At 44.2% G+C, this 65214-nt stretch overlaps 2 protein-coding genes, 1 non-coding gene and 2 pseudogenes across 6 annotated transcripts; 3 read left to right on the top strand and 2 right to left on the bottom strand.

The window, feature by feature from the left end:
* Positions 1 to 4875: 4875 nt before the first annotated feature.
* On the top strand, positions 4876 to 7775 carry pdcl (phosducin-like). Its single transcript, XM_045225412.1, has 3 exons — positions 4876 to 5091; positions 5342 to 5523; positions 5721 to 7775. The coding sequence occupies exons 1-3, from the start codon at positions 4917 to 4919 to the stop codon at positions 6276 to 6278; spliced, it is 915 nt and encodes a 304-aa protein (XP_045081347.1). The 5' UTR covers positions 4876 to 4916; the 3' UTR covers positions 6279 to 7775.
* Positions 7776 to 21096: 13321 nt separating this feature from the next.
* Positions 21097 to 21226, bottom strand: LOC121583696 (annotated as a pseudogene).
* Positions 21227 to 21771: 545 nt separating this feature from the next.
* Positions 21772 to 21939, top strand: LOC121583695. The gene has a single exon (XR_006003560.1). It is a non-coding gene; the product is annotated as a U1 spliceosomal RNA (small nuclear RNA).
* Positions 21940 to 22556: 617 nt separating this feature from the next.
* Positions 22557 to 22690, top strand: LOC121583697 (annotated as a pseudogene).
* A 26940-nt stretch (positions 22691 to 49630) lies between these two features.
* On the bottom strand, positions 49631 to 57796 carry rpl28 (ribosomal protein L28). Of its 4 annotated transcripts, none has more exons than XM_041898835.2 (5): positions 57710 to 57796; positions 56770 to 56860; positions 56424 to 56547; positions 50360 to 50478; positions 49631 to 49761 (listed from the first exon to the last, which is right to left on the bottom strand). In XM_041898835.2, exons 1-5 carry the CDS (start codon positions 57754 to 57756, stop codon positions 49672 to 49674), a joined length of 471 nt encoding a protein of 156 aa, XP_041754769.1. In that variant the 5' UTR covers positions 57757 to 57796; the 3' UTR covers positions 49631 to 49671. The 4 variants fall into 4 exon arrangements, with proteins under 4 accessions (XP_041754769.1, XP_041754772.1, XP_041754770.1 ...); XM_041898838.2 differs by having other exon boundaries at positions 57680 to 57760; XM_041898836.2 differs by having other exon boundaries at positions 57670 to 57745.
* Between the last annotated feature and the right edge of the window lie 7418 nt (positions 57797 to 65214).

Genomic DNA, 65214 nt, shown 5'->3' with positions numbered 1-65214 from the left:
ACTGATACCAGCCATATTTAACTGGTGTTGAGCGTTCGTAAATTCATCAGTTATTCTGCGCTTTGGCAAAGGTACACTCAGACGAGGGTGCTCTGAAATCGGAGTAGATGGCCATAGTGAATTTACGAACGCACCCGAATGTCCATTGAGAACACAAAACGACTATACCACTTAGCTAAACTAAGAATGACGGGAATAATCAAGTAAATAAACATTGGGTAGTTAGTTAGATAGCATATAGTTAAGATATTGGCAAGTTCGATGTATTAGTAGCCAACTAACGTTAGGTAGCTAGCTAAGATACCGGTACATACTGCTGTAATGATATGAGTTCGTAAGGATAGAGTAGCTAACAAATTGTCAGCCAACATAACGTGCAAGGTAACTTATTTGAAATGTCATTACTTTATTACATTGCTCAACATTTTCTTAACATTTGTCATAATTAGTTAAAGTAATTAATTTGTATCCGCTCTCGTTGGACTTAGGCTGCATATTTTCCACAATTTTCTTCAAATCTGAAAACATTGTGAAGCCATGCCCATTTTCTGAAGAACTGCATTATGGTCCCTAAAAGCACGGAAATAGTGTCCACTGCTTGTATTACTTTGTATTTTGGCAAATGTAGTACCACATCGGGGAACTTTTGGCATACTAACTGTATCCATACTATGACCAATAAGCATACTATACACTCAATTTACGTCACAAATAGGAGAATGGGAGACATTTCCAAACGCCTGAAGGTACCACGTTTATCTGTACAAACAATAGTACGCAAGTATAAACACCATGGGACCACGTAGCCGTCATACCGCTCAGGAAGGAGACACGTTCTGTTTCCTAGAGATGAACGGACTTTGGTGCGAAAAGTGCAAATCAATCCCAGAACAACAGCAAAGGACCTTGTGAAGATGCTGGAGGAAACAGGTACAACAGTATCCACAGTAAAACAAGTCCTATATCTACATAACCTGAAAGGCCGCTCAGCAAGGAAGAAGCCACTGCTCCAAAACCTCCATTAAAAAAGACAGACTACAGTTTGCAACTGCACATGGGGACAAAAATCGTACTTTTTGGAGAAATGTCCTCTGGTCTGATGAAACAAAAATAGAACTGTTTGGCCATAATGACCATCGTTATGTTTGGAGGAAAAAGGGGTGAGCTTGCAAGCCGAAGAACATCATCCCAACCGTGAAGCACGGGGGTGGCAGCATCATGCTGTGGGGGTGCTTTGCTGCAGGAGGGACTGGTGCACTTCACAAAATAGATGGCATCATGAGGAAGGAACATTATGTGGATATATTGAAGCAACATCTCAAGACATCAGTCAGGAAGTTAAAGCTTGGTCGCAAATGGGTCTTCCAAATGGACAATGACCCCAAGCATACTTCCAAAGTTGTGGCAAAATGGCTTAAGGACAACAAAGTCAAGGTATTGGAGTAGCCATCACAAAGCCCTGACCTCAATCCTATAGACAATTTGTGGGCAGAACTGAAAAGGCGTGTGCGAGCAAGGAGGCCTACAAACCTGACTCAGTTACACCAGCTCTGTCAGGAGGAATGGGCCAAAATACATACGTGATGAAAGAAATAAAAGCTTAAATAAATCCTTCTCTCTACTATTATTCTGACATTTCACATTCTTAAAATAAAGTGGTGATCCTAATAGACAGGGAATTTTTACTAGGATTAAATGTCAGGAATTGTGAAAAACTGAGTTTAAATGTGTTTGGCTAAGGTGTATGTAAACTTCCGACTTCTACTGTATGTAGTATACAGTATGTTAGAATGGGTATTCGAACACAACTAGTGCTTGACTGCCGTTGTGAGGTCAGAACACTCAGATCAACCCTACTCGTCCAGAGCTTCCAGCGTGCGCTCTGAACGCTCCGAGAGGGAAACGCTCACAATTTTAGAATGGACAATCTGACAACGCTCTGATTTGACGAACGCCCAGAGCGCACTCTGGCACTCCAGAGTGAATTTACAAACACACCCTTACTGTAAAATGTGGACTCCAAAAGGCTTTAAATATAAGGTGTCCTTAACCTTAAAACCAAAATATGGATCCTGATAGTGAATTTTCAGCATTTTAAACACTTTATGTATGTATATACACTACCGTTCAAAAGTTTGGGATCACTTAGAAATGTCCTTGTTTTCGAAAGAAAAGCAATTTATTTGTCTATTAAAATAACATCAAATTGATCAGCAATATAGTGTAGACATTGTTAATGTTGTAAATGGCAATTGTAGCTGGAAACGGACGATTTTTTTATGGAATATCTACATAGGCGTACAGAGGCCCTTTATCAGCAACCATCAGTCCTGTGTTCCAATGGCACGTTGTGTTTGCTAATCCAAGTTTATTGTTTTAAAAGGCTAATTGATCATTAGAAAACCCTTTTGCAATTATGTTAGCACAGCTGAAAACTGTTGTGCTGATTTAAAGAAGCAATAAAACTGGCCTTCTTGAGACTAGTTAAGTATCTGGAGCATCAGCAATTGTGGGTTTGATTACACGCTCAAAACGGCCAGAAACAAATAACTTTCTTCTGAAACCCGTCAGTCTATTATTTTTCTGAGGAATGAAGGCTATTCCATGCGAGAAATTGCCAAGAAACTGAAGATCTCGTACAACGCTGTGTACTACTCCCTTCACAGAACAGCGCAAACTGGCTCTAACCAGAATAGAAAGAGGAGTGGGAGGCCCCAGTGCACAACTGAGCAAGAGGACAAATACATTAGCCGTTTCCAGCTACAATAGCCATTTACAACATTAACAATGTCTACACTGTATTTCTGATCAATTTGATGTTATTTTAATGGACAAAAAAATTGCTTTTCTTTCGAAAACAAGGACATTTCTAAGTGCCCAAACTTTTGAACGGTAGTGTGTATATATAATATATATTTATTGATTGTGTGTTTTATTAATAGAAAAGTTGTCTCTCTGTTATTTAATACAACTTGCTAGCGAGTTACTGACGGTAACATTACATAATCCAAACCAGAGACCTCCAGGCAGTTTGGCCTGAGTGTCCGCTGCTTCTTTGTGATCCATTGTGCTGGCCATCTTCAGAGTAGTGTTTAGTGACAGGAATTTGAGTTAGCCTAGAGGTACATGCCCCCCCATCTGTGCTAATGGATTAGCCTACATGGGATTCAATGCAGCACTTAGAGCTAAAGATGTCCTATCCTGGCGGTGGATTGTCTAGTCGGACTGCACTATGGCTATATTAGGACAGCCTTGGGTGAAAGCTTCGCACTTGACAGACTATTTGGTCACTTTGTGTCTTTTTTAATCCCCTGAGATTACATTTGTGTTAATCTAGCAGATTACTGCCTTCTGAATGCAGGTGGTAGACCTAATGATCTCATTGCCCCATTTTCTACTGCCAAAAGGCTTAAGTGATGTCCTAATGTGTTTAGTGCAAAGTGTTCACTCTTAGACCACTGTGCCACTACCTCCCGAGTGGCGCAGTCGTCTAAGGCACTGCATCGCAGTGCTAGCTGTGCCACTAGAGATCCTGGTTCGAATCCAGGCTCTGTTGTAGCCGGTTGCGACCGGGAGACCCATGGGGCGGCGCACAATTGGCCCAGCGTCGTCCAGGGTAGGGGAGGGAATGGCCGGGTGTAGCTCAGTTGGTAGAGCATGGCGTTTGCAACGCCAGGGTTCTGGGTTCGTTTCCCACGGGGGGCCAGTATGAAAAATAAATAAAAATAATGTATGCACTCACTAACTGTAAGTCGCTCTGGATAAGAGCGTCTGCTAAATGACTAAAATGTAAAAATGTAGCGTACTAGGTTAAGTGTAAAACCTCGAACTCTAATGCCCTCTGGTGGCATTTTCTAAACTATGTATAAATATTATATACTACTCTCAAAGTACATTTAGGTTTTAAAACTATAAGTCCTACCAACATATGCTTAGTACTGTTAGGAAGGTAAGGACTGTGTGGGGGGGTGGGGTTCTCTTCAGAAAGACAACTCTCCCAACAAATCACGATTTTGGGTAGGTGGGGCTTAAAATGCTGGTGGAAATTGTGCTCCTGTTTAGCTAGGCCAGGGCAAGAAGCGACCCATTTCCGACTCGTCCTCTGACCCGACTGATGCTGGAACTTCTACAGATGTTTTAAGATGGGTTTTGTCTAGATGGTATACAGCTTTTGTCAGAATTGACTTTTTGTAGCAGGTTAGGAGAATTAACGTAGCAGGTTAGGAAAAGGGTTAGGGTTAGCTAAAATGCAACTTTTTGAAGTCAATTTGACATAAACGGTATCCCATCTAGACATGACCATTAATCCGGAGCATTGGTACATTGCCGGAAGCAATCCGTCTGTCTAGAGAGGATATTAGAGAGACTAATAGTTATTATTCTACTTGTAAATTATGTAGGCTACTAGGTTAGCTTGTCAGAACATAATTGACCATTTGTGTATGCTTTGTTATAATTAGGTCATAATTACATTTCCTCAAAAAGATAGGCTATTTGATTAGTCTAGTTATTTACAGTAAGTTAGGCTATTTGTTATTTGAGAAGTTATCCAATTTCAGTTCAGTCACAAAAACATTGCCCAAGGTGCACTGTCATGACAATGTCCAGGTAGCCAGTGACTATGTACACAATGGACAATAACCCAGGTAGCCAGTGATTACGTACACAATGGACATTTTTAAGTGGTATTCAACTCTTCAGAATGACTGTGTATAGTGACTAGTGGGCATGCACAATGTCAACAATGACCTTACAAAGTTGCCTCAGATTCACTTACTCTCATACTGAAACATTACACCATTATGCTTAGCCAATTAGTTCGCCTGTTCAAAGTATTTTATTTGCTGCGTGGATTGCTTGCCTCCAGTCCTCTTCCCTCAGAACTGAACTCTTCCCCACTTCTTAGGTGTGAAGTCATGACAACGTTGGACGACAAGATCCTGGGGGAGAAGCTGCAGTACTACTATAGCAGCAGTGAGGATGAGGAAAGTGACAAGGAGGATGACGATGGGGAGCACAAGACCATCCGCAACCCAGATGTACTGGAGCCTGAGCTAGAATACAGCGCCGACGGCAGCGCCGTCAACACAGGTAACACACACCTGGGGTTTACATTGTTGCGGTGCATACATTTTATGAACACAATTCTTTATTTTTCATGACCGAGATTGAGAAAAATCTGTTCTACACAATACGTTTTTAATTTGAACATTTTGTTGAAGATGCCATGACTATGAAGATGTGTTGAAGACGTGACTATGAAGAAGTGTTGTTGTAGGCAGCTGCATCAATACATTGGCACAGTTGTAGCAAAGTGATGATGATGATGGTGCGTGTGCAGGGCCCAAGGGGGTGATTAATGACTGGAGGAAGTACAAGCAGCTGAAGGTGGAGCAGAAGCAGGAGCAGAAGGAGGAGATGGAGAAACTCATCAAGAAGCTGTCCATGACCTGCCGCTCCGACCTGGATGACGAAGCCGACGCCATTAAACAGAAAGAGATGCAGGACAAGATCCAACACAAGGTGAGTGAAGAATGGGGAGAGAGATACAGAACGCTTTGCAGCATAATAGTTCCGTATACCAATAAGACATACATTTGAGGTGAGGATGCCAACATTTGAATGACACACAAACAAAAAAGAGAAAATGTTAAGATGTAAAATGGAATTGAGTCTCTCAGAAGAGTTGTTATTGAGTGTGTGTCCTCCCCATCCCTCAGATGACCATGCAGGAGTACAACATGCTCCAGGAAGACGAGGACGATGAGGACTTCCTCCAGCAGTACAGGAAGCAGCGCATCGAGGAGATGCGGCGGAAGGTGTTACGCGGTAAGCGCTTCGAGCAGGTCTACGAGCTCAACAGTGGCGAGGAGTTCCTGGAGGCTGTGGACAAGGAGGACAAGGCCTGCCTGGTAATGATCCACATCTACGAGGGCGAGGTGCCTGCCTGCGAGGCCATGATGGGCAGCCTGCTGTGCCTGGCACAGGAATACCCCCTTGTCAAGTTCTGTAGCGTGCGTGGCTCTGTTATCGGCACCAGTGCCCAGTTCAGGGGCAGCGCCTTGCCAGCCCTGCTGGTGTACAAAGGAGGAGACCTGATTGGGAACTTTGTGCGCATCACAGACCAGCTGGGAGAGGATTTCTATGCTGTGGATGTGGAGGCGCTGCTGCAGGAATATGGGCTGCTGCCGGACAAACCTGTCCTTGTCGCTAAGACCATCCGCAACGGAGCCATCACACAGAGCGACGACGACGACTCTGACCTCGACATAGACTAGAGAACTGTCCTGCACATACAGTCGCCAGACTAGAACCCCTATGTACACACACACACACAGTCGACACACTAGAACCCATATGTGTACACACACACACACATACACACACAGTCAACAGACTAGAACCCCTATGTGTATACACACACACAGTCAACAGACTAGAACCCCTACGTACACAGTCGACATGGAGAAGAGCCCCTATGTACTCACACACACTTATAAAGGTGTGTGATGACCTACAACTAAGACTGACTATTGAATGCTCTCAGGACATTCAATAGCGTGGTTTCCACTACCACATTATCTCTGGGCTAGTCAGTGCTTGATAGCGCCAGAGTTGTTTGAAATTGAGAAACTCAACATGCGATTACTTCCCGCAAATACCTTCTGGACAAATGCGACTCTCCCTTTGACGATGGTGTGAATTTTTGTCATGGGCGTAACAGGAAGTAATTGCATGTTGTGGAGTCGCTCAGTTTTAAACGGAGATAGAGCTGTACCATATTGGCAATAACTGCAAAATGCTAATAAAAAAATTAAAACTAATGCAGGGGTATTAAAATCTGAGTCTGGAGGTCCTGAGTAGTGCTGCTCAACCGGTTGACTAGATGGTATGCAGCTAATGTCAGAAGTGACTTTTCCTAGCAGGTTAGGAGAACTTACAAAGTAGGTTAGAAAAATGAACGTAGCAGGTTAGGAGAAGGGTTAGGGTTAGCTAAAATGGAAAGATTTCCCCAACGCCACTCGAACATGCAACTTTTGATGTCACTTTGACATTAGCTGCAGCCCTTCTAGCCATGGGGAAACACTCTTTTCACCCACTTAGATACCGAAGTGACTTTTTCGTAGCAGGTTAGGAGACAGAGGTTAAGGTTAGCGAAAATGCTCTCCTAACCTGTTACGAAAATCACTTTGTATCAAAGTGTTGTGAAAAGAGTGTGTCCCTCTAGCCATGACCTGTTCTACCTGAGAATTATTTGCACCCACCTGGTGTCCCAGGTCTAAATCGGTGCCTGATTCGAGGGAAATAATGAAAAACAGCAGTGGAACTGGCTTCAAGGTCCAGATTTGAATTTGCCTGTGGCTTGTGAAGTTGGTTGATATGATCGACAGGACCTAAAGACCTATACATTCCCTATGCATGATGACCTTTATTCACATAAGTTACATGCTTCATTACATATCTTGTTAGTTTAAATAGTTACATGAATAAACCAAGACTGAGACCTATTATTTGTTTTACACAATGATATGCAGACATTACCCAGTACATGTAATTTTTTTTGTTGTTTAAGCTGTAACTTATTTATTCTTTAATTGTGACAACGCATTGTTTTTTTCTGGTCCAATGTCTCTTATTTGTGCATGTTTATCAAGACTAGCTCACCCTGTAGAAAATTACCTGTCCAAAGGGACATGTTAGTTTTATACCTTTTTATATGTTTGCCCATTTCAAACCTGTTAAAATGATGGATAAAATAAACTTGCTTGATTTGACTTAGGCTACACCTGGTGTCTTTTGGTTAAGGGGTAGTAGGCATTCGCATTGCATGGTGCTTCTTCTGGGGTATGTTAAAAATGGCAATAATACACACCTTTTATCTCAGAAGTTGTTCACCATTTACAATTACTCCTGATTTACTGACAGTGAAGTAGTGAACATTTGAACAACTTGGTGCAAAAATTGTAGCTTGGTTTGTAAGTTTTATTCAGACACTTTTTTTTTTCTGTGACATTTTTGTATATCACTGCAGGGAGACCATGGCTACATTCCGATTCTCCACCCTTTTTCCAAAGTGTGCACATTCACACATCGAATTTGTCATGAATTCAGCAATGGTGGAAACTCTCTCTAGACAATGATTACACCAATCCATTGCTTTTAAAGACATGATTGGAAGTGTGCACACTTTGGGAGAAGGGTGGAGAATCGGGACGCAGCCCATATTGTGTCCAACACAAGTGACTGCACATATTTACAGAAATAGAAAGCTCAAAGCTATGCTAAGCTAACAATATCACATTGTTGGTCTGTTTAAGACAGCTGAAAAATCAATGAGGCATTCATGCATAAAAAAACATTGCCTCGCTGGGGATTTTGTGATTTCCAAATACACTAAAAGTGCATAAATACATTTCACTACATATAGTTCATAGCAGACCAAACAAAGTATCACATTGATTAATTATAATACGATTGAAGGTCTTATTTCAAGACAAGCATTTTAAATGGTCAGTCAATCAGCCAGCAACCCAAATACTGCGGTTTCAAGAGCACCATATTATTATTCTGAAAGAGCTTTCTCTAATCACCAATATGTTCCTTTGCAGATTGCAAAAAGCCCTGTAGACATTGTCCAACCAATGATGACAGCCAATCTAAACCAGTCAATGTAGCCTAAAAAGCTCCCAGCAGGAGGACAGTGATACAGGGGAGCGTTATCAAAAAGAGGGGGGGGTGCACATGGAGAGGACTGGCTGAACCATGGGCGTCATGTCCACACAGAGCACGCTCCAACAGGAGATGGGTCTCTGCACTGATGCCTGCAAGAGAGAAAACAACCTTGATCATTCGTACAGTGACTATGGGCTCAATTCAATCAAACCTGCGTTGTGGTATTTACATAGTAGCTCTTTTTCCCCATGGTCAAATAAAATCACAGACTGATCTTGGGTACTGTAAAAACCTACAACTACTACCAGGTAGACCTCCCTCACGGTAGTTACAGTGCTCAACACAGTGCTCAAAAGTAACTTATGAATATAATGTTACATTTTGGAGTCAAAACCAAAAAATACATTTGAAAATACCCTCAAATTAAAGGTGACATTCAGTACTGTCGCTTCATATTCATCATTCAATCTCAAATCCAAAATCCTGGAGTATAGAGCCAAAACAATTTTAGCTTCACATTCCAAATACATATGTATGCTTCACTTTTCAGAAGTGTCAGCATATATCTCTGCATATTTAAGACTGCATTACATCAAACAAACCACTGAAATCATGGGCTTACATTTATTTGAATGGATATCTTGTCCCAATACAATTATATTTTGCAGTAATGTTGGTGTTCGGTAGAAGAGTTGATGTACAAAAAACCTTGCCTGTGGTATTGGCCCAATGGTTGTAACACCACCTCTGTGACCCAGTTGCTTAATTTAGGCATATGATCAATGTGGACTAACGGCCTATGCCATCTCTTTCCCCTGTTCTCTGAATGCAGTGCCCTTGCTCTAGATCTGTTCATGTATTCACCGCAGATATTTGGCTGGCTATACAGTGTGCAATGGTTAGATTTGCAGAGGAGAGAGGAAAGGAGAAACCAGATTGGTTACTGACCATGTTCTGACCATTCATCCCAGAGATGCTGAATATCCTCGTCATGCTCATGGTTAGGGTCTGTATCCAAAACACAAAATAATTATGCTTATTATACCAAGTTAAAATGCACTCTGGAAACAGATGTAACGTCAGTCAATAACTCTAGTAACTGTGCAATATATAGTGTGTTAAATTCCCTAATCTTGAAAATCCTACTTTGATCATCTACATGAAATTCAATTTCACATATTTAATTATGTTCTAATGTATGATCAGCACAAATACTTCAGAAACTCTATTTCAGTGTCGGAGAGGGTGCCAAGGAGAGAAAATAAATGTTGTATCTGCAGAGAGGAGCGTGGAAAAGGAGATGAACGCCTGGACCAAAAATGTAACATGAGGTTAAAGAAGTACAGAGTTAGAGGAAAAATAGGGATGGAACACAAAATATGAGTAAACTGAGGCAACAGGAAAGAGAAAATTAGAGGTAGAGCTAGAAACGCATTGAGTAAAGGAGAGGAGAGCTGACCGTTGGAATGGTGCCACAGCAGCTGTTTGAGCTCTCTGAGGGCCTGAGTGAGGTTCTCCAGCTGGTCGTGGAGATGGATGTTCTCCTCGATGAGAGCATGGATGGTGTCCTGCAGCTCAAAGCCTCGGCCCTGCAGGATCAGTAGTGCCAGAGGCAGAAACAGCACTAGCCTGGGTCCCTTCATCCTCATCATACCGACCACAGAGTTGTTTCCCCAATACACACAAACCATTGGAGCTTCATCCTCAGCAAAAATGTAACATTCTGTAACATTCAAATCCCATAGATGCCATGTATCTCACTTCACCACTGAAACATCCTTTAACTTTGGATACTTGTATCTTATAGCAGGGGGAGGTGACACATTTTTTTTTCACAAAGCCGGAGGTGGAAACTCGGCTGAGCTACTTTCAAATGAATCAATCCAATGTTTCCACGCTGTTGATTAGAGCTAGTGACAGCAGTGCCTGAGTTCTGCTGCTCTCCATTAGGAAATGAAACACCAAACTGCAAACAATGTTACATTTTAACCTCCTTCACATGCTCCAAATCACGTCAGAGGTCCTGTTCATGAAAAGCAAGATTTACATCATAGGAGTGTCAAAACATATTTATTTGCATGGGACTGTAGGTAATCAATAGCAATACACATGGGGATGGCCACAATTTGATTTTTTATTAGGTGCAACCCCTTTGGTTACATGCTCTGGTGAACAGCAGCCATTCGAGTCAAGGGACAGGACCTGTGCTGTGGGTTTGAACCAGATGGAATGAATCAGAAACATAGGCTTCTCCAAAACAGGGGATGTTGCACAGCTCCATTTAAATTAGGTCAGCCCAAATAAACCAATTACACCCATCAGATGCCAGTCTAATCAGTACCATTAGGATGAAATAAAAGTGTTTCTAGGAACCCCATCAAACACATGATGTACAGTGGTGTTATAGCCCCAGGGGTTAAAGCCAAAAATCCCATGACTGAAATATCGCCCTTTACATTCATACCCGTGTACGGGTTGAAAATGGCAGATTTGGGCACAGATAAACGTCTAAATTGGAACACAGTGACTGTACAGTAATATGCTATTCAGAGGCATATTCCTGTAAAGCTTAGAGCGGATCTCATGTTAAATACTGTTGAAGTAATATGGCTACAGGTTCACCTGCCTCACCTAAAGCCAATTTTTGTGGGAAGCATGCTATAGACCAAGTGCTAAATGTCAGTATCTGGATAATATGTGTGAAATTCTTGATAATGTATGTGATATCAACAGAGAGGTATATTTTCTGGGTGACCTTAATATTGACTGGCTTTCATCAAGCTGCCCACTCAAGAGAAAGCTTCAAACTGTAACCAGTGCCTGCAACCTGGTTCAGGTTATCAGTCAACCTACCAGGGTATTTACAAACAGCACAGGAATTAAATCATCAACATGTATTGATCACATATTTACTAATGCTGCAGAAATCTGCTTTAAAGCAGTATCCAAATCCATCAGATGTAGTGATCACAATATAGTAGCCATATCTAGGAAAACCAAAGTTCCAAAGGCTGGGCCTAATATAGTGTAATAGGTAATACAATAAGTTTGGTTTTCCTTTCTTGATGATGTAAAGAATATTTGCTGGTCTGTGGTGTATAATGAGGAGCAACCAGACGCTGCACTTGACACATTTATGAAATTGCTTATTCCAGTTACTAATAAGCATGCACTCATTAAGAAAATGACTGTAAAAACTGTTAAATCCCCGTGGATTAATGAGAAATTGAAAAATGGTATGGTTGAGAGGGATGAGGCAAAAGGAATAGAAAATAAGTCTGGCTGCACAACCAATTGGCAAAGTTACTGCAAATTGAGAAATCATTGACTAAACTGAATAAAAAGCTGAAGAAACTATACTATGAAACAAAGATAAATTATATAAAGATTGATAGTAAAACGCTTTGGAGCACCTCAGCTCCATAATTAATTGAATCAGATGGCTCATTCATCACAAAACCCGCTGATATTGCCAACACCTTTAATTATTTTTTCATGAGCAAGATTAGCAAATTTAGGCATGACATGCCAGCAACAAATGCTGCCACTACACATTCAAGTATAACGGACTAAATTATGAAAGACAAGCATTGTAATTTAGAATTCCCGAAAAGTGAGTGTGGAAGAGTGTATGGTCCCGTGTAGCTCAGTTGGTAGAGCATGGTGCTTGCAACGCCAGGGTTGTGGGTTCGATTCCCACGGGGGGCCAGTATAAAAATAGAAATGTATGCACTCACTAAAACTGTAAGTTGCTCTGGATAAAAGCGTCTGCTAGATGACTAAAATGAAGAGGTAAAAAATATGTTGTTTTCTATCAATAATGACAAGCCATCTGGATCTGACAACTTGGATGGAAAATGACTGAGGATAATAGCAGACGATATTGCTGCTCCTGTTTGCCATATCTTCAATCTAAGACTACAACAAAGTGTGTGTCCTCAGGCCTGGAGGGAAGCAAAAGTCGTTCCACTACCCAAGAAAAGTAAAGCCCCCTTCACTGGCTCAAACAGCTGACCAATCAGCCTGTTACCAACCCTTAGTAAACTTTTGGAAAAGATTGTGTTTGAACAAATACAATACTATTGTACAGTTGACAACAGACTTTCAGCACATTTATACCCAGATAGCAAAAAATATCCCCCTACTTGCTATTTCCCGCTTTCGCTATGCCCAAGGCTATAAACTCCTACCGCCAGCAGGTAACCCACTCAACGTTTTGAAATACCGAATATACACTAGTGGCACACTTTTAGTAAAAAGATAGATGGAGCACCAATTAGCTGGTCAGGATATTGAATCATGGAGAGCAATTCATGTTGTCGATGTAAAAACTTGTCGGAGACAGACCTCGTTCCACCTCATGAAGCTGGTTGAGCGAATGCCAAGAGCGTGCAAAGCTGTCATCAAGGCAAAGGGTGGCTACTTTGAAGTATCTAAAATCTAAAATATATTTTGATTTATTTAACACTTTTTTGGTTACTACCTGATTCCATATGTGTTATTTCATAGTTTTGATGTCTTCACTATTATTCTACAATGTAAAAAATAGTAAAAATAAAGACAAACCCTTGTGTGGTGTAACTGTTGTGACTTGCTTGTTTAGTTTCAGATTTCAGGATTCTATTATTGGGCCGCTAACCTTAGGATCATTCAGTACTGGTTGCAGAGCAGAGTAATATTCCCACCCCCACTTGGCTGGAGATGGAGGCTGGCTCGCCTACACCGGGCATCACTGTCCTCCTCGCTCACTCCTCTATTACAGGCCCTTACTCCTCCTTCACCAACAATACATGTGTCAAAACAACATTGAAGATCTGGGAATCAATTAGCGCCACTTTGGGTTTCAAACAACCTCTTCCTTGGCTCCGTAGCCTCAAACCCAGCTTTTCCCATCGATGATTGACGGTAGGCTTTCTCAACATGGGTCGAATCTCGGTATTAGAAGATTCAGAGATCTGTATACTAACAATACATTTAGTACGTTTCAACAACTATCAACTAAATTTGGTCTCCCCAGACATCACTTTTTTTAGATTCTTACAAGTCCGGAGTTACATCCGCAGCATAGATCCAGGATTCCCCAACCTTTCTAGTGGAACACAGTTCGACACATTTCTCACCCTCTTCCTAATCAGAAAGGCACAATGTCAATAATCTATAGTCAAATTTGCTCACTACAAGCCATCTCATTAAACAATATCAAATCCTCTTGGGAGGAGGAACTGGGTGAGGAAATATCTGATGAACTATGGGAAGAGGCACCTCAAAAGGGTACATAGCTCTTCTATTTGCAGCCTCACACGGATTCTCATCCAATGCAAACTCATTCATAGGGCTCACTGGACCAAAGCAAGACTATCAAAAATTTACAAGGATGTGAACCCTAATTGTGTTCGATGTAACCAGTCCCCTGCTAATCATGTGCACATGTTTTGGTGCTGCCCATCTCTTGTTGGTTTCTGGAAAGACATCTTTAACACACTCTCAGAATTAAGCGGCACACAGATCGAGCCAGACCCTCTCATTGCATTATTTGGAGTTTCCCTTACCCACAATACAATTGACCAAAATGAATAAGGATGTAATTGCCTTTGTCACGTTGTTAGCGAGACGATTAATTTTACTTAGATGGAAATCCTCTGCAGCCCCTTTCTCATGCTCTTTTGATTAAATCTATTTTTGAATTGCATAAAGTTGGAGAAAATAAAACAGACACTCAATGGGTCTGTAGACAAATTTTTATGCAAAGTGGGCTCCCTTCTTTTCTTATGTCAAAAGAATACATTTCCCTGCAGTTCCAGAGTGATGTATATTTATATATTGGTGATGTAAGAAGCCTGGTATGTGCATATATTGACATCTCGGATGTTAAGGACGGTAATAACTGTGCTAGCTGACCTATAACAACTGGATCAAAACAGATATTCTTTTTTTTTTTTTTTTTTTTTTTGTGTTTTATCTTATTTATGTACTTAATGTCTATTTTTTTCTTTCATGTCTGTCTCTCCATGTTTTGCTGTATTGATGTCTTCAAATTGTTGTTCCATATTCATACCAAATAACTTTCAAGTGTAATTACTTACTAAATGCTGGTACTGAAAATTCAATAAACAAAGTATATAAAAAAAAAAAAATAAAGACAAACCCTTGCATGAGTAGGTGTGTCCAAACTTGTGACTGATACTCTATATATATATATATATATTGTCATGAGCCCTCTCACTCCACCGGGTTACCACCTTAATTGGTTTCCACTATCTTCCACTCTGCTCACCTCCCTCTCTCTACTCAGCCTAACTAGCTCCACCTGTCCCTGCTCTGCTCGGCTCTAATTACTCTGCCAGCTGCGCTGCATTACCCACTAACCTCTCCCAGTATTTAAGGCCCTGTCTTTCAGCTCTCCGGTGTCAGATCGCCTGCAAAGCTCACACCCGGAACCTGTTTGCTCGCGCTTCTGGCTCACCCTGGTTTTGTGACCCCGACCTGCCTGGTTTTTGGATACTCTTCTGCCTCAGGAGATCCAGACCTGCTTCTGCCATTACGACTTCTGACTACTCTTCAATCCCGGTAACTCTGACCAGCCTTCTGCCTTGCTACTACGTATTTTGGATTTCTAGAACTGTACTGCTGCCTGGTTTCATTCCGCCTCGTTAGTCTGTGTTTCCTCCCCCCAGGACTTCTGACCACCAACCACCGAGCGCCATCGGACGATCGCGCCACTGGGGGAGGCACAGACCCAGCACATCGGACGGGATAACCCCTGGAGCCTTCACTCACTCCCACATCCCTTTCCCCTTAAGTTTAAATAAACTTTCTGGTGTGACGAATTGTGGTCCTCTTTGTCGTCTGTCTGAATCGTGACAGTACGATCTGACCATCATGGACCCAGCGCACACTTCCCCGACATGGAAACCGAAGAACCTGAGCAACCCACCGCCATGCTACGCCTGGAACACACTGAGAGAGAGCTAGGCCGCATGAGCGGCGACATCACCTCTCTGCTTCAGGCCGGCTACCAACAGCATCAGCAGTTCCAGCAGCACCAGCAGCAGTCCCAGCAGCAGCAACAACAACTCGCCATGATCATTCAACTCCTCACCAACCTGACCCCAGCCAGTCTGCCCACCAGCCCTGCCCCGAGTTACCTGCCCCGGTCATTGCAGCCGCTGCCTCGAACCCAAGATTGGAAACCCCGAGCGGTTCAACGGCGATTCAACCCAGGTCCGGCCATTCCTGACTAGCTGCCGACTTCAGTTCTCCCTTGCAGCCAAGGGACCTTCGCCACGGAGGGGGCTAAGGTTGGGTATGCCATCACTCACCTGACGGGCCGAGCTCGACTCTGGGGAACAGCAGAGTTCGAACGTCAAACCCCCGCATGTGCAACCTTCGACCTGTTTGCTGAGGAGATGCTGAAGGTGTTTGACCTGGATTCACCAACCGCAGAGGCGTCTCGTGAACTGTTCAGTATCCGACAAGGCAGACGTACAGTCGCAGACCATTCCATCGACTTCCCGAACCCTGGCTAGACGAAGTTCTTGGAACACACCATCGTTGGTGGACGCGTTTCTTCCATAGTTTGGCTGACTATATCAAGGACGCAGTTGGTCTCCCAGGAACTGCCTTCCACTCTTGATGAAGCCATCGCACTGACTGTCAGGATCGACAGTAGGATACAGACCCGTCGTGCCGTGAGAGGGGGGCGCCAAGGTCCACCTACTACCGGCATTCGGAGAGATCCGACTGGGTTCCTGTCATCTACTGCCACTCACCCAGGTCAGCTTGATCAGTCGAGCCTATGGAGATTGGGCGAGCCTCTCTCACTCCTGCAGAGCGCCAGCGACGCTTCACCTCAAACCTCTGCCTCTATTGTGGAGGTGATGGACATCGTGTGGTAACCTGCCCTTTAAAGGGCCGAAGCTCACCGGGCATAGGGGGAGTCCGGCTGAGTTCAATGACCATCCAGTCCTCCGACCGCAAACCCCTGCTGCAAGTTCACCTCCGCCTCCCTGACTCAACTCACACCCTGGCTGCTCTGGTGGATTCTGGCGCCGAAGCCAACATAATGGACATCAAGCTGGCACGCCAACTGGGACTGGAGAACCTCCGTTTGACACCTCCTATTCCTGCCCGGGCACTGGACGGACACTCCACTCGGATCGGGTCACTCATGTCACGGCCCCGGTCTCGATGGGTCTGTCCGGAAACCATCAAGAAACTATCCAGTTTCACCTGCTCCCCTCTCCAGGCCAACCCCTCATCCTGGGTTACCCATGGCTCCGCCCGGCACAACCCTCAGCTCGACTGGGTGACCGGGGTGATCAGGGAGTGGGGAGAGGACTGCCACCGAACCTGCCTGCTTGCCGCGGCACTACCCCCCTCGGCCAGTACCTACTAACTCCGCTCCTGACCCCTCCAAGGACCCTGTGTCGATTCTGCCAAGTCCCTGCATCGCTGCAGCTCTGACCTGGGCTGTTGAGGAACAGGTGCTGGAGGGCTCTCCGTAACCAGCCAGGTCCCAGCACTTGCCCAGCTGACCGCCTTTTGTCCCCAAGACCTGAGGTCCCAGGTCGCTCAGTGGGGACAGGACTCCCGCCTAGCTTGTCACCCTGGCTCCACCCGCACTTACAACCTGCTCGCCCAGAGGTTCTGGTGGCCCTCTCTGAGGAAGGATGTGCGGGAATTCGCCCAAGCCTGCCCCATCTGCAACCAACACAAGTCGTCCTGCCAGCCCCCAGCCGGATTGCTGCAGCCCCTGCCTGTGCCCAGGAGTCCGCTGGTCCCTGCTGCGCCTTGTCCTCCTCCTCCACGGCTCGTCGAAGGTGGTCTGGCTTTACACCGTCCGCCGCCTGCTTCGGTCCAGACGGAGGGGTAGGGGTCTCCAGTACCTCATTGACTGGGAGGGCTATGGACCTGAGGAAAGGACCTGGGTGCCAGCTAGCCGGATTGTGGATAGGACTCTCATCACCGCTTCACCAACGGCATCCTGATCAACCTGCAATCCGTAGGGGCCGCCCCAGAGGGGTCCCTAACCGTCCGGCCCGCTCGGCTTCCTGTCCTGTGCCTGACCCTGTCTCGGGACCTGTCCCATCTCCCGACCACGGCCCTCCGGCTTCCTCCGAGGATGAGGACGTTCACTGACCGCTCGGAGGAGTTCTCAGCCCTCCTCCGGCTCCCCCTCCTCCCGCCCGGCGTGGTGTTGCTCTTGGGACTTCTGGGGCCGTCCCTTGGGGGGGTTCTGTCATGAGCCCTCTCACTCCACCGGGTTACCACCTTAATTGGTTTCACTATCTTCCACTCTGCTCACCTCCCTCTCTCTACTCAGCCTAACTAGCTCCACCTGTCCCTGCTCTGCTCGGCTCTAATTACTCTGCCAGCTGCGCTGCATTACCCACTAACCTCTCCCAGTATTTAAGGCCCCTGTCTTTCAGCTCTCCGGTGTCAGATCGTCTGCAAAGCTCACACCCGAACCTGTTTGCTCGCGCTTCTGGCTCACCCTGGTTTTGTGACCCCCGGACCTGCCTGGTTTTTGGATACTCTTCTGCCTCAGGAGATCCAGACCTGCTTCTGCCATTACTTCTGACTACTCTTCAATCCCGTAACTCTGACCAGCCTTCTGCCTTGCTACTACGTATTTTGGATTTCCCTTGAACTGTACTGCTGCCTGGTTTCATTCCGCCTCGTTAGTGTCTGTGTTTCCTCCCCCAGGACTTCTGGACCACCAACCACCGGCGTCATCGGGACGCATCGCTGCCACTGGGGGAGGCACAGACCCAGCACATCGGACGGGATAACCCCTGGAGCCTTCACTCACTCCCTACATCCCTTTCCCCTTAAGTTTAAATAAACTTTCTGGTGTGACGCAATTGTGGTCCTCTTGTCGTCTGTCTGAATCGTGACATATATACTGTATATATATAGTGTATATACACTGCTCAAAAAAATAAAGGGAACACTTAAACAACACATCCTTAAACAACACATCCTAGATCTGAATGAAAAATACTTTTTTCTTTACATAGTTGAATGTGCTGACAACAAAATCACACAAAAAGTATCAATGGAAATCAAATGTATTAACCCATGGAGGTCTGGATTTGGAGTCACCCTCAAAATTAAAGTGGAAAACCACACTACAGGCTGATCCAACTTTGATGTAATGTCCTTAAAACAAGTCAAAATGAGGCTCAGTAATGTGGCCTCCACGTGCCTGTATGACCTCCCTACAACGCCTGGGCATGCTCCTGATGAGGTGGCGGATGATCTCCTGAGGGATCTCCTCCCAGATCTGGACTAAAGCATCTGCCAACTCCTGGACAGTCTGTGGTGCAACGTGGCGTTGGTGGATGGAGCGAGACATGATGTCCCAGATGTGCTCAATTGGATTCAGGTCTGGGGAACGGGCGGTCCATAGCATCAATGCCTTCCTCTTGCAGGAACTGCTGACACACTCCAGCCACATGAGGTCTAGCATTGTCTTGCATTAGGAGGAACCCAGGGCCAACCGCACCAGCATATGGTCTCACAAGGGGTCTGAGGATCTCATCTCGGTACCTAATGGCAGTCAGGTTACCTCTGGCGAGCACATGGAGGGCTGTGCGGCCCCCCAAAGAAATGCCACCCCACACCATGACTGACCCACCGCCAAACCGGTCATGCTGGAGGATGTTGCAGGCAGCAGAACTTTCTCCACGGCATCTCCAGACTCTGTCACGTCTGTCACATGTGCTCAGTGTGAACCTGCTTTCATCTGTGAAGAGCACAGGGCGCCAGTGGCGAATTTGCCAATCTTGTTGTTCTCTGGCAAATGCCAACGTCCTGCACGGTGTTGGGCTGTAAGCACAACCCCCACCTGTGGACGTCGGGCCCTCATACCACCCTCATGGAGTCTGTTTCTGACCGTTTGAGCAGACACATGCACATTTGTGGCCTGCTGGAGGTCATTTTGCAGGGCTCTGGCAGTGCTCCTCCTGCTCCTCCTTGCACAAAGGCGGAGGTAGCGGTCCTGCTGCTGGGTTGTTGCCCTCCTACAGCCTCCTCCACGTCTCCTGATGTACTGGCATGTCTCCTGGTAGCGCCTCCATGCTCTGGACACTACGCTGATAGACACAGCAAACCTTCTTGCCACAGCTCAGCATTGATGTGCCATCCTGGATGAGCTGCACTACCTGAGCCACTTGTGTGGGTTGTAGACTCCGTCTCATGCTACCACTAGAGTGAAAGCACCGCCAGCACTCAAAAGTGACCAAAACATCAGCCAGGAAGCATAGGAACTGAGAAGTGGTCTGTGGTCACCACCTGCAGAACGACTTCTTTATTGGGGGTGTCTTGCTAATTGCCTATAATTTCCACCTGTTGTCTATTCCATTTGCACAACAGCATGTGAAATATATTTTCAATCAGTGTTGCTTCCTAAGTGGACAGTTTGATTTCACAGAAGTGTGATTGACTTGGAGTTACATTGTGTTGTTTATGTGTTCCCTTAATTTTTTTTTGAGCAGTGTATATATACAGTTGAAATCGGAAGTTTATGTACACTTAAGTTGGAGTCATTAAAACTTGTTTTTCAACCACTCCACAAATGTCTTGTTAACAAACTATAGTTTTGGCAAGTCGGTTAGGACATCTACTTTGTGCATGACACAAGTAATTTTTCCAACAATTGTTTACAGACAGATTATTTCACTTATAATTCACTGTATCACAATTCCAGTGGGTCAGAAGTTTACATACACTAAGTTGACTGTGCCTTTAAACAGCTTGGAAAATTCCAGAAAATGATGTCATCGCTTTAGAAGCTTCTGATAGGCTAATTGACATCATTTGAGTCAAATGGAGGTGTACCTGTGGATGTATTTCAAGGCCTACCTTCAAACTCAGTGCCTCTTTGCTTGACATCATGGGAAAATCAAAAGAAATCAGCCAAGACCTCAGATTTTTTTTTTTACAAACGCCTGAAGGTACGACGTTCATCTGTACAAACAATAGTACGCAAGTATAAACACCATGGGACCACGCAGCCGTCATACCGCTCAGGAAGGAGACGCGTTCTGTCTCCTAGAGATGAACGTACTTTGATGCGAAAAGTGAAAATACATCCCAGAACAACAGCAAAGGACCTTGTGAAGATGCTGGAGGAAACAGGTACAAAAGTATCTATATCCACAGTAAAACGAGTCCTATATCGACATAACCTGAAAGGCCGCTCAGCAAGGAAGAAGCCACTGCTCCAAAACCGCCATAAATCAGCCAGACTACGGTTTGCAACTGCACATGGGGACAAAGATCGTACTTTTTGGAGAAATGTCTCTGGTCTGATGAAACAAAAATAGAACTGTTTGGCCATAATGACCATCGTTATGTTTGGAGGAAAAAGGGGGTACTTATAAGCAGAAGAACACCATCCCAACCGTGAAGACAAAAGATCAGGGGAGAGCGCAAACGCAGTCCCCCTCTACCACAAATTATGCAGTCGAGATTCCCACATTTGGGGAATTTGCAGGGGTCAGCACGGCCGGAGTGTCGTGATCAAGGTGTCTCCCCTGCCAGTAAGTATAAGTTGGAATTGTGCCAAGCATTGTGTGTCCACTGTGGTGCTTAGGAGCATTGGTCTTGGGCCTCCCACAGGACGGAGTGCCCTGCAAAAGGGTGAGGCAAAAAATTCTGCTGAGAGCTTCATCTAGAGTTCCAGTGGCCCCTGGTAGAGAAACAGGGAAAAACAGAGAGAATAAGCTTAGATCACCTGGTATTCCCAGGTGGTCTCCCATCCAAGTACTAACCAGTCCTGATCCTGCTTAGCGTCTGAGGTCAGGCGTGTTCAGGGTCGTATGGCCATAAGCTAAAGCAGGGGAGGAACAGAGGCTTCTTATGGATGTCATCAGCCTCCTCCTTCAAAGAGGTGGCACGTCCTGATTTAAAAACCAATTGACTTGATTTTTATTTCATTAAGTATATTCGTCACTTTGTCATTTGGATCACTTTCAGAGATTCGTGGAGGGCCTTTATCATCACACCCTCCCCCACAACGGCACCGCAGTAGTCCCACGGCTGGAATGACCCTGCCAGGATGGACGGTGGTTGGGCTTGGCCCCATTTGATCTCATACTTACCTGGCAGGGGAGACACCTTGATCAAGAAGGAGGTTGAGGCTCCGGGGTCGAGGCGCCGCCATTGCACTCCGGCTGTGCTGACCCCTGCGAATTCCCCAAATGTTGGAATCTCGACTGCGTAAGTTGCGGTAGTGGGGGACTGCGTTCGCGCTCTCCCCTGATCTTTGGTCTTCAAAGAAAGGATTGGAATCTGACTGAAAGTAGGAGGGCGTTGACATCTCAGGTCACCCTTACACAGCAGCATCACATATGAGCATTGTGTGTCCACACTGTGGCGCTGTGGAGCATTGGTCTTGGGCCTCCCAGAGGACGGAGTACCCAGCAAAAAGGTGAAGCTAAATGTTCTGCTGAGAGCTTCATCTGGAGTTCCAGTGTCATTCCATTGGCCCTGCTAGAGAAACAGGGAAAAACAGAGATGAAAAGCTTAGATCACCTGGTATTCCCAGGCGATCTCCCATCCAAGTACTAATCAGTCCTGATCCTGCTTAGCGTCTGAGATCAGGCATGTTCAAGGTGGTATGGCCATAAGCCAAGGAAGGGGAGGATAAGAGGTCTATTATGGATGTCGTCAGCCCCCTCCATCAAATATTTGACACGTCCTGATTTAATGAACAATTGACTTGATTTTTATTTTATTAAGTATATTTGTCACTTTGTCACTTGGATCACTTTCAGAGATTCGGGAGTGCCTTTGTCATCACACCCTCCCCCACAACGGCACCGCAGTGGTCCCATGGTCGGAATGGATGGTGGTTGGGCTTGGCCCCATTCCAACTCATAGTTACCTGGCAGGGGAGACACCTTGATCAAGAAGGAGGTTCACCCAGGTCGAGTCTCCGCCATTGCGCTCCGGCTGTGCTGTTCGCTTAATTTTTTATAATATACTGAACAAAAATATAAATGCAACATGCAACAATTTTACTGAGTTACAGTTCATATTAGGCCCTTATCTATGGATTTCACGACTGGGCAGGGGCACAGCCAATCAGAATGAGTTCTTCACCTCAAAAGGGCTTTATTACAGACATAAATACTCTTCAGCTTCTTGTCAGGTGGATGGATTATCTTGGCAAATTAGAAATTCTCACTAACAGAGAAATAAACAAATGTATGCACAGAAAAAGCTCATAAAACATGGGACCAACACTTTACATGTTGCGTTTATATTTTTGTTCAGTATATATTACACTTGTTTTTGTTTTAAAGATGAGTATTTCATTGCATGGCCTCTAAAGGCACATTTAAAAGTGTCCCATACAATAAGGGGACCTGCTGTACCTACAGTGGGGAGAACAAGTATTTGATACACTGCCGATATTGCAGGTTTTCCTACTTACAAAGCATGTAGAGGTCTGTAATTTTTATCATAGGTACACTTCAACTAAAGAGAGACGGAATCTAAAACAAAAATACAGAAAATCACATTGTATGATTTTTAAGTAATTCATTTGCATTTTATTGCATGACATAAGTATTTGATACATCAGAAAAGCAGAACTTAATATTTGGTACAGAAACCTTTGTTTGCAATTACAGAGATCATACGTTTCCTGTAGGTTTTGACCAGGTTTGCACACACTGCAGGAGGGATTTTAGCCCACTCCTCCATAAGGACCTTCTCCAGATCCTTCAGTTTTCGGGGCTGTCGCTGGGCAATACGGACTTTCAGCTCCCTCCAAAGATTTTCTATTGGGTTCAGGTCTGGAGACTGGCTAGGCCACTCCAGGACCTTGAGATGCTTCTTACGGAGCCACTCCTTAGTTGCCCTGTCTGTGTGTTTCGGGTCGTTGTCATGCTGGAAGACCCAGCAACGACCCATCTTCAATGCTCTTACTGAGGGAAGGAGGTTGTTGGCCAAGATCTCGCGATACATGGCCCCATCCATCCTCCCCTCAATACGGTGCAGTCGTCCTGTCCCCTTTGCAGAAAAGCATCCCCAAAGAATGATGTTTCCACCTCCATGCTTCACGGTTGGGATGGTGTTCTTGGGGTTGTACTCATCCTTCTTCTTCCTCCAAACACGGCGAGTTGAGTTTAGACCAAAAAGCTATATTTTTGTCTCATCAGACCACATGACCTTCTCCCATTCCTCCTCTGGATCATCCAGATGGTCATTGGCAAACTTCAGACGGGCCTGGACATGCGCTGGCTTGAGCAGGGGGACCTTGCGTGCGCTGCAGGATTTTAATCCATGACGGCGTAGTGTGTTACTAATGGTTTTCTTTGAGACTGTGGTCCCAGCTCTCTTCAGGTCATTGACCAGGTCCTGCCGTGTAGTTCTGGGCTGATCCCTCACCTTCCTCATGATCATTGATGCCCCACGAGGTGAGATCTTGCATGGAGCCCCAGACCGAGTGTGATTGACAGTCATCTTGAACTTCTTCCATTTCCTAATAATTGCACCAACAGTTGTTGCCTTCTCACCAAGCTGCTTGCCTATTGTCCTGTAGCCCATCCCAGCCTTCTGCAGGTCTACAATTGTATCCCTGATGTCCTTACACAGCTCTCTGATCTTGGCCATTGTGGAGCGGTTGGAGTCTGTTTAATTGAGTGTGTGGACAGGTGTCTTTTATACAGGTAACAAGTTCAAACAGGTGCAGTTAATACAGGTAATGATTGGAGAACAGGAGGGCTTCTTAAAGAAAAACTAACAGGTCTGTGAGAGCCGGAATTCTTACTGGTTGGTAGGTGATCAAATACTTATGTCATGCAATAAAATGCAAATTAATTACTTAAAAATCATACAATGTGATTTTCTGGATTTTTGTTTTAGATACCGTCTCTCACAGTTGAAGTGTACCTATGATAAAAATTACAGACCTCTACATGCTTTGTAAGTAAGAAAACCTGCAAAATCGGCAGTGTATCAAATACTTGTTCTCCCCACTGTATGTTATGTAGGAAAAAGTCAGTTATAAATTCTTCTGTCTTGGTTAAAAACAATTTGTCATCCAGTAGGCTTTGATTAAATTTGCAATATCCTCTCCCTCGCGGAAATTCTGTAAGAGTAATGTTTATACCAATTATTTGATGATCCGACCAAATTCTGTCCCCTATCAACACTCTTAACTTTTGGTGTCAGCAAAAATGACATAAGAAAGTAGTCAAGAAGACTAGCTTGATTGAGCCTCCGCCATGAATATTTCACTAGGTCAGGATTTTTAAGTCTATCCATAATATTTATAATTTCCTTAAGTGCATTAGGGTGATAGTTTGTAGTGTGATTTCCTTTACGGTCCATTGAGGTACTTAAAACCGTATTATAATCTCCCACCATAATAAAGAGTCATGTATTGCCTGTAAGCGCGATAAATTATTGTGTGGATCATCATTATTTGGATCATATAGATCAATAAGCCAAATCTGTTTTTGCACCAATAGCATATTTAAAAGGATCACCTTCCTTGCGGATCTGTTTGAACAGTTTGCACATTCAGATCAAAATTTCCTGTAAACAATAGATATCATATTCATTCTCTTTTAGCCAGGTAAAGACTGATCGTCTTTTCTTATTATCTTCTAAGCCATTACAATTATAACTAGCTATACTTATTAGCACCACTTACCATAATGAGATAAATGTTTTGATTATACTTACTATAATATGTTTGTAAACTTACCATTAAGAAGTACCATGATATTTGAGTGTCCATATAGCTGTACAATTATATTTTCAATGTTAAGCATACTGTAGCTAAGACTAAGTAAACCTCTAATTGTCCACCAATATTCCACCTGCTAAAACCTCCCCCCATCCCAAGTTGGGTTGTCATTCCAGTGATTGGCTGATCATCCATGTACACATGGATCCTAGGGCCTTTAAGAGATAATGGCCATTCATTTAAAAAGAGCACATGGTGCCACCTACAGTACAGAACCAGATCCGCAGCAAACATCATTTCGAACGCCTTCGCCTCGGTTGTACTGCATCTAGTTATAAAAATATATATATATAAACACTACCTATACATTTTAGAACACCTACTCATTCATGTGTTTTTCTTTATTTTTACTATTTTCTACATTGTAGAACAATAGTGAAGACATCAGAACTATGAAATAACACATATGGAATCATGTAGTAACCAAAAAAGTGTTAAACAAATCAAAATATATTTTATATTTGAGATTCTTCAAATAGCCACCCTTTGCCTTGATGACAGCTTTGCCAAATATTGGCATTCTCACGAGCTTCAACTGGAATGCTTTTCCAACAGTCTTGAAGGAGTTCCCACATATGCTGAGCACTTGTTGGCTGCTTTTCCTTCACTCTGCGGTCCGACTCATCCCAAACCATCTCAATTTGGTTGGGGTCAAGGGATTGTGGAGGCCAGGTCATCTGATGCAGCACCCCATCACTCTCCTTCTTGATAAAATAGCCCTTACACAGCCTGGAGATGTGTTGGGTCATTGTCCTGTTGAAAAACAAATGATAGTCCCACTAAGCCCAAACCAGATGGGATGGCGCATCGCTGCAGAATGCTGTGGTAGCCATGCTGGTTAAGTGTGCTTTGAATTCTAAATAAATCACAGACAGTGTCACCAGCAAAGCACCCCCACACCATAACACCTCCTCCTCCACGCTTTCCGGTGGGAAATACACATATGGAGATCATCCATTCACCCACACCGCATCTCACAAAGCCACGGCGGTTGGAACCAAAAATCTCACATTTGGACTCCAGACCAAAGGACAAATTTCCACCGGTCTAATGTCCATTGCTCGTGTTTCTTTGCCCAAGGAAGTCTCTTCTTATTATTGGTGTCCTTTAGTAGTGGTTTCTTTGCAGCAATTCGACCGTGAAGGCCTGATTCACACGGTATCATCTGAACAGTTGATGTTGAGATGTGTCTGTTACTTGAACTCTGTGAAGCCCCTTACTCTTTTCCATCTTTACTAACGACATGCAACTGGCTTTGAGTAAAGCCAGTGTGTCTATGTATGCAGATGACTCAACACTATACACGTCAGCTACTACAGCAACTGAAATAACTGAGACACTTAACAAAGAACTGCAGTTAGTTTCGGAATGGGGAGCAAGGAATAAGTTAGTCCTAAATATGTTCAAAACTAAAAGCATTCTATTTGGGACAAATCATTCACTAAACCCTAAACCTCAACTACATCTCATAATTAATAATGTGGAAATTGAGCAAGTTGAGGTGACTAAACTGCCTGGAGTAACCCTGGATTGTAAACTGTCATGGTGAAAACATATTGATACAACAGTAGCTAAGATGGGGAGAAGTCTGTCCATAATTAAGCGCGTCTCTGCCTTCTTAACAACACTATCAACAAGGCAGGTCCTACAGGCCCTAGTTTTGTCGCACCTAGACTACTGTTCAGTCGTGTGGTCAGGTGCCACAAAGAGGGACTTGGGAAAATTGCAGTTGGCTCAGAACAGGGCAGCACGGCTGGCCCTTAAAAGTACACAGAGAGCTAACATTAATGACATTCATGCAAATCTCTCATGGCTCAAAGTGGAAGAGAGATTGACTTCATCACTACTTGTTTTTGTAAGAGGTGTTGACAAGCTGAATGTACCGAGCTGTCTGTTTAAAATACTAGCACAATACTCGGACACCCATGCATACCCCACAAAACATGCCACCAGAGGTCTCTTCACAGTCCCCAAGTCCAGAACAGACTATGGGAGGCGCACAGTGCTACATAAAGCCATGATTACATGGAACTCTATTCCACATCAGGTAACAGATGCAAGCAGTAGAATCAGATTTAAAAAACAGGTCAAAAAACACCTTATGGAACAAAGCGGACTGTGAAGAGACACTCACAAAGGTACAGACACATGCATACGCACACATTGTGATATTGTTGTATGGTGGTATTAAACAGAAGGATTACTTTATCCTATCCCAGGTGTTCCTTAAAGAGGTGGGGTTTCAAATGTCTCCGGAAGGTGGTGAGTGACTCCACTGTCCTGGCGTCGTGAGGGAGCTTGTTCCACCATTGGGGTGCCAGAGCAGCGAACAGTTTTGACTGGGCTGAGCGGGAACTGTGCTTCAGCAGAGGTAGGGGAGCCAGCAGGCCAGAGGTGGATGAACGCAATGCCCTCGTTTGGGTGTAGGGACTGATCAGAGCCTGAAGGTACGGAGGTGGCGTTCCCCTCACAGCTCCGTAGGCAAGCACCATGGTCTTGTAGCAGATGCGAGCTTCAACTGGAAGCCAGTGTAGTGTGCGGAGGAGCGGGGTGACGTGAGAGAACTTGGGAAGGTTGAACACCAGACGGGCTGCGGCATTCTGGATGAGTTGTAGGGGTTTAATGGCACAGGCAGGGAGCCCAGCCAACAGCGAGTTGCAGTAATCCAGACGGGAGATGACAAGTGCCTGGATTAGGACCTGTGCCGCTTCCTGTGTAAGGCAGGGTCGTACTCTCCGAATGTGGACTTGGTCTTTTACCAAATAGGGCGATCTTCTGGATACCCGACCCTACCTTGTCACAACACAACTGTTTGGCTCAAACGCATTAAGAAGGAAATAAATTCCACAAATTAACTTTTAAGAAGGCACAGCTGTTAATTGAAATGCATTCCAGGTGACTACTTCATGAAGCTGGTTGAGAGAATGCCAAGAGTGTGCAAAGCTGTCATCAAGGCAAAGGGTGGCTATTTGAAGAATCTCAAATCTCAAATATATTTTGATTTGTTGAAAACTTTTTTGGTTACTACATGATTCCATATGTGTTATTTCATATTTTTGATGTCTTCACTATTATACTACAATGTAGAAAATAGTAAAAATAAAGAAAAACCCTTGAATGAGTAGGTGTCCAAACTTTTGACTGGTAGTGTATATTATGAAGGCTACAACCTGTCTGTTGTAATGGATATTGCAGTTGCACAAGTAGGACACAGTCCCTTGTCACGCCCTGGCCTTGAGAGGCCGGTTGTCTTTAGTTGGTTTGGTCAGGGCGTGAGTATCTATGTTAGATATTCTATGTTTAGGTTCTAGTTTTTCTATTTCTATGTCTGGCCGGGTATGATTCCCAATCAGAGGCAGCTGTCGCTCATTGTCTCTGATTGGGGATCATACTTAGGTAGCCCATTGCCTACTGTGTATTGTGGGATATTATTCCTGTTAGGCTGGTGTGTGTATAGCCCTTTGGACTTCACGTTACGTTGTTTCTTGTTTTGGTTTGTATGTTTATTGGGTGAATAAACATGTACGCTTTTCACGCTGCACCTTGGTCTGACCCGTCTCTCAACGTTCGTGACATCCCTACACATTGCTTTGAATAAAAAACTGTTTTGTGTGATGATGCAGGCTAATCTTTAAGTTGCTGCCATATCGAAGCCACTAGCCAAAGTTGCTGAAAAAGAACACTACTACTTTGACTGCCTGTCTGCCTCCTGCTATAGCCAATGTTTGCAATGATGAAAGACAAACATTACATCGCTAATTAGACTGCGTGTCTGTGTCTTGCTTGTGTTTGATAGTGTTAGATAGCTGCATACCTACTATGGACCTCATAACTTTTGGAGAAAAAGTATTCCATCAGAAAAAGGACATGTTTGACTTTCAGAAAAACATATTGGTCAAGCTCAGACACTAACATCCAAATAATTGTAGGCGGATTGTTCACACATGGACCATGACATATTTCCACCCTTTTAGGTGTATAATAGCTCTGTGGGTGATTGAGATTGAGCTAGCATAATGGTAAACATTTGAAGAGGATTTTAACTTCTATATCAAATGGATAAAATAATTTAAATACTATTGATACATTTTCTCTATAATTTAGCCTAACAGGGTTGAAATGTATGAGTGAGACAGACATCATGAAACATGGAAAAATAGATAAAACCAAGTTGTTATATTTATTTAGCTTTGCACCGTTGGAAGGGTGTACGGATAACGCGTGGAGGTCCCCGATACGTTTTGCCGAGGCCAAAGCCATGAGCAGGGATGTTTTGTAAGAGAGGATCTTCAGATCCACTGACTCCAGAGGCTCAAAGGGGGCTGGACACAGTGCCTCCAAAACCAGCGCCAGTCCCGTGTGGGTGCAATAGGTTTCGGAGACCGGTCTGAGACGGTGTACACGTTTGAAGGACCGCACAACCAGGGGGTGGGCCTCCGATGTGAGATAGTGGCCATGTACACTTTCAAAGAGCACTTAAAAGGAAACAGCCTTTTATACAGCCCTCTCATGGAGGGTGACCTTGCAAACTGAATGGTAGCAATAGATTCAGAGGTAAACCTCTAGCCATCAGATTGGCCCTCTCAGGGGCCAGGCCCATAGGAACCAAATCTACGGCCTCACGTGCCAAACCTGCCCGTGCACCTTGGACAACAGGTCTCTGCGCAATGGAAGTTGCCACTGGTTCCAGCCTAAAAGGCGAATGATCTTCGCAGACCAAGGCTGCCTGGGCCAATGGGGAGCCACAATAATCAATGATAAGCCCTCCCTGTGCACCCTCTCCAATATGGGCTGAATCAGAACCACTGGCGGAAATGCAGAAAGGAGGCTCCGAAGCCACCGGTGCGCCAGAGCGTCCATTCCCAATGAGGCACTCATCAAGAAAAATTGACTAAAGTGTTTTCTCGCGTTGTGTAAAGAAAACTACTTCAGTCCTGCCGAACCTCTCCCATATCTGGGCAGCCACCCAGGGGTGTAGTCTCCACTCCTGAGGAAGAGGGCCACTCTGTGACACCGTCCATACTCCCCAAATTGAGTAACCCTCGCAAAGCACGCCCCACCCTTAGGGGGACACGTCTGTTGTGACCACCTTGCGGAACAACACCTTGCATCCCCAAAAACATGTTGGGGACACCTGTATCGACCGGTTTAGGTGGCGAGATGCATCAAAGCACCTGGATAGCACCCAGCACTGGAATAGCCGCATCAATAATAGTCTCAGGGGAATGACCACTATCAAAGAAGCCATCATATCCCCATTAGGTGCGGGACCTGGCGAAAACGTACTGTGCGCCCCATCCAAAATTGGGCCAAGTAGCGCTGGAACCCGGACACCCTCTCCGGGGTTACGCCGCAGGAGCGTCATCACGTCGACCAAATTGTAGTCTGTACAATCTGTTTGCATGATCCAGAGCAATATTGCGCATGCGCGCCATTGGTTGGAGCAGATGGCGAGCCTCCTGTTAAGCGCCATCTGAAGGCACCTTGTGGACTGGGAGAGATTGGTTATTTTTCTCTTTCCACCACTCTCGACAACAAATGTGGATAAGAGACACTTTCATTGCACCCACATGTGGGAGACGCAACCCTTTTGACAACAATGAACACTGTGGAACTTTGGGTTGAGACAACAGTGTTTATGCCCTAAGGTTTAAGCTGAAGCCCGGTCCACTCTGGGTTCAGGGGCTCCGACAATCAGTGGCATACCCTGTTTGGCAGTACCCCTTGGGGGTACTTCTGTCACAACGAGCCTCACTAGATTTAGGCAGTAAGATGCATCCCGGTCACCGGCTGGCACCCAGCGCTGGACTCCACGCATTAAAATAGACCCAGGGGAAAACCGCTATCATGAAGTTTATCAGAAATTAAACCAATCACCTATAGAACCCATAGCCTGTAACACTAAGCACCTCATCGGGACTAGTGAGCTACAGACAGGAATCAGCAATTAATCCCAGTAATGACCCACCTATGGGAGAGGAGTGCCCCCTTGTGGACAGAGAGCAAATTCTCCCAATGTATTACTCTCACCCTGGGGAGATTGATTTAAACCTTGAACCCCATGAACACCATGGAGAGGGGGCTTTAAACATGGTCAAGCTTCCAAACTACAGTGCCTTCGGAAAGTATTCAGACCCCTTGACTATTTCCACATTTTGTTACGTTACAGCCTTATTCTAAAATATATATTTTTTTATCCTCAGCAATCTACACAAAATACCCCATAATGACAAAGCAAAAACAGGTTTTTAGAAATGTTACCACATTTATTTATTTAAGTATTCAGACCCTTTGCTATGAGACTCGAAATTGAGCTCAGGTGCATCCTGTTTCCATTCCTTGAGATGTTTCTACAACTTGATTGGAGTCCACTTGTGGTAAATTCAATTGATTGGACATGATTTGGAAAGGCACACAAATGTTTATAAAAGGTTCCACAGTTGACAGTGTATGTCACAGCAAAAACCAAGCCATTTTGAAGGAATTGTCCTTAGAGCTCCAAGACAGGATTGTGTCGAGACACAGATCTGGGGAAGGGTACCAAAAAAATTATGCAGCATTGAAGGTTCCCAAGAACACAGTGCCCTCCATCATTCTTAAATGGAAGAAGTTTGGAACCACCAAGTCTCTTCCTAGAGCTGGCCGCCCGGCCAAACTGAACAATCGGGGGAGAAGGGCCTTGGTCAGGGAGGTGACCAAGAACCCGATGGTCACTCTGACAGAGCTCTAGAGTTTCTCTGTGGAGATGGGAGAACTTTCCAGAAGGACAACCATCTCTACAGCAGTCCACCAATCAGGCCTTTATGGTAGAGTGGTCAGACGGAAGCCACTCCTCAGTAAAATGCACATGACAGCCCGCTTGGAGTTTGCCAAAAGCCACCTAAAGACTCTCAGACCATGAGAAACAAGATTCTCTGGTCGGATGAAACCAAGATTGAACTCTTTGGCCTGAATGCCAAGCGTCACATATGGAGGAAACCTGGCACCATCCCTACGGTGAAGCATGGTGGTGGCAGCATCATGTTGTGGGGATGTTTTTCAGCAGCAGGGACTGGGAGACTAGTCAGGATCGAGGCAAAGATGAACGGAGCAAAGAACAGAGAGATCCTTGATGAAAACCTGCTCCAGAGCGCTCAGGACCTCAGACTGGGGCGAAGGTTCACCTTCCAACAGGACAACGACCCTAAGCACACAGCCAAGACAACGCAGGAGTGGCTTCGGGACAAGTCTCTGAATGTCCTTGATTAGCCCAGCCAGAGCCTGGACTTGAACCTGATCGAAAATCTCTGGAGAGACCTGAAAATAGCTGTGCAGCAACTCTCCCCATCCAACCTGACAGAGCTTGAGAGGATCTGCAGAGAAGAATGGGAGAAACTCCCCAAATACAGGTGTGCCAAGCTTGTAGCGTCATACCCAAGAAGACCCGAGGCTGTAGTCGCTGCCAAAGGTGCTACAACAATGTACTGAGTAAAGGTTTTGAATAATTATGTAAATGTGATAGAGGTTTTTTTATTATAAAGTAGCAAAAATGTGTAAAAACCTGTCATTATGGGGTATCGTGTGTAGATTGATGAGGGAAAAAAACAATTTAATCCATTTTAGAATAAGGCTGTAACGTAACAAAATATGGAAAAAGTCAAGGGGTCTGAATACTTTCTGAAGGTACTGTAAGCCCGGCCCCTTATGGACACAGGGGGCTCCGACAATGGCTGATGTAGCACCCTGTTTGGCCATAACCAAAGATGGGGGTACTGACGTCACAGTAATGTTTTTGTGGATGGGCTCACCGGTCACTCAGATCAGTGCTAAGGCCCCTTGCTTCGGGGTTACCCGAGCCAAGTGATCGGAGGTGCCCGCAAGCCACTCCCTCCAACTCCAGCAATTGAAAATAGGAATGTGATTTCCATAACACTAGTAAGCTTCATTCACCGGAAGTTATGCATGCTAGCCAACGTTAGCCATGATAAGGCTTCTAGTCTAAGGTAGGTTAGCTAGCCTCTTTGACCTTATCAAGTTCCGTTTAGAATAACCAAGCGACTTAACGCTAGCCACGTATACTAAACAAGAGAGCCACCCAAGCAATTCCACCGTTAGGAAGCCCTAATAGCTAGCAGTAGTTAGATCGCCTAGGCAAGTTAGCTAACCTGGCTAGCACGCTATGTAGCGCTTGTTAGCTAGCCTGGCCTCGAAAGTCCACGTAGGACCGGATCACCGAGGTGGGATCCTGACCCTTCTGGGAAGAGAGGAAATCGGTGCTTAGCCAAGTCAGACACAGGCGGCGGGGGAGATACCCACAGAACCTGGTTACAATCTCTTTGAGTAGCCTCCCTTAACCGGCGACAGAGCGCACAGGAGCTAGGAGACATTCAACCCAACCAACGACCCAATCCATCTCCACGTCCCGCAAATCCGACCCAGCCGGGGTACAGGCACCCGGGAGAGGAAGTCACTATCGGAAACACCAAGCCCCCTAAAGAATGCTACAGGATTGTCAAGAGAACCTGCGCCGTGGACTAGTAGGGGAACTGTGCCAGCAGTCCCCTAGTCTCACACATTTACTGATTTGAGCGAGGGCAGCCTGAGCATGCACCAAGCCGAGACATACAAGACAAAAATGTGAGTATCTTTTAATTAATTGAGGCATGGTCGCGAACCCGGCTTGTTAGTCTTCATCATTTCGGTTGCGTTAGCCATCTTACTTATTGCTATAGCCTGGCCAAGCAATTCAAAGAATAACTAATTGTTTGTGATTAGGGAACTTGAGAACCATACAAACTTCAGCACACAACGTCCAGAGAGTGAGTACACTACCACTAAGGGACAGTTTAGTTGGCGCACCGTAAGACAGTCCCGTGTTCTAATTGTTTGTATTTCACTATAGTATGTTGTACCGAAGCTGACTGACTGAAAGGGAACGAAATGGCTAGGCTGCCTGTATGTGTCGTGCTTATGTTTGCAATATTGTTGCAACAGACACCAAAGTTTGTACGAACATATTGATCATGTCTTTTGTGTACAACATGTAAATAGTTACTTTTAGCCTAACTCCCCTCCTGAAAAAAGAACATGAAAACACATTTACAGTTGAAGTCGGAGGTTTACATACACCTTAGCCAAATACATTTAAACTCAGTTTTTCACAATTCCTGACATTGAATCCTAGTATATATTCCCTGTCTTAGGTCAGTTAGGATCACCACTTTATTTTAAGAATGTGAAATGTCAGAATAATAGTAGAGAGAAGGATTTATTTCAGCTTTTATTTCTTTCATCACATTCTCAGTGGGTCAGAAGTTTACATACACTCAATTATATTTGGTAGCATTGCCTTTAAATTGTTTAACTTGGGTCAAACATTTCGGGTAGCCTTCCACAAGCTTCCCACAATAAGTTGGGTGAATTTTGGCCCATTCCTCTTGACAGAGCTGGTGTAACTGAGTCAGGTTTGTAGGCCTCCATGCTCGCACACGCTTTTTCAGTTCTGCCCACACATTTTCTGTAGGATTGAGGTCAGGGCTTTGTGATGGCCACTCCAATACCTTGACTTTGTTGTCCTTAAGCCATTTTGCCACAACTTTGGAAGTATGCTTGGGGTCATTGTCCATTTGGAAGACTAATTTGCGACCAAGCTTTAACTTCCTGACTGATGTCTTGAGATGTTGCTTCAATATATCCACATAATTTTCCTTCCTCATGATGCCATCTATTTTGTGAAGTGCACCAGTCCCTCCTGCAGCAAAGCACCCCCACAGCATGATGCTGCCACCCCTTTGCTTCACGGTTGGGATGGTGTTCTTCGGCTTGCAAGGACCCCTTTTTCCTCCAAACATAACGATGGTCATTATGTCCAAACAGTTCGATTTTTGTTTCATCAGACCAGAGGACATTTCTCCAAGATCTTTGTCCCCATGTGTAGTTGAAAACCGTAGTCTGGCTTTTTTATGGCGGTTTTGGAGCAGTGGCTTCTTCCTTGCTGAGCGGCCTTTCAGGTTATGTCGATATAGTGGCCTAGCCAGTCTCCAGACCTTAATCCCATACAAAATCTGTGGAGGGAGCTGAAGGTTCGAGTTGCCAAACGTCAGCCTCGAAACTTTAATGACTTGGAGAAGATCTGCAAAGAGAAGTTGAACAAAATCCCTCCTGAGATGTGTGCAAACCTGGTGGCCAACTACAAGAAACGTCTGACCTCTGTGATTGCCAACAAGGGTTTTGCCAACAAGTACTAAGTCATGTTTTGCTGAGGGGTCAAATACTTATTTCCCTCATTAAAAGGCAAATCAATTTATAAAATTTTTGACATGCGTTTTTCTGGATTTTTTTGTTGTTATTTTGTCTCTCACTGTTCAAATAAACCTACCATTAAAATTATAGACTGATAATTTCTTTGTCAGTGGGCAAACATACAAAATCAGCAGGGGATCAAATACTTTTTTCCCTCACTGTATGTAAACTTCCGACTTCAACTGTATACTGAGGCATGGAATGCAATAGTTGTAACGTCGACCATGTATTTTCTGTACAACAGGGGTAGACAACCCTGGTCCTTGAATGCCGCAGGTACTTCATGTTTTTGATTAACCGACCTGGAAGACCAGGTGTGTTGAATTTAGGCAATCACTGAACTGATCAATTAGCGCACTTGTCAGGTGTGGTGCCTAGTTGGATCAAAATCCAGCAGTACCTGCAAGACTCCAGTAACAGGGTTGCCTACCACTGGTGTACAACATTCATCGCCGATCAAGGAAGGGGATGAAGCGACAGCAGAAGCCGATCAAGCAGGGGGGAGCAGCATCAAGCAGAGCACTGAGCAACAGCTACGTAGGTGGTGGAGTGGGCAGCAGGTACATAAAATAAAAACATCCTGCACATGCACAGAAATCTCACTATCTTTAGCCGTGAAACTTTCGGGTTCCAGAAAATCCGTAACTGCGGATTCCATTCTGTACCATTCTGTACAAGGTCAGGTATGTCAATGCCCTTTTAAACACATGCTCCGTAACTTTGGCGACTACTAAGTATTTTTTAAACCTCCCACTTTGGGCTGGAGGTGTCAATGTGTAGTTCATACATGCATAATCTATGAGTCTAATTACTGTTTTACCTCAATTAGCCACGAAATCCCTAGTTTGAAAGCGACTGTTTTTCTGGAAGCTGTGCTGCGCCATTTATCCTACATTTCACCCATGTCGGCCAGCCCCTAGCAATTCGAGTTCAACCGATGAGATTTAGCCCCTCACCATAGCTAGTAAGAAAAAAACATTTTTAATTTTATTTTTAATTAACCCTGATTTTACTAGGTAAATTGACTGCGAACTAGGGCAGTCATGAGTTAGGACCGCAGTAAAATTCCACATGACCGTTGAGTCAAGGTAATCTCCTTTTATGCACTCTGGACATGCTTTGGTAGTATGATTGTGCCATTATACTATACATAGCCTACCGCATATTACCCATGGCAGAAAAACATAAAACAAAACTGAATTAAGATGTCTTTGGTACATAATTGGTCTAGCCTATACTCCAAAATAAAACAAGATGCAAGTAATCACCTTTGAGTGTGGACTGTATTACTATGCCTCCTGGATGGACTGGTTACCTTATGCTACACTCCGAAATGTCTATCCATGAGTCTGGGAGAGAATGTATAGCCCTAGGGGCAATGTGTTGGTTCATTGATTGTGCAGTGCGGCTTACAGTTAGCCTACAATTAATGAATTTGTATTTGATTTTGAATAGCCTAGTAATAGGGCATTTCTATATTTTCCTAACTAATTGGGTTACACATTACCTTTAGCTATACAGAATCTCTCACCACCATGCCGTTCCATCTCCTCCTCTCTCTGTCCTTTATTCATTTCTCGAGCGCGCAGTTTAGTGAAATATGAAATATGTTTCGTTGCGAAAACATGTTACTATCGATGTTCCCGAACAGATTTCACTTGGTTTCCCAAATTAAGTACTGGGTAGCTGCAGGAACAAGGTTGGAGAGCCCATGGCATACATCGTTTGGGCGGAATATCACCTGTTGGGGCAGTGAGAGCATGCTCCTCAATCAGTGGTTGATGCGTGGAGTGAAATAAGTGTTCTTATATTTATGCACCTGTAACCGGTGTGAAATGGCTAGCTAGTTAGCGGTGCGCACTAGTAGCGTGTCAATCGGTGAAGTCACTCGCTCTGAGACCTTGAAGTAGTTGTTTCCCTTGCTAAGCAAGGGCCGCGGCCTTTGTGGAGCGACGGGTAACGGTGCTTCGAGGGTGACTGTTGTCGATGTGTGCAGAGGGTCCCTGGTTCGAGCCCAAGTAGGGGCGAGGAGAAGGATGGAAGCAACACTGTTACATTGATGCTGTTGACCCGGATCACTGGTTAGTACTCTGCGGAAAAGGAGGAGGTCAAAAGGGGGGTGAGTGTAACCGGTGTGAAATGGCTAGCTAGTTAGCGGTGCGCACTAGTAGCTTGTCAATCGGTGACGTCACTCGCTCTGAGACCTTGAAGTAGTTGTTTCCCTTGCTCTGCAAGGGCCGCGGCTTTTGTGGAGCGACGGGTAACGGTGAATCGAGGGTGACTGTTGTCGATGTGTGCAGAGGGTCCCTGGTTTAAGCCCAAGTAGGGGCGAGTAGAGGGACGGAAGCAACACTGTTACACACCAACAATGCAGGTTAGTACATGTAATTTGTACATGTAGGTAGGGGTAAAGTGACTATGCACAGATAATAAACAGCGAGTAGCAGCAGTGTAAAAACAAAGGGGGTGGTGTCAATGCAAATAGTCCAGGTGGCCATTTGATTAATTGTTCAGCAGTCTTACGGCTTGGGGGTAGAAGCTGTTAAGGAGCCTTTTGGACTTAGACTTGGCACTCCTGTACCACTTGCTGTGCGGTAGCAGAGAACAGTCTATGACTTGGGTGACAATTTTTTGGCCTTCCTCTGACACCGCCTAGTATATAGGTCCTGGATGGCAGGAAGCTTGGCCCCTGTGATGTACTGGGCCGTACTCATTACCGTCTGTAGCGCCTTACGGTCGAATGCCAAGCAGTTGCCATACCAAGCGGTGATGCAACCGGTCAGGATGCGCACGATGGTGCAGCTGTATAACTTTTTGAGGATCTGGGGACCCATGCCAAATCTTTTCAGTTTCCTGAGGGGGAAAAGGCGTTGTCGTGCCCTCTTCACAAATTTCGTGGTGTGTTTGGACCATGATAGTTTGTTGGTGATGTGGACACCAAGGAACTTGAAACTCTCGACCCGCTCCACTACAGGGGGCGTGTTCGTCCCTCCTTTTCCTGTAGTCCATGATCATCTTCTTTGTCTTGCTCACGTTGAGGGAGAAGTTGTTGTCCTGGCACCACACTGCCGGTCTCTGACCTCCTCCCTCTGGCTGTCTCAACTTGTTGTGTCGTCAGCAAACGTAATGATGGTGTTGGAGTCGTGCTTGGCCATGCAGTCGTGGGTGAACAGGGAGTACAGGAGGGGACTAAGCACGCACCTTACTTTTTAAAATCTTTACTAGTGACCTGCCACTGGCTCTGAGTAAAGCCTGTGTGTCTATGTACGCTGATGACTAACACTATACACGTCAGCTACAATAGCAAGTGAAAACACTGCAACGCTTAACAAAGAGCTGCAGTCAGTTTCAGAATGGGTGGCAAGAAATAAGTTAGTCCTAAATATTTCAAAAACTAAAAGCATTGTATTTGGGACAAATCATTCACTAAACCCTAAACCTCAACTAAATCGTGTAATAAAGATTGTGGAAATTGAGCAAGTTGAGGTGACTAAACTCCTTGGAGTAACCCTGGATTGTAAACTGTCATGCTCAAAACATATTGATACAACAGTAGCTAAGATGGGAAGAAGTATGTCCATAATAAAGCGATACTCTACCTTCTTAACAGCACTATCAACAAGGCAGGTCCTACAGGCCCTAGTTTTGTCACACCTGGACAACTGTTCAGTCGTGTGGTCAGGTGCCACATAAAAGGACTTAGGAAAATTGCAATTGGCTCAGAACAGGGCAGCATGGCTGGCCCTTGGATGTACACAGAGAGCTAATATTAATAATATGCATGTCAATCTCTCCTGGCTCAACGTTGAGGAGAGATTGACTTCATCACTACTTGTATTTATGGGAGGTATTGACATACAGTGGGGAAAAAAAGTATTTAGTCAGCCACCAATTGTGCAAGTTCTCCCACTTAAAAAGATGAGAGAGGCCTGTAATTTTCATTATAGGTACACGTCAACTATGACAGACAAAATGAGAAAAAAAAATCAAGAAAATCACATTGTAGGATTTTTAATGAATTTATTTGCAAATTATGGTGGAAAATAAGTATTTGGTCACCTACAAACAAGCAAGATTTCTGGCTCTCACAGACCTGTAACTTCTTCTCTAAGAGTCTCCTCTGTCCTCCACTCGTTACCTGTATTAATGGCACCTGTTTGAACTTGTTATCAGTATAAAAGACACCTGTCCACAACCTCAAACAGTCACACTCCAAACTTCACTATGGCCAAGACCAAAGAGCTGTCAAAGGACACCAGAAACAAAATTGTAGACCTGCACCAGGCTGGGAAGACTGAATCTGCAATAGGTAAGCAGCTTGGTTTGAAGAAAGCAACTGTGGGAGCAATTATTAGGAAATGGAAGACATACAAGACCACTGATAATCTCCCTTGATCTGGGGCTCCACGCAAGATCTCACCCCGTGGGGTCAAAATGATCACAAGAACGGTGAGCAAAAATCCCAGAACCACACGGGGGGACCTAGTGAATGACCTGCAGAGAGCTGGGACCAAAGTAACAAAGCCTACCATCAGTAACACACTACGCCACCAGGGACTCAAATCCTGCAGTGCCAGACGTGTCCCCCTGCTTAAGCCAGTACATGTCCAGGCCCGTCTGAAGTTTGCTAGAGTGCATTTGGATGATCCAGAAGAGGATTGGGAGAATGTCATATGGTCAGATGAAACCAAAATATAACTTTTTGGTAAAACCTCAACCTCGTCGTGTTTGGAGGACAAAGAATGCTGAGTTGCATCCAAAGAACACCATACCTACTGTGAAGCATGGGGGTAGAAACATCATGCTTTGGGGCTGTTTTTCTGCAAAGGGACCAGGACGACTGATCCGTGTAAAGGAAAGAATGAATGGGGCCATGTATCGTGAGATTTTGAGTGAAAACCTCCTTCCATCAGCAAGGGCATTGAAGATGAAACGTGGCTGGGTCTTTTAGCATGACAATGATCCCAAACACACCGCCCGGGCAACGAAGGAGTGGCTTCGTAAGAAGCATTTCAAGGTCCTGGAGTGGCCTAGCCAGTCTCCAGATCTCAACCCCATAGAAAATCTTTGGAGGGAGTTGAAAGTCCGTGTTGCCCAGCGACAGCCCCAAAACATCACTGCTCTAGAGGAGATCTGCATGGAGGAATGGGCCAAAATACCAGCAACAGTGTGTGAAAACCTTGTGAAGACTTACAGAAAACGTTTGACCTGTGTCATTGCCAACAAAGGGAATATAACAAAGTATTGAGAAACTTTTGTTATTGACCAAATACTTATTTTCCACCATAATTTGCAAATTAATTAATTAAAAATCCTACAATGTGATTTTCTGGATTTTTTTTTCTCATTTTGTCTGTCATAGTTGACGTGTACCTATGATGAAAATTACAGGCCTCTCTCATCTTTTTAAGTGGGAGAACTTGCACAATTGGTGGCTGACTAAATACTTTTTTTCCCCACTGTATTGAATGCACCGAGCTGTCTGTTTGAACTACTGGCTCACAGCTCGGACACCAATGCATACCCAAAAAGACATGCCACCAGAGGTCTCTTTGCAGTCCCCAAGTTCAGAACAGACTAAGGGAGGCGCACAGTACTACATAGAGCCATGACTACATGGAACTCTATTCCACATCAATTAACTGATGCAAGTAGTAAAATTAGATTTTAAAAAACTGATTTAAAAAACACCTTATGGAACAGCGGGGACTGTGAAGCAACACAAACATAGGCACACACACGATAATATACACACATGTACACATTGATTTTGTACTGTATATACAGTGGGGAGAACAAGTATTTGATACACTGCCGATTTTGCAGGTGTTCCTACTTACAAAGCATGTAGAGGTCTGTAATTTTTATCATAGGTACACTTCAACTGTGAGAGACGGAATCTAAAACAAAAATCCAGAAAATCACATTGTATGATTTTTAAGTAATTAATTTGCATTTTATTGCATGACATAAGTATTTGATCACCTACCAACCAGTAAGAATTCCGTCTCTCACAGACCTGTTTGTTTTTCTTTAAGAAGCCCTCCTGTTCTCCACTCATTACCTGTATTAACTGCACCTGTTTGAACAGTCATCCTGTCCCCTTTGCAGAAAAGCATCCCCAAAGAATGATGTTTCCACCTCCATGCTTCACGGTTGGGATGGTGTTCTTGGGGTTGTACTCATCCTTCTTCTTCCTCCAAACACGGCGAGTGGAGTTTAGACCAAAAAGCTATATTTTTGTCTCATCAGACCACATGACCTTCTCCCATTCCTCCTCTGGATCATCCAGATGGTCATTGGCAAACTTCAGACGGGCCTGGATATGCGCTGGCTTGAGCAGGGGGACCTTGCATGCGCTGCAGGATTTTAATCCATGACGGCGTAGTGTGTTACTAATGGTTTTCTTTGAGACTGTGGTCCCAGCTCTCTTCAGGTCATTGACCAGGTCCTGCTGTGTAGTTCTGGGCTGATCCCTCACCTTCCTCATGATCATTGATGCCCCTTGAGGTGAGATCTTGCATGGAGCCCCAGACTGAGGGTGATTGACCGTCATCTTGAACTTCTTCCATTTTCTAATAATTGCGCCAACAGTTGTTGCCTTCTCACCAAGCTGCTTGCCTATTGTCCTGTAGCCCATCCCAGCCTTCTGCAGGTCTACAATTGTATCCCTGATGTCCTTACACAGCTCTCTGATCTTGGCCATTGTGGAGAGGTTGGAGTCTGTTTAATTGAGTGTGTGGACAGGTGTCTTTTATACAGGTAACAAGTTCAAACAGGTGCAGTTAATACAGGTAATGATTGGAGAACAGGAGGGCTTCTTAAAGAAAAAACTAACAGGTCTGTGAGAGCCGAATTCTTACTGGTTGGTAGGTGATCAAATACTTATGTCATGCAATAAAATGCAAATTAATTACTTAAAAATCATACAATGTGATTTTCTGGATTTTTGTTTTAGATACCGTCTCTCACAGTTGAAGTGTACCTATGATAAAAATTACAGACCTCTACATGCTTTGTAAGTAGGAAAACCTGCAAAATCGGCAGTGTATCAAATACTTGTTCTCCCCACTGTATGTGGTAGTGGTGGAGTAGGGGCCTGGGGGCACACAGTGTGTTGCGAAATCTGTGAATGTATTGTAATGTTTTAAAAATTGCATTAACTGCCTTAATTTTGCTGGACCCCAGGAAGAGTAGCTGCTGCCTTGGCAGCAGCTAATGGGGATCCATAATAAATACAAATACAAAAAACTAAATCTTGTAATGAATAATGTGGAAATTGAGCAAGTTGAGGTGACTAAACTGCTTGAAGTAACCCTTGATTGTAAACTGTCATGCTCAAAACATATTGATGCAACTGTAGCTAAGATGGGGAGAGGTCTGTCCATAATAAAGCGCTGCTCTGCCTTCTTAACAACTCTATCAACAAGGCAGGTCCTACAGGCCCTAGTTTTGTCGCACCTGTACTACTGTCCAGTTGTGTAGTCAGGTGCCACATACAATTGGCCCAGAACAGGGCAGCATGGCTGGCCCTAAATGTACACAGGGAGCTAATATTAATAATATGTGTGTCAATCTCTCCTGGCTCAAAGTAGTACTTGTATCACTACTTGTATTTGTGAGAAGTATTGACATGTTGAATGCACCGAGCTGTCTGTTTTGAACTACTAGCACACAGCTCGGAAACCCATGCTTACCCCACAAGACATGCCACCAGAGGTCTCTTCACAGTCCCCAAGTCCAGAACAGACTATGGGAGGCGCGCAGTACTACATAGAGCCATGACTACATGGAACTCTATTCCACATCAAGTAACTCATGCAAGCAGAAAAATTAGATATAAAAAACAGATAAAAATACACCTTATGGAACAGTGGGGACTGTGAAGAGACATACAGACAGGCACAGACATGCATACAAGTAGTTATGTGGTAATGGAAGAAGGTGGTCAGTAGTTGTGTGGTCAGTAGTTGTGTTGTGGTCAGTAGTTGTGGTCAGTTGTTGTGCTTCAGTAGTTTCGTGGTCAGTAGATGTGTGGTTGTGGTCTGTCGTTTTGGTCTGTAGTTGTGGTCAGTAGGTGTGTGGTTGTGGTCATTAGTGGTGTGGTTCAGTAGTTTTGTGGTCAGTAGTTGTGGTCAGTATTTGTGGTTCAGTAGTTTCGTGGTCAGTAGATGTGTGGTTGTGGTCTGTAGATGTGTGGTTGTGGTCTGTAGTTGTAGTCTGTAATTGTTGTCTGTATTTGTGGTCTGTATTTGTGGTGTTGTGGTCAGTAGTTGTGATTAGTAGTTGTGTGGTTGTGGTCAGTAATTGTGTTTAGTAGTTGTAGTCAGTAGTTGTGTGGTTGTGGTCATTAGTTGTGTGGTTCAATAGTTATGTGGTCAGTAGTTGTGGTGTTATGGTGAGTAGTCTTGGTCAGTAGTGGTCAGTAGTTTTGTTAAGTATGTGTATGGTTCAGTAGTTGTGATTAGTAGTTGTTTTGTTGTGGTCATTAGTTGTGTGGTTGTGGTCAGGAGATATGTTCAGTAGTTGTCGTCAGTAGATATGGTCTCTCGTTGTGTTGTGGTCAGTGGTTGTGGTCAGTAGTTGTGTGGTCAGTGGTTGGTTGTGGTCAGTAGTTGTGTGGTCAGTAGTTGTGTGGTTGTGGTCAGAAGTTGTTTGGTCACTAGTTGTGGTCAGTAGTTGTGTGGTCAGTAGTTAGTTGGTTGTGGTCACTAGTTGTGTGCTTGTGGTCAGTAATTGTGGCCAGTAGTTGTGTGGTTGTGGTCATTAGTTGTGTGGTTCAGTAGTTGTGGTCAGTAGTTTGGTGGTCAGTAGTTGTGGTCAGTTCAATAGTTGTGGCCAGTAGGTGTGGTCAGTAGTGGTCAGTCATTTTGTGGTCAGTAGTTGTGGTAGAGTAGTTGTGGCCAGTAGGTGTGATGTTGTGGTCAGTAGTTGTGTTCAGTAATTGTGTGGTTGTGGTCAGGAGTTGTGGTCAGTAGTTTGGTGGTCAGTAATTGTGGTCAGTTCAATAGTTGTGGTCAGTAGGTGTGGTAAGTAGTGGTCAGTCGTATTGTGGAGATAGTTCAGTAGTTGTCGTCAGTAGATATGGTCTCTCGTTGTGTTGTGGTCAGTGGTTGTGGTCAGTAGTTGTGTGGTCAGTGGTTGGTTGTGGTCAGTAGTTGTGTGGTCAGTAGTTGTGTGGTTGTGGTCAGAAGTTGTTTGGTCACTAGTTGTGGTCAGTAGTTGTGTGGTCAGTAGTTAGTTGGTTGTGGTCACTAGTTGTGTGCTTGTGGTCAGTAATTGTGGCCAGTAGTTGTGTGGTTGTGGTCATTAGTTGTGTGGTTCAGTAGTTGTGGTCAGTAGTTTGGTGGTCAGTAGTTGTGGTCAGTTCAATAGTTGTGGCCAGTAGGTGTGGTCAGTAGTGGTCAGTCATTTTGTGGTCAGTAGTTGTGGTAGAGTAGTTGTGGCCAGTAGGTGTGATGTTGTGGTCAGTAGTTGTGTTCAGTAATTGTGTGGTTGTGGTCAGGAGTTGTGGTCAGTAGTTTGGTGGTCAGTAATTGTGGTCAGTTCAATAGTTGTGGTCAGTAGGTGTGGTAAGTAGTGGTCAGTCGTATTGTGGTTCAGTAGTTGTGGTTAGTAGCTGTGATGTTGTGGTCAGTAGTTGTGCTCAGTAGTTGTGTGGTTGTGGTCAGTAGTTGTGATCAGTAGTTGTGGTCAGTAGGTGTGTGGTTGTGGTCAGTAGTTGTGTGGTTCAGTAGTTGTGGCCACTAGTTGTGGTCAGTAGCGGTCAGTAGTTTTGGTAAGTAGGTGTGTGGTTCAGTAGTTGTGGTCTGTAGTTTTGTGGTCAGCAGTTGTGGTTTACTAAAGGCTAGAGCTGTCGCTTTCAAGGAGCAGGACACTAATCCAGACGCTTATAAGAAAGCCCACTATCGAAGAGGCAAAGCGTAAATACAGGACTAAGATGGAATCATACTACACTGGCTCTGACGCTCGGCGGATGTGGCAGGGCTTGCAAACTATCACGGATTACAAAGGGAAATCCAGCCGAGAGCTTCCCAGTGACGCGAGGCTACCAAACGAGCTAAATGCCTTCTATATTCGCTTTGAGGCAAGCAACACTGAACCATGCGTGAGAGCACCAGCTGTTCCGGACGACTGTATGATCACGCTCTCCATAGCCAATGCAAGTAAGACTTTTAAACAGGTCAACATTCACAAGGCCGCAGTGCCCGATGGATTACCAGGACACGTACTCGGCGCATGCGCTGACCAGTTGGCAAGTGTCTTCAATTACATTTTCAACCTCTCTCTGACCCAGTCTGTAATACCTATATGTTTCAAGCAAACCACCATAGTCCCTGTGCCTAAGAATGCCATGGTAACCTGTCTAAATGGCTACCGCCCTGTAGCACTCACATCTGTTGCCATGAAATACTTTGAAAGGCTGGTCATGGCTCACATCAACACCATCATCCCAGAAACCCTGGACCCATTCCAATTCGCATACCGCCCCAACAGATCCACAGATGATGCAATCTCTATTGCACTCCATACTACCCTTTTCCACCTAGACAAAAGGAACTCCTACGTGAGAATGCTGTTCATTGACTACAGCTCAGCGTTCAACACCATAGTGCCCTCCAAGCTCATCACTAAGCTAAGGAACCTGGGACTGAACCTGGACTTCCTGACGGGCCAACCCCCAGGTGGTGAGGGTAGGCAACCACACATTCACCACGCTGATTCTCAACACGGGGTCCCCTCAGGGGTGCGTACTCAGTCCCCACCTGTACACCATTTTCACCCACGAGTGCGTGGCCTCACCCACGAGTGCATGGCCGCACCCAACTCCAACACCATCATTAAGTTTGCCGATGACACGACAGTGGTAGGCCGGATCACCACCGACAACGATGAGACAGCCTACAGGGAGGTCAGAGACCTGGCAGTATGGTGCCAGGACAACAACATCCCTCAAGATGGGCAAGACAAAGGATCTTATCGTGGACTATAGGAAATGGGCCGAACACGCCCCCATTCACATCGACGGGACTGTAGTGGAGTGGGTCGAGAGCTTCAATTTCCTCAGTGTCCACATCAATAAGGACCTATCATGATCCAAACACACCTACACAGTCGTGAAGCGAGCACAATAACGCCTCTTCTCCCTCAGGAGGCTGAAAAGATTTGGCATGGGCCCTCAGATCGTCAAAATGTTCTACAGCTGCACCATTGAGAGCATCTTGACTGGCTGCATCACCACTTAGTATGGCAACTGCTCGGCATCCAACCGCAAGGCGCTACAGAGGGTAGTGCGTACGGCCCAGTACATCACTGGGGCCGAACTCCCGCCATCCAGGACCTCTATACCAGGCGGTGTCAGAGGAAGGCCCTAAAAATTGTCAAAGACTCCAGCCACCCAAGTCATAGTGTTCTCTTTGCTACCGCTCGGCAAGCGGTACCGGAGTGCCAAGTCTGGGACCATAAAGCACCTGAACAGCTTCTACCCCCAAGCCATAAGACTCCTGAACAGTTAATCAAATGGCAACCCGGACAATTAACATTGACCCCCTTTATTTATTTATTTATTTATATTAAAAGTAAAGGGGTGTCAATACTTTCTGAAGGCATTTTTTATATGGTTCTTTGATTAGAACCCTAGACGTTCTTCTTCACTCAATCAAAATAGTTCCATATACACTGAACAAAAATAAACGCAACATGCAACAATTTAAAAGATTTTACTGAGTTATAGTTCATATAAGGAGATCAGTCAACTGAAATAAATTCATTAGGCCCAAATCTATGGATTTCACATGACTGGGAATACAGATATGCATCTGTCAGTCACATATACCTTAAAAACAAAGGTAGGGGCTTGGATAAGAAAACCAGTCAGTATCTGGTGTGACCACCATTTGCCTCATGCAGTGCAACACACCTCCTTCGCATAGAGTTGATCAGGCTGTTGATTGTGGAATGTTGTCCCACTCCACTTCAATGGCTGTGTGAAGTTGCTGGATATTGGCAGGAAATGGAACACGCTGTCGTACATGTCGGTCCAGAGCATCCCAAAACATGCTCAATGGGTGACATACAGTATCTGGTGAGTATGCATGCCTAGGAATAACTGGGACATTTTCAGCTTCCGGGAATTGTGTACAGATCCTTGCGACATGGGGCTGTGAAACGAGGTGATGGCGGCGGATGAATGGCACGGCAATTGGCATCAGGATATCGTCACGGTATCTGTGCATTCAAATTGACATCGATAAAATGCTGTTCGTTGTCCGTAGCTTATGCCTGCCCATACCATAACTCCATCGCCACCATGGGGCACTCTGTTCACAACATTGACATCAGCAAACCGCTCGTCCACGGGACCCCACTTCAATGGCGGTACAGTTGAAACCGGGATTCATCGGTAAAGAGCACACTTCTCCAGCGTGCCAGTGGCCATCAAAGGTGAGCAGTCAGGTCAAGACCCTGATGAAGACGACAAGCACACATATGAGCTTCCCTGAGACTGTTTATGACTGTTTTTGCAGAGATTCTTCAGTTGTGCAAACCCACAGTTTCATCAGCTGTCCGGGTAGCTGGTCTCAGACAATCCTGCAGGTGAAGAAGCCGTATGTGGAAGTCCTGGGCTGGTGTGGTCTGTGGTTAAGACCGGTTGGATGTACTGCCTAATTCTCTAAAACAACGTTGGAAGCGTCTTATTGTTGAGAAATGAACATTCAATTCTCTGGCAACAACAATGGTGGACATTCCTGCAGTCAGCATGCCACTTGCACGCTCCCTCAATACATCTGTGGTATTGTGTTGTGACAAAACTGCACATTTTAGAGTTGCGTTTTGTCCCCAGCACAAGGTGCACCGGTTTAATCAGCTTATTGATATGCCACACCTGTCAGGTGGATGGATTATCTTGACAAAGGAGAAATGCTCACGAACAGGGACGTAAACAAATTTGTGCACAAACTTTGAGAAATAAACTTTGTGTGCATATGGACAATTTCTCGGATTTTTTCTATCAGCTCATGAAACATGGGACCAAGACTTTACAAGCTGCATTGATATTTTTGTTCAGTATAGAACCCAGCATGGTGCCATTTATTAATTATGGCTATTACTATTAAATAGTATACATGTTTGCTAATAATATAATTTAATAAACAATTAAAGAACGGACAAAAGAATATCAGCATCGGTTTTTTTTTATTAGTCATTATATGCAGTTTGGAAATGTGCACTGGTGGCCAGGGAGGTATCTTTTTATTTGAATGATTGCCCACGTCAACTCTGGCGGACTCCTTTACTATAGAACTTCATCCATTAACGAACAAGGTGGCTTCTGCACCGTTCTCATCATCACCCCCCGGTTCCAGAGAAGAAGAAAAAAGTAGCAAAAACACGAGTTAATCTTTAGAAATAAGCATCAATTAATCTGCCAAAATGAAGACAATTATGATGTAGAAGAACAATTTACATGCAGTTGTCAGCAGCAGCCGAAAGAGAGATCTGATAGTTCTGGGTTACTGCCAGACTGAGCAAAACATAGATAAGTGTGTTGAAAGCCATGTAAATCTTAAGTAGGCTATTGAATCACCAATACTTATTATACATAACTTATTATGAATAATTGATACATCTCTCTGTCAGCAACATTCTTCTAATGGCGTCATGAAATAGTCCCCTCGATTGACTCCACACTTAAAAGTCACAATTAGCTTATTGTCAATGTCAGGCTGGGTCTGTAGCTCTATTTGGTATATCCCATTATAAAAATAATATTTGAATGTTGGCTGGCTAGCTTGTAACGTGGCAAATGAAAGTAGCCTAGCTTTTTCTGTTTAGCTTACAAACGTGCTAAACACATTGCTCTTTATTCTTTTTAAAATATAACAAACTTAAGACATGACAGTGTAGTGTTTTTCAAACCATTATTTTTTTATTAATTTCGCAACTGTTTATGCGGTTTTGGCAGCCTTGGAACGCCTCTTCTTCACCACCACAGGCTTTTGGCTCATCAGGATGGCACTGGCACGACGCAGCGCAGCCTGGGAAATCAAAGCACACCACTCAACTAATGACAAGATGTTAGACTGAGATCAATCTTTACCTCAAGGTGTCAAACTCATTCCATGGAGGGCCTAGTGTCTACAAGATTACATTTTTTCCTCGGCCCTCCGTTGAATGAGTTTGACATTTGTGCTTTACCTGCTAGGTGTCTAACCATTAGCCCATCATACAACCTTAAACCCTACGAGTTTATTCAAGGTCTACAGCGGCAAGGACCAGTTTCCTGGACACTGATTAAGCCGAGAGCTGGACTAAAAAAGCTATTTCACTCGCTAATTGCCATTGAACATACTTTAGTCCAGGGCCAGGCTTAATCCATGTCAGAAAAATAAAATTGGCCCTCAGTGAGATAGATACTCAATGTCTCGGATGTAAGCTAGGGTAGCACTATAGTAGTCTTCAATCCTAGTCCTGAATCTCACAAGATATACAGGCTTTCGTTCCAACCCAGCACTAACACACCCGATTCAACATATAGTGCTGGGCTGGAACAAAAGCCTCCATACCCTGTTGGTCCCTAGGACCAATATTGTAGACCAATATAAAAACTTGAGGTTTAGTAGATAGAGGGCTCACCATGCGCAGGTCCTTCCTGTAGTTGTTCTTGCGGATGATGTGCCTCAGGCTGCTCAGAGTGGCGCGGGAGTTCTTGTTGATGGTGATCTTCTCATATGAAGTGGCAGGCTTGCGCTGGCCTAAGGAATAACAAGAAAAGGTATCATTAACATGACCAAGCTCCCTCAATTAATTAATTCAGCATCAAGCCATCATCAGTGTAAAAAAGTCAGCACACAAACCTGGCTTCCATTTCAAGGATAATTACACATGCAGTACCAGTCAGAAGTTTGGACAGACCTACTCAAGGGTTTCTTTATTTTTACTATTTTCTACATTGTAGAAAAACAGTTAAGACATCAAAACTATGAAACATCATATGGAATCATGTAGTAACCAAAATATATTTTATATTTGAGATTCTTCAAAGTAGCCACCCTTTGCCTTGATGACAGCGTTGCACACTCTTGGCATTCTCTCAACCAGCTTCACCTGGAATGCTTTTCCAACAGTCTTGAAAGAGTTCCCACAAATGCTGAGCACTTGTTGGCTGCTTTTCCTTCACTCTGTGGTCCAACTCATCCCAAACCATCTCAATTGGGTTGAGGTCGGGTGATTGTGGAGGCCAGGTCATCTGACGCAGCACTCCATCACTCTCCTTCTTGGTAAAATAGCCCTTACACAGCCTGGAGGTGTGTTGGGTCATTGTCCTGTTGAAAAACAAATGATAGTCCCACTAAGCGCAAACCAGATGGGATGGCGTATCGCTGCAGAATGCTGTGGTAGCCATGCTGGTTAAGTGTGCCTTCAATTCTAAATAAATCACAGACAGTGTCACCAGCAAAGCACCCCCATGCTTCACGGTGGGAACCACTGATGTGGAGATCATCCGTTCACCTATTCTGCGTCTCACAAAGACACGGTGGTTGGAACCAAAAATCTCACATTTGGACTCAGACCAAAGGACAGATTTCCACCGGTCTAATGTCCATTCCTCGTGTTTCTTGGCCCAAGCAAGTCTCTTCTTATTATTGGTGTCTTTTAGTAGTGGTTTCTTTGCAGCAATTCGACCATGAAGGCCTGATTCACACAGTCTCCTCTGAACAGTTGATGTTGAGATGTGTCTGTTACTTGAACTCTGTGAAGCATTTATTTGGGCTGCAATTTCTGAGGCTGGTAACTAATGAACTTATCCTCTGCAGCAGAGGTAACTCTGGGTCTTCCTTTCCTGTGGCGGTCCTCATGAGAGCCAGTTTCATCACAGCGCTTGATGGTTTTTGCAACTGCACTTGAAGAAACTTGACTGACCTTCATGTCTTAAAGTAATGGGCTGTTGTTTCTCTTTGCTTATTTGAGCTGTTCTTGCCTTAATATGGACTTGGACCCCAGTCAAAACTGTTCGCTGCTCTGGCACCCCAATGGTGGAACAAGCTCCCTCACGACGCCAGGACAGCGGAGTCACTCACCACCTTCCGGAGACATTTGAAACCCCACCTCTTTAAGGAATACCTGGGATAGGATAAAGTAATCCTTCTACCCCCCCCCCCATAGGGTGAATGCACCAATTTGTGAGTCGCTCTGGATAAGAGCGTCTGCTAAATGACGTAAATGTGCCCTTGAGCAAGGCACTTAACCCTAATTGCTCCTGTAAGTCGCTCTGGATAAGAGCGTCTGCTAAATGACTAAAATGTAAAATATGTCTTTTACCAAATAGGGCTATCTTCTGTATACCAACCCTACCTTGTCACAACACAACTGATTGGCTCAAACGCATTAAGGAAATCAATCCCACAAATGAACTTTTTTTAGTGAGCGTGCAATTGGCATGCTGACTGCAGGAATGTCCACCAAAGCTGTTGCGTAGAGAATTTAATGTTCACTTCTCTACCATAAGCCGCCTCCAACTTAGTTTTAGAGAATTTGGCAGTACGTCCAACCGGCCTCACAACCGCAGACCACGTGTATGGCGTCATGTGGGCGAGCTGTTTGCTGATGTCAAAGTTGTGAACAGAGTGCCTGATGGTGGCAGTGGGGTTATGGTATGGGCAAGCATAAGCTACAGAAAACGAACACAATTGCATTTTATCAATGGCAATTTGAATGCACAGAGGTACCGTGACGAGATTCTGAGGCCTATTGTTGTGCCATTCATCTACCACCATCAACTCATGTTTCAGTATGATAATGCACAGCCCCATGTCGCAAGGATCTGTACACTATTCCTGAAAGCTGAAAATGTCCCAGTTCTTCCATGGCTTGCATACTCACCAGATATGTCACCCATTGAGCATGTTTGGGATGCTCTGGATCAACGTGTAAGACAGCGTGTTCCAGTTTCCGCCAATATCCAGCATATGCACAGCCATTGAAGAGGAGTGGAACAACATTCCACAGGCCACAATCAACAGCCTATTCAACTCTAGGCGAAGGAGATGTGTCGCGCTGCATGGAGGCAAATGGTGGTCATACCTAGGGCTGTTACGGTGACCGTATTACCACCACACTGGCAGTCACGAGTCCTGACCGCAGTCAAATTCTACATGACCATTTATTACAGTAATTAGGCTTCTCCAAGCTCTGATGCTGCTGATGGTCATGAGTAGCCTACCAAACTTGCTAACTGCCTGGTACTCAGCATCTCTATTGTCATTATAATCACTCTGACATCAATACAAATGTCATTGAAAATCTAATCAAACATTTCATGAGTACCCATGAGCTCATGTTGCACAACATTCTATAGGCTATGCAATTGCGTGAGAAAACAGAGTGATGGCCTCTATTAAAAAGAGGATCCATCAGCTTTCTATAGGCATACTATATTTATCAACTTTCCTAATATTAAGCACATTGCTTCGCTTTGCAATAGGAGTATAGCCTACCTGGCTGGCATGAAAATGAACCTTGGGAAAAGCTTCCTCCATTTGCCATTTAAATGCATAGATTACATTTGTCTTTTTCCCATGCCCCTGTTCCAAGACAGGTGCATGATAATGGTCCATTCTAAATCAAAACTAATGTCACATATATTATTTAGTATCTGTAAAGACAACATTACATTAAGAATAGGCTAATATTGTCACCCATCAGACTATCACTTGTGAATGAATGATGATATGTATTATCATTCACAAGTGGAAAAGAGCATAAATTTTTTTGGTTACTTTTTCAAATCAGTTGCAAACCTCATGTATCCTAACACATAAGCCCATATGTTTTGATAAGTGGCCAAATAACCTCTTAAATGACGCACATTAATTCGCTTTATAGACTAACTGGCAAACATGGGCTGCGCGTGAGTTTCACATTTGGGGAAGATAATTTTCACCATGAAAATGCACTTTTATAATAAAGCATTACATACATAACCACATTTCCCTTCACTTTCGAGAACAATATTTTCCCGCTAATTGATTGCATTTTGGAACATTCGTGCTTATAGCCTACCGCCGTGTGTGCATTGCTGTGCTTCTGAAAAAAATGGCCTAATAGTTAAACATTTTAAGCTAAACAATCAGCCTCAATGATTTAAAACGTTTTTTTGATGCGAGTGGTTGTATTAATTTGTGATCTATTGCATCCCTCAACTGTCCCAGAGTATGTTTATTAATTTGTGATCTATTGCATCCCACAACTGTCCCATAGTATGTTTGGAATATTTATTTATTGCACAGAAGGACAAGTTGACCCATAGAATAGGTCAACTTTTGTACTATGGGGGATAGTAGATTGACATAGGCTAGTGCTTTTGTTGTTCGTTAAGCCTACTCATCTTGTCGGCTGATGAAAAGTAGGCTAAATGTGGACAGTTCTAACATCTTCAATATGAGCCTCGGAATTCGATAAGAGGGATGCGCGCAGTTGTGTCACCGATGTGTGTCTTCATTCACTTGTAGCCTACTTAATAATAATAAGCCATTTAGCAGACGCTTTCATCCAAAGCGACTTACAGTCATGCGTGCATACATTTTTGTGTATGGGTGGTCCCGGGGATCGAACCCACTACCTTGGCGTTACAAGCGCCGTGCTCTACCAGCTGAGCTACAGAGGACCACTACTTCTTAGCTGAAATGCCTGTGAGAAGGACCCGATCACGTTACGGGCATTGGCTACATCTCAGAGAGCCATGTGAGTGAGAGGTGCTTCAGAGCACGGCAGCCGGGAGAATTAGCCTATTATATTCAGCCCAAGGGCAAAACGGCCACTTTGGCCACAAAATACATGGATTTCTTTTAAGGGGCATTACAGTCATACAAGGGGGATGCCGCCAGGAAATTTGAGGCCTGGTGAGAATATTATCAAGTGCTTGTCAAATTGTGAAAGAGACCGATTAAGTATGTGCAGCTTTTTTTCAAATCATCATTAGAGTCCCATCTTGCAGCCTTAGAATGTATTAAAAATCAAAACATATAGCCCAATGTTTGTATCACAACTAAAGTTGCATAAATAACAAAATTTAGCATATAGGAGGACCACTTTCTTTGTTAACACAGAATAGCAGCATGTGCGCACTTCCTTTGAAATCGTTGGAGAAAATATCCTTTCTATTGTATTAAGCTATGTTCAATTTTATTCTTCATACTATAAAATATTTTTTAAATAATCCACGAAATTCTAAGCAAATCTTGTCTGATAAATGAACTAGTGTTGCTCACAGCCATATGGCATAGCCAGATCAGGGCCTAACATAAGGACAACTCAGAGTATGTTATTCTGTTCCTCTGAAATAGACTACATTTTCTTCATATCATGTTTCTTTAGACCTGTCAAAAATAAATAATGGATTTATTTTGAAGGTGTAGGCTATATTAAATGGTTTGAGACTTTTTTTAAATGTAGATGTTCCAAAGGTCTGCATCAGTGGCTTGTAGGCAATGGGTGGAAGCCAGGAGATGCTAAACGTGTTTATGCTAATTAACGGTCAATTACCGTGAGACCGGCAGTTATTTGCTTGACAATGACCGCCACAGCCCTAGACACACTAAATACTGACTGATTTTCTGATCCATGCCCATACCTTATTTTTTAAAAAGGTATCTGTGACCAACAGATGCATATCTGTATTCCCAGTCGTGGAATCCATAGGTTAGGGCCTAATTTATTTATTTCAATTGACTGATATATGAACTGTAACTCTGTAAAATTGTTGAAATTGTTGTGTATTCGGAAAGTATTCAGATTCCTTCCCTTTGCCCACATTTTTTACGTTACAGCCTTATTCTAAAATGGTTTAAATAAAACATTTCCCTCATCAATCTACACACAATACCCCATAATGACAAAGCAAAAATAGGTTTAGACATTTTTACTCATTTATAAAAACTATTACTGAAATACCTTATTTACATAAGTATTCAGTCCCTTTGCTATTAGACTCGAAATTGAGCTCAGGTGCATCCTGTTTCAATTGATCATCCTTGAGATGTTTCTACATCTTGATTGGAGTCCACCTGTGGTAAATTCAATTGATTGAACATCATTTGGAAAGGCACACCTGTCTATACAAGGTCCCACAGTTGACAGTGCATGTCAGAGTAAAAACCAAGCAATGAGGTTGAAGGAATTGTCCGTATCTCATCAAGAATGTATCAGAGGCCACCAAAATAGCACTCCTCCGGCAGAAAAATTCCAAGGCCTCCCCCGACTGGCTACCTTTTCCGTTTGGCTGGCTGCTCCATGTACTTGTGGAAAACACTGTATAATGTAGATAATGTATTCTACTGTACTACTTACTGACATATATCTAATGAATTTTCTTGCTTGATCATGTAACACGTAATTATCCTTGAAATAGAAGCCAGGTGTGTGCCGGACATTTAACACTGATGATTGCTTAATGCAGAAACATTTGATTTTCACCTTTTATTTCTGCACTATAAACTTTTTTGGCCATATTGAGGTTTAAATAAAAATCTTTATTTTTTGCATTCTAGCCTCAAAGGAATAAATCCAAAACTTCGACATCTGAGAGTCTCCCATTTCTTCCAGTATTCTAAATTTGACTCCTACGCACCTGAAACCGACACCATTTCGTATAAAGGACTTTAAAATATCTATCATTTGTATTATGGTGAACCATGTTTACCTGCGCGCTTCTTCAGCACGACAACGACACCCTTGCCATCAGCTGCAGGTTGAACACCCACAGTCTTTCTGTGCACTAGGCCGTTGAAACGGAAGGAGTTCTTGGACTTCAGGTTGTTGGGCTCCTGGTAAACAAATGAGAAATAGTTGTTTACTAAATCGGCAGCATGGACAAATACTGCAACAAGTCCCTGCATGGTCAATCATGTACGTTCAGACCATAGACAAATTCCCAACACACTCAAAGAGCATCTGACTGCATGCATGAACTACTTCATGATCCACCAGGTATGTGGGGTACTCTTACTAGGACCACTAATTCTTGGCCACCTGTCAGTTGTACTCACGGTACTGTAGGTCTGTCCATTTCTCTTGATGAGGAAGCTGGAGCAGTTCCTAATGACCATCCACTGCAGATGAGACGACATGTTGACAAACCTGAGGCAGACAAGAAACGTTAATTGAAGTTAGTCAAGTCACATAATTAATAACAGTAACCAAAGCCACATTTGCCCCCAAAAACTAACGTTACCTTACTCTCAGTACTAGTTCTACTAACGTTTGCTAAAAATCAGGATTTAAAACAGCAATTTTGCAGATCAGTTTTGAGTCCCCTTTCCTGTAGTTGTCAAAATGTACTTAACTACCATCCATGCTGGCTAACTGAAGTTAATTGAATTTACTAACTTAAATGGCTAGAGAGTTTTTCCTAACAACCGTGTTTCTACATCTGCATTGTTTGCCGTTTGGGGTTTTACGCTGGGTTTCTGTGTAGCATTTTGTGACATCTGCTGATGTAAAAAGGGCTTTATAAATCAATGTGATTGATTGGGTAGGAAGTTACAGTAGTTAGCTAACTAGATAAAATACATGAACATGGTTCAGTGGCGTGGAGACTGTACACGGTGTTGTCAAACCCTTCTACTGTATTTCCGATTAAAGGCATCAATGAATGCATTACACCATGCCAAGAATTTATAAAATTGACACTAATATTAGTTAAAGCAGATTACAGATTACAAATGAGGACAAAGAGCGAAGACCCGGGTTCTTGCATAGTCTGAACAACCTCACCAGCTAGCATAGCAGGCGGATTTTGGGCCTAGCAGCAGGATGACAGATTTGAAGTACTTATATTAAACATTCGATCAAAAATATCGGTACAGATAATATCACACTTTTGTAATAAGAACTTCCGTTATGTTGTTAAACAATTAGCAATCTAAACAGACTGGTCAAAAATTTACTTTTGCATACCACGACCCGCACACGAAGAGACCACGTTACCTTTCAGCGGAGGAAGAGGATAGAAAAGGGCGGAAACCGGAAGACATTGACTATTTGATAGATCCTTGCACCGAAGACATTACACTATGAAGATTGGCAGAAACTGAACTCCCGGATAACGCTTGTAGGCGATGTCATGGCGACGTTGGCGAGCTAAACTCATGCGCTGAAACACGTCATTGGGTCTCTAACTGTCGTCTCGCGCCTAACTGCGCATGTGCATGCCGTCAAATCAAAGGCACTCCTTCGATTTAAAGTTGTTTTTGACGAAAATGAAAACGTGTCAGTTTGTCACTTTCACAATATTGGAGTAATAACATGTTCAACTACTTAATACATTGTCTCAAATCTAGGTTGTGCCTTTAGATTTACAAAAAAGTAACCAATAAAGGAATAATTTTTCACTTCTCTCATTGACTTCTCAAACCCCAAACCCCGGCCTGGTCTGCTTGGTCTGTTTGGGTTTCGCAAGCTTTCCCGGAAGTCTCGCGATGTTGCGCCTCTTGGTTTAGAAATTCGTCACTAGTTACCACAGTCACAAAGTCATAAACCCCGCCCATTTCTACAATTTATCTTCTTAAAATCTGATTTGAAACCTAACCCTAACCACACTGCTAACCTTATGCCTAACCCTAACCTTAAATTAAACCAAAAATCACTATTTGGTTTTCTTGAATTTTTACGATTTATACTTTGTGGCTGTGGTAACTAGTGGAAACAGGTTAGAAACTCTGTGCCTGCACGTTTAAATCAATTTTTGCCGAGTGAAAATCTGAAGATTAAACAAAAGTCTGATCATTTCCAGTAGTGTTTTTAAAATGATGTTAATGTTTGAATATTGAAATGAAATATTTCATTTGACACTACACTGCACTTTTTCTTCAAATGAATGTTGGAGGGACACTATTGGTCGGAAGCTGGAGAGAGGAAATGGCGACTGTGCTTGAATCTGAAAGTGCGGCAAGTGAATGTATTATTATTAATATTATTATTATTTTATTTTGTATTATTATTTATTGCAAGAATAATAACAATATTACACTTCAATACAGGGACATTCCTGTGAATAGAATGAAAAATTTAAATAATAAAAGACCAGGCGTAGGCTAGTGAGTAAATCGCCATTACCATCGGTTCTATTGGCCAACGTGCAATCACTGGAAAACAAACTCAATGATCTACGGTCGAGACTATCCTACCAACGGGACATTAAAAACTGTAATATCTTATGTTTCACAGAGTCGTGGCTGAACGACGACACATATAAAATAGAGCTGGCTGGGTTTTCCGGCATCGGTAGGACAAAGCAGCTACGTCTGGTAAGTGTGTCTATTTGTCAAAAACAGCTGGTGCGCAATGTCTAATATTAAAGAAGTCTCGACGTGTTGCTCGCCTGAGGTAGAGTACCTCATGATAAACTGTAGACCACACTATCTATCAAGAGAGTTTTCATCTATATTATTTCTAGCTGTCTATTTACCACCACAAACCGATGCTGGCACTAAGACCGCACTCAACGAGCTGTATAAGGCCATAAGCAAACAGGAAAATGCTCATCCAGAAGCGGCACTCCTAGTGGCCGGGGACTTTAATGCAGGCAAACTTAAATCAGTTTTTACCTCATTTCTACCAGCATGTCACATGTGCAACCAGAGGAAAAAAAACTCTACACAACCTTTACTCCACACACAGAGATGCATACAAAGCTCTCCCTCGCCCTCCATTTGGCAATTCTGACCATAATTCTATCCTCCTGATTCCTGTCTACAAGCAAAAACTAAAGCAGGAATTTCAGTGACTCGCTCAATACGGAAGTGGTCAGATGACGCGGATGCTACGCTACAGGACTGTTTTGCTAGCACAGACTGGAATATGTTGATAATGGCGCCGAAGGAGATGACTGCCGTTTTACAGGCTCCTAACCAATTGTGCTATTGTATGTGTTTTTTCACGTTATTTGTAACTTATTTTGTACATAATGTTTCTGCCACCGTCTCTTATGACCGAAAAGAGCTTCTGGATATCAGGACAGCGATTACTGACCTCGTACTGGACCAAAAAAAATTATATAACGAGTCGGAGGCAAAGTATTTTCTTCAGAAACCCGACAAGGCCCAAATCCCCATCATTCGCATGAGAAAGAGACTGAGATATCGGGGACGTAGGTCAGGGTGCCTTGTAAGGATCAGACGGCGAGTGCGTAATCTGCCTCTACCATCAGTCCTATTAGCCAATGTACAATCATTGATAACAAAATAGACAAACTAAGATCATGGATATCCTACCAACGGGACATTAAAAACTGTAATATCTTATGTGTCATCGAGTCGTGGCTGAACGACGACATGGATAATATACAGCTGGCGGGATAGAACAGCTGCCCCCGGTAAAACAAGGGGTGGCGGTCTGTGTATATTTGTAAACAACAGCTGGTGCACGAAATCTAATATTTAAAGAAGTATCTCATGATAAGCTGTAGACCACACTATTTACCAAGAGAGTTTTCATCTATATTTTTCGTAGCTGTCTATTAACCCCCACAAACCGATGCTGGCACTAAGACCGCACTCAATGAGCTGTATAAGGCCATAAGCAAACAGGAAAACGCTCATCCAGAGGCGGCGCTCCTAGTGGCCGGGGACTTTAATGCAGTGAAACTTAAATCCGTTTTACCTAATTTCTACCAGCATGTTAAATGTGCAACCAGTGGAAAAAAAACTCTAGACCACAAAGCTGTCCCTCGCCCTCCATTTGGTAAATCTGACCATAACTATATCCTCCTGATTCCAGCTTACAAGCAATAACTAAAGCAGGAAGCACCAGTGACTCGGTCAATAAAGAAGTGGTCAGATGACGCAGATGCTAAGCTACAGGACTGTTTTGCTAGCACAGACTGGAATATGTTCCGGGACTCTTCCGATGGCATTGAGGAGTACCCCACATCAGTCACTGGCTTCATTAATAAGTTCATAGAGAACGTCATACCCACAGTGACCGTATGTACATAACCCAACCAGAAGCCATGGATTACAGGCAACATCCTCATTGAGCTAAAGGGTAGAGCTGCCGCTTTAAAGGAGCGGGACTCTAACCCAGACGCTTATAAGAAATCCCGCTATGCCCGCAGACAAACCATCAAACAGGCAAAGCATCAATATAGGACTAAGATTGAATCCTACTACACCGGCTCCGACGCTCGTCAGATGTGGCAGGGCTTGCAAACTATTACAGACTACAAAGGGAAGCACAGCCGCGAGCTGCCCAGTGACACAAGCCTACCAGACAAGCTAAATTACCTCTATGCTCACTTCGAGGCCAGCAACACAGAAGCATGCATGAGAGCATCAGCTGTTCCAGACAACTGTGTGATCACGCACTCCATAGCCGATTTGAGTAAGACCTTTAAACAGGTCAACATTCACAAGGACGCAGGGCCAAACAGATTACCAGGACGTGTAATCCGAGCATGCGCTGACCAACTGGCAAGTGTCTTCACTGACATTTTCAACCTGTCCCTGACTGAGTCTCTAATACCAACATGTTTCAAGCAGACCACCATAGTCCGTGTGCCCAAGAACACTAAGGTAACCTGCCTAAATGACTACCGACCCGTAGCGCTCACGTCTGTAGCCATGAAGTCCTTTGAAAGAATGGTCATGGCTCACATCAACACCATTATCCCAGAAACCCTAGACCTACTCCAATTTGCATACCGCCCCAACAGATCCACAGATGACGCAATCTCTATTGCACTCCACACTGCCCTTTCCCACCTGAACAAAATGAACACCTACGTGAGAATGCTATTCATTGACTACAGCTCAGCGTTCAACACATTTTACATTTTAGTCATTTAGCAGACGCTCTTATCCAGAGCGACTTACAGTTAGTGAGTGCATACATTTTCAACACCAGAGTGCCCTCAAAGCTCATCACTAAGCTAAGGACCCTGGGACTAAACACCTCCCTCTGCCACGCTGATCCTCAACACCGGGGCCCCTCAGGGGTGCGTGCTTAGTCTCATTCTAAACTCCCTGTTCACCCACGACTGCATGGCCAAGCACGACTCCAACACCATCATTAAGTTTGCTGACGACACAACAGTGGTAGGCCTGATCACCGACAACGATGAGACAGCCTATAGGGAGGAGGTCAAAGATCTGGCATTGTGGTGCCAGGACAACAACCTCTCCCTCAATGTGAGCAAGACAAAGGAGATGATCGTGGACTACAGGAAAAGGAGTGCCGAACAGGCCCCCATTAACATCGACGGGGCTGTAGTGTAGCGGGTCGAGAGTTTCAAGTTCCTTGGTGTCCACTTCACCAACAAACTTTGTCCAAACACACCAAGACAGTCGTTAAGAGGGCACGACACCACCTTTTCCCCCTCTGGAGACTGAAAAGATTTGGCATGGGTCCCCAGATCCTCAAAAAGTTATACAGCTGCACCATCGAGAGCATCCTGACCGGTTGCATCACCGCCTGGTATGGCAACTGCTCGGCATCCGACCGTAAGGCGCTACAGAGGGTAGTGCGTACTGCCCAATACATCACTGGGGCCAAGCTTCCTGCCATCCAGGACCTATATTCTAGGCGGTGTCAGAGGAAGGCCCAAAAAATTGTTCAAGACTCCAGTCACCCAAGTCATAGACTGTTCTCTCTACTACCGCACGGCAAGTGGTACCGGAGTGCCAAGTCTAGGTCAAAAAGGCTCCTTAACAGCTTCTACCCCCAAGCTATAAGACTGCTGAACAATTAATACAATGGCCACCCAGATTTACAGTTTTTACACTGCTGCTACCCTCTGTTTATTATCTATGCATAGTCACTTTACCCCAACCTACAAACTACCTTGACTAACCTGTACCCCCGCACACTGACTCGGTACCAGTAACCCCTGTATATATCCTCATTATTGTTATATAATTTTATTGTGTTACTTTTCATTTTTTACTTTAGTTTATTTAGTAGATATTTTCTTAACTATTTGTCTTTAACTGCATTGTTGGTTAAGTGCTTGTAAGTAAGCATTTCACGGTAAGGTCTACACCTGTTGTATTCAGCGCATGTGACAAATAAAATTAGATTAGATTTGATGAAACCAAGATTGAACTCTTTGGCCTGAATGCCAAGAGTCACGTCTGGAGGAAACCTGGTACCATCCCTACGGTTAAGCATGGTGGTGGCAGCATCATGCTGTGGGGATGTTTTTTAGCGGCAGGGACTGGGAGACTAGTCAGGGTCGAGGCAAAGATGAACGGAGCAAAGTACAGAGAGATCCTTGATGAAAACCTGCTCCAGAGTGCTCAGGACATAAGACTGGGGCGAAGGTTCAACTTCCAACAGGACAACGACCCTAAGCACACAGCCAAGACAACGCAGGAGTGGCTTCGGGACAAGTCTCTGAATGTCCTTGAGTGGCCCAGCCAGAGCCCGGACTTGAACCCAATCGAACATCTCTGGAGAGACCTGAAAATAGCAGTGCAGCAACGCTCCCCATCCAACCTGACAGAGCTTGAGAGGATCTGCAGAGAAGAATGGGAGAAACTCCCCAAATACTGGTGTGTCAAGCTTGTAGCGTCATTCCCAAGAAGACTCGAGGCTGTAATCGCTGCCAAAGGTACAAAGTACTGAGTTAAGGGTCTTATGTAAACGTGATATTTCCTTTTTTTATATATATGTAAATTAGCAAAACATTCTAAAAACCTGTTTTTGCTTTGTCATTATGGGGTGTTGTGTGTAGATTGATGAGGGAAAAAAACAATTTAATCAATTTTAGAATAAAGCTGTAATCTAACAATGTGGAAAAAGTCAAGGGTTCTGAATACTTTCCGAAGGCACTGTAGATGACGAATACCTTAGTCAGAGAATCCCAGGAGTGGACAGTATACGTCGCCTGACCTGTATGGTAAATGGAAGGAAGGAGAAAAGCTTATCGATATTATTGTTGTTTGAGGAGAGTCTACCTGAATATGTGAAGCTTGGATATGTGAGGTATGCGGTGAGAACATTTGTGTCCAAACCATTACAGTGTGGGAATTGGAAAAGTTATGGTCACGTGTCAAATGTTTGCAGACGGGTGAAGTATAGTATTGAAGAATCTGTCTATGGAAAATGTTGCAACTGTGGTGGGGATCATACTCCAGACTTCCTTGAGTGCCCTGTTAGGGTGAAGGAGGTCGAGGTGTCAAGGATCAGGGCTGTGCAGCAGATCTCCTATGTGGAGGCGGTGAAGAGAGTCGAAGTGGCAAGAGGCAACAGTGTTGAAGATAGGGCGGTGGATGCATTGCAACCAGTTGCTTGTGTTTTAAGTCAATCAAGTGATCTGGATACACTCATTGTGAAGAAAGTGGATTTTTTGGCATTTATAGCCACAATGATTAATTGTACAGCACAAGTGTCTAAGAAGTCCAAGAAGCTGAACATCATTATCTGCAGCCTAGAAGATTTTGGGGCTCCAAGACTTCACGACAGAAGCACTGCATGGACTATTGTCGCTAGAAAATCTCCAGCCCTCACAGGAGTCTTTTGAGCCTGTGTAGGGACCTGCTTAGAATTTGTTTTTTTTTACAGAAAAGCAGATTCATTTGTTTAGTTAATTTCGTTTTTGATAGTTTGTATGATATTTCATTTATTTTTACCCACACTATTTCATTTTTTGGGATTCTTATTATTCACCCGCACAGTAGGTGGTGGAATGCATATCAAATTTTTGCGAACGCCATTATACCATAGAAGAAGAAGAAGAAGGAGAAGAAGAAGGGACACTATTTGACAGAGGTTTGTCGTTTGTCTCTTATTGTCAGCGCGTGCTGTAGGTGGGTGCAGTGGTGGAATCAAACGCAGGACACAGACGGATAGTCCAACAGACTTTAGTGATCGCCAAACACGGCAATAGGTCAACTCTTGCCCGAAGGCGAAATACGCACGAAGGCGAACAAAACAAAAGCGCACAAACAGGTGCGTAAATACTCCAACAGTGGAGGGAAGCTCAACCGAGCGAAATACAGGAATCATGCCCTATACACGAATGACAAAAATCAATAACACACAACACTAGACAAACACAACGAGAAACTTATAGAACACTAATTAGGCTAAACAAGAACAGGTGTGACAACAAACAGACAAAAGCAAACGAACATGAAACATACAACGGTGGCAGCTAGTATTCCGAGACAACGAACGCCGAAGCCTGCCCGAACAAGGGAGAGAGGCAGCCTCGGCCGAAACCGTGACAGTACCCCCCTTGACGCGCGGCTCCAGACGTGCGCCGACTCGCCTCGGGGACGACCCGGAGGACGCGGAGCAGGTGCGTCGGTGCCCACAATGGAATTCCGTCAGAGAGACGGGTCCAAGATGTCTCTCCTCGGCACCCAGCACCGCTCCTCCGGACCGCACTCCTCCCACTCCACTAGATACTGGAGACCCCCCATCCGACGCCCCGAATCCAAGATGGACCTCACAGTGTACGCCGGTGCCCCCTCGATGTCCAATGGGGGCGG

This window comes from Coregonus clupeaformis, chromosome 15, assembly GCF_020615455.1.
Source record: "Coregonus clupeaformis isolate EN_2021a chromosome 15, ASM2061545v1, whole genome shotgun sequence".
NCBI classification, from domain to species: domain Eukaryota; kingdom Metazoa; phylum Chordata; class Actinopteri; order Salmoniformes; family Salmonidae; genus Coregonus; species Coregonus clupeaformis.
Note: the sequence above shows the minus strand (reverse complement) of the source record. Positions and strands in the feature narration are given on the sequence as shown.

Coding starts and splice junctions, on each gene's coding strand:
- pdcl (XM_045225412.1), top strand. CDS start 4,917: ATGACAACGTTGGACGACAAGATCCTGGGGGAGAAGCTGCAGTACTAC. Junction 5,092..5,341: donor CGGCAGCGCCGTCAACACAG/GTAACACACACC, acceptor GTGCGTGTGCAG/GGCCCAAGGGGGTGATTAAT. Junction 5,524..5,720: donor AGGACAAGATCCAACACAAG/GTGAGTGAAGAA, acceptor CCCATCCCTCAG/ATGACCATGCAGGAGTACAA.
- rpl28 (XM_041898835.2), bottom strand. CDS start 57,756: ATGTCTTCCGGTTTCCGCCCTTTTCTATCCTCTTCCTCCGCTGAAAG. Junction 56,548..56,769: donor ATGGACAGACCTACAGTACC/GTGAGTACAACT, acceptor TTTGTTTACCAG/GAGCCCAACAACCTGAAGTC. Junction 50,479..56,423: donor CGTGCTGAAGAAGCGCGCAG/GTAAACATGGTT, acceptor GTTATTCCTTAG/GCCAGCGCAAGCCTGCCACT.